At 34.0% G+C, this 72,089-nt stretch overlaps 1 protein-coding gene across 1 annotated transcript; it reads left to right on the top strand.

Annotated features, from left to right (window-relative positions):
• Positions 1 to 29,153: 29,153 nt before the first annotated feature.
• Positions 29,154 to 58,064, top strand: LOC129226642 (organic cation/carnitine transporter 2-like). Its single transcript, XM_054861273.1, has 9 exons — positions 29,154 to 29,480; positions 37,650 to 37,880; positions 38,946 to 39,142; positions 44,240 to 44,476; positions 49,390 to 49,524; positions 51,983 to 52,062; positions 52,719 to 52,881; positions 55,590 to 55,662; positions 57,504 to 58,064. The coding sequence occupies exons 1-9, from the start codon at positions 29,154 to 29,156 to the stop codon at positions 58,062 to 58,064; spliced, it is 2,004 nt and encodes a 667-aa protein (XP_054717248.1).
• The last annotated feature ends 14,025 nt before the right edge of the window (positions 58,065 to 72,089 follow it).

Genomic DNA, 72,089 nt, shown 5'->3' with positions numbered 1-72,089 from the left:
AAAAACATCGCCAAATTTGTCGCCAAGTTGGCGACAAAACTTGGCGACCAAAAGACTGGCGATCTATCGCCAAGTGTCCGACAAATTATAACACCACTTGAGTTTACATCGAAATTAATAATGATTTACCCCCAAAAAGGGGCAAAAGACCCCCTTGGGAACATCCGAATGCAACCAAAAGGGAAGGTGCACAACTAGACCCCACTGGGAGTCTACGTACCAAATTTCAACTTTCTAGGACATACCGTTTTTGAGTTATGCGAGATACGTACATACGGACGTCACGAGAAAATTCGTTGTAATTAACTCGGGGGGGGGGGGGGGGTCGTCAAAACGGCTATTTCGGGTTTCTGTACGTTCCTAGGCATATATCCATGTGTGGTCGACAACCACACTTCCAAATCAGGTATCAGTAGCGGATTTTGCGCCCCCCCTCCCCAAAAGGATAAATTAAATTCATTATTTCATTTATTATTTATATTTTTAATTGAATTCTCTGTAACATATATTTTTTTTTTACAGTTATTTTAAAAGAAGACAAAATACAAGTATGTTTTGAATAAAAGCATTTTTGTTCCTAAAAGAAGTAATACTGGAGTCAGAAGACAGAGCTGCAAAATACATTTAACTCACTGGTTTCGAATTCAAGGGAACGAAATATCGCGATTCGTCCATTAATTCTTCTTTGATGGAATCAATAATTAACAGTTTTAAAAAAGTGTGTAGACGTGCCTAAAAGAGTCATTTCGATCCAGGAAGCTATTTGCGAAGTAACAAATTTCTTTTTCAGCTTATAAAAAATGTAAAATCAAGGAAATCACATGGTTGCAAAACCATGATATTAATGGAAACGGCATGTAGTATCAAAATGTCACCTCAACTGTATCATGGCTTTAAGAATAAATCAGTAACTGCTTTGAAAATCGCTAAGAAGTAGTATCTGAATTCTTCAATAAAACGTATGTGTTATGAAGCTGGGTCATTCCATGCGAAATGAGCAAATCAGCTGTGGCTGACATGTCACAGATTTTAATGAAAATTTTTATTTAGGTAAACCATGCATATCTATGAGGGAATGCAAAGTATGGAAGTTTAAAAACGGTTTGTTGCTTTGTTATTGAAATTAGAAGTTGATGCTTACGCTTAGCCTTAATTTTCAGAGTTCATGGCAGCCAGTTTGTGACGCAATAACTCCATAAGTTACAAACGTACACTTAAAAAATAACTATCTCCACATTTTATAAACAAATCTCTATTGGGAAAGAGCAACGTAAAATTTATTAGGATCTTTTTTTGAATCTGAGATATTAACAAAGATTGAAATTTTGCCAATTTACTTCAGATTTCAATTTACTCTTCTAGCTCTTTTAATGAAAAAATAACAGTAAAAATGATTCAGATTGAAAAACTATCCATAAATAACTGTCTGCTCTAATTTCGTAATTGTTTATGAATTTCTTGATGAAGAAATCGTACTTAAAAAAATCAAAAATTTCCGAAAATTTCATTTTTTCCTCTATTTCAGATTTGTTTTTAAAGATGAGGGAATGCTCTTAATTTACTCAATTTTTTTTTACGTAACACATTCAAGTGTCTTTTAGATGCTACTAAATTTTAATCATTGGTTTCAGCGTATTTTTGTTTCTAGAGTAACTTGAACTAAGATAAAATTTCATTAGTTACTTCTTTTTATTGTAAGTTTAGCAAAACTAACCATTTCTTTCGTGTTTCATTTTATCAAAAGCATGTTTATGAAGTACTTGCTAAAATGTTTCCTTATTTTATTGCGTTGAATTTTCCTCTCCATTCGTGATATAGGAAAAAATAGCTCGTAAAGAACATACTGAGTGTAAAGATATAGGCGGAGGGCTATCTTCTCTAATTCACAGTAGCATTTGAGATTGGGCTATGAGTTTGAGGAAATTTGTTTCATCCATGAATATTTGACGAAGTACACTTCATCCACTTTTGGTTTACAGGGGTCAAAAATGTCATTTTTCTCATTTTTCCGATTTTTGAGGGGTTGTAATCTATAAAGGGTACACAAACACACAGCAACAATTACATATTCTTTTTAGCACGGTTCCAGTGATTAGTTTTTGCCGTATTTCATTTTGTGTTTCCGTCCCCTACGCGAGTTATCCACCTTTGAAATGAGTAAAATTTTTACATTTGACCTTGAACTTTAACCTGTTGCCATTATTTTAATTATTAACTTACAGCTACGTAACTCAGCATGTAAGGCTATTAACTTATGCACTTTAACATCAAAGCTTTAAATTAACTATCACAAATGTAATTTCGAATACATTTTGGCCAAAATGCAAAGGTCTAAAAGTCCCATTTTTGACTACGAAAATCCATTTTGATAATCTCTAAAAAATCAAAGCTCCAGTTGAGAGAAAAAATAAAAGTGGTTTTAAACATCTTTCATATGCAGCTTTAAGGGATATAAATTTCAAAAAAAAAATTAAAAATGGTCGAGCGCACCCATCCGTCGAACCTGTATGGATGACCCATAAAGCACAAAGAAAATGCTAGGTTTCTGAACATTATTTTAAGTTTGGAAATTGAAAACCAATTTCGAGTTTCTTCGAGCAAATAGTAGAAACACAGCTCTAAGTTGTCTGAATTTTCCCTTATTTAAATTTTTGTGTCTATGTGAAGGGGAAAATCATCATTTTACAAAATGTCACTTAGTTTAAAACTGATTTTGAAGATAAAGGAGTTAAAATACAATTTCAAAAGTAAGGTAGTTCCTTTATGATGCTAAGCACATTATTGGGTATTATTTTCAGCAAAGCCAATGCATTCCTTAAAGATTGAGATTGAAAAATAAAATGCTTAGTTATGAGAAAACTGAAATATTTTCAGTTTTCGAAACTCGGTTAAAAGTTAACTGTATGAACTTTGAAAATTTTACTGATATCAGATTAATTACCCTACTCCATAGATTGCAACAACATATAACTTTTATGTTTTAATTAAATAGTTAATAAGATACAAGCCTTCAAAAATGCAACATTTAGCATTAATGAGAATGCTGTTCAATTTGACCAATTTTCAATCGCATGTAACTATTCAAATAAAAATATTAAGCAAAAATATTTTAGATATTTTTATATAGGCATAAAAGGAACCTGTATACCAAATTTCATAAAAATCTGTTACCATGCGACCACCACTTTTTTGTAAATTTTGCTCATTTCGTATGGAATGACCCTGCTATGGTTTTCTTATTTACATTTATGTACCGAAAAGTAGATTAATGGGCCTGAAGTGATCCTTTAAAAAACATTTAATAATAAAGTCATGAAAACTTTGGTATGAAACATATTGTATGCAGGGGGGGGGGGGTGCTATTCATTTTCTGGGCCCCCTCCAAAAATTATTCCTGTATCCGCCCCTGGGGTAAGTTGTTCTTTTTCAGCAACTTTGGGAATTATAACATTAATTATTTTAAAATCTTACGAAATGCAACTCAAAAAAAAAATCTTTATATCAAACGGTTTTTTATTACTCTATTTTAATGTTGAAATAATACTCATTTTCAAACTAAGTATCCAAAATATTTTGAGCTTGATTGAAAAATTGAACTTTTAGCAACGCTTTCCACTACTATTTTGCGGTTTGATCTTTCTTGCTTTGTTCTCTTTTAATTTCTGACTATATTTAGTTCTCGAATGCTGTTGAGCAAACGACAGAAAAAATCTTAAGTATGAAAAAAAAAAGGAGAAATTTATTGGACAGAATGCTTTTACCCAATAAGGCCCAGTGTTCTTTACTTCTACAAAACTAATTGCATCACTGTCAAAATACTGACAATTTATCAATCTCTCACACCCTTCCCTCATTTCATCCAGCGAATTATCTATGCGTATCGAAGAATTCGGCCTCTTTCGTTCGATCTAGCAACTTCAGTCTCGAAAACCACACCGCCCCCATTGTCTCAAGCAGCAGTCTGCGTATAAAGATCTCATGCTCGCTCAAGAAATAAAGACGTCGCAGCGGACGACGCTATTCTCGTTATTCAGACCATATCCCGATATTTGGAGAGGAAAAGCCAACAAAAAGCACGTTCCACGGCTGTCGCAAGTGTGAAGAAAACAAAAGGCCTTCCATGGCGAACGCAGAGGTCACGTCCTGAAGCCATTGTTTGAGCAAAGAGCCGCACCCAGGAACAAAGTTCCGCTAGTGAGATTTTGTCCGTTTGGTGAAGTTCCGAACTCGCGTTTTTATCGCTGTACTTCTAAACAGGATTTGGCATTCATCTAATGCTTCTTGAGTCAGAATTTACCTTCGAGAAGGGGGGGGGGGGGGATTCAGGACTGCCTACCTACAACTAAGAGCAAAGGCGAAGCCCCCTAAATATCGCGAAGACCTCCCTCTCCCAAAGCAGGAGCCCCCCCCCCCCCAAAAAAAGTAAAAAATACCCCTCAAAACAACCCCCCAAAAATTTTAATGGCGCAGTCTGCCATGATCCCCCCCCTTCCTTGGTGGGGGGACCCTTGGGGTATGGATCCGTCATTGAGGGGGTCAATCGTCCTCCCCCTGACTTTGAAAACGTAATGGGTTTACATAACAGTGGGCTTGGTTTTTGTTGTTTTCTAATTAAATTTGCATTGAGCGTATACCCCTTGCTTCCCCTCCGGAAAAATTCGAATTGGCGGACATGGGTCTGTAAGTCCTTAATAAGTTTTTGAAATACCACGTTAAGAGATTGGCAATAATGTTAAAATCAAATTCTCTGGGAAGAGACCCCTACCCCCCTCTCCCTGCTGCACATTATTTTTAAGTCACATGAAAAATTCAGCCCAGCCGGATATAAAGTTACCGATTGTACTGCCGGGGTACCTGCGAGGGGGATAGGGAAGTCCGTGGCGCAAATTGCGCCAATGAAATTTTTAGGGAGGAGAGACAATTTGGAAGAGTTTTTAATCTCATTGGGGGAGGGGGGGCACCCCTGTGTTATGTTTCATATCAAGAGATAGATATCAATGCAGTTTTTTCTTTCAATTCGTGAAAACAATTCAGTGAGCAGTGAAATTTTTGCAGTAATGAAATGTACGAAAACAGTGGAAGGCCGTAATACTAGATCTCATCAAAAACAACCCTGTTGTAAAAATTTCCCCGCCAAGAAAACCTTTAACTTTTCCGTACAAAAAAAGAAAACCTGCATCCTAAACCCAAAAACCGGCAGCCATAAAAAGTTATGATATCTAGTTTGCCCGCCAAGTATCTGCCAAACTATCATCCTCCCTCTTCTCCTTTTTCATCACAGCTACTTCTATTAGAACCTCCTCCCACCTTCAACTCCTCAGAAATATGGATAGATCTTTTAAATTGTTTATCTTGTTTGGCGGGAAGCTTTTCAAAGTGAAGTGATTGCTTGGAAGTAGCTGTGATGAAAAAGGAGAAGAGGGAGGATGATAGTTTGGCAGATACTTGGCGGGCAAACTAGATATCATAACTTTTTATGGCTGCGGGTTTTTGGGTTTAGGATGCAGGTTTTCTTTTTTTGTGCGGAAAAGTTAAAGGTTTTCTTGGCGGGGAAATTTTTACAACAGGGTTGTTTTTGATGAGATATCACATCTTTTTGCATTGATATTATTACTATTTTACTTATTTTTAGAATTGAGAACATCGTCAAAAAATTTTCAATTGAAACAACGCTGTTTTGTGTTTTTAAGGAACAATAATGGCTAGCCTAATTTTACGTCAAGTTATTTTCTGACTATTAAGATTCTATGTTCATTTTGCGAGAATTGGGCGGTTTAAATTTTTTTACAATTCTCGTATCCTCTCTCTGATGCAAAGAAAACTTCTTGGATAATAAAATATTATATTTTAAATTATATTGCTTTCGAGTATTTTACAACTTCGCAATAAATTCGATTACAGTTTCTTTATTTGACAGATTATTTAACATTTTCATGAAGGTTTCTTTAAATGTTTTACAGCTTGAGGGCTATTTTAATCTAGCTTTTCACTTTTTGTTTAATTACATTTTTTCTTATATCGTGGATTATTTTACGTTTTATGGGATAATTTTAATTGTTTGGTGATTTATCTTCTTCTTGATAGAAGTCTTTGACTTGTTTAATACCTAGTTTTGTTTAAAAGTTCATTTAAAAAACGAAATAACGCATGTTATCACCAAGCAAAAAAAAAAAAAAAAACTAAGCCATTAAATATTTTAAATTTGATTGTGTCAGAAGATCTATACAACTTTACTCGATGTCAAATCGCGGATATCCCAAATTTGCCATAGCGAATGCGCATGTTGCGCGCGGACTAAGCTCATTAAAAGTCTTGCTTAAATTAATTGCAAAAAATTTTACAACTAACAAATTACTGCAAAGCACGGATATCCACACACGTATTTCATATATTTTCAATTCATTATGTGTTGTTTGTGAAAAATCCATTAATTTAGAAAATAAGCAAACCAATAAAAAGTGCTATTTTTCGCTTTCAATTAAAAAGTTATATGTGCCGTATTCATATGCGTACAGTTTCATATAATTTGTCACATAAAATATTGTAATGGTTTAACCCCAGTTTCGTGAAGACATTTAAAATTTCTTCCCTCCATAAATATATCAAAACTGAAAAACAGGAAGAAAAGAAATTTTGTATCGGCGAAACTGGGGGTGGGGGTAGGGGGGTAGGGGGGGTGGAGGACAGCATTCTAATCTTATTCATTAATTTGTTTCTCTGCTTAAGTATAAACAAACAACATAGAATCTGAAAACAGAAAGCTCAATGATCTAATCTTATTCATTAATTTGTTTCTCTGCTTAAGTATAAACAAACAACATAGAATCTGAAAACAGAAAGCTCAATGAGCGCTGTGGCAAATTTGTGATATCCGCGGTTTAACGTCTAGTTGCAACTGTTGGACATGTTTTAGTCTTGATTGAATTTCATTTCCTAAGACAACTTTGGAATAACTGTTACATCTGTTCTAACCTTGTAATTGCAGTCCGAGATAAACAAACCCTATGAGCTGAGAGTAAGTAGATAATAATTTAGGGAAAATTAGTGATTTTCAAACTTTAATTACTCCGGCCCATGATGTCAATGGGGGTTGAATTTTTGTATATGTACTCAATGGCCCCCCAAGAATATGTATACAAAAAATCATTACCGTAGCCCCCCGGGGGGCTGTGATAGAACCCCGGGGAGGTACAATTTGGGGGGTAAAAACGAGGGGGGAAGGGGAGGGGGGGGGGGGTCAAATGGCACAAAAGGCACATCAGTAGGGCACAAGGAATGTGTGTTCGAAATTTCAGATTGATTCCTTTTTTCGTCTGGGCTGTAACCCTGTCAAAGAAAGCGAAAACTTTTTTGAACAGCGATTTTATAACTTTAATACCTGCTCCCCCTGATGGTCCAGGGGATTGTATTTTGGTTTACGGCGTCAGGGGCCACCAGAGATTGAGTGTACCAAAAATCAACTCCGGGGGTCTTCATGGGGCTGAGATACAGAGGGGTGAAAAACCCAAAAAACCTGAATTCGTTCTGTCGTGTAATCTTGTTCTTGGTCGCTTTTATTTAATTTCGTCTTCGGCGGTGGATTTGCTTCTGTTCACTGCTGTCGTTTGGTTTCCTTGGCGGGGCGGGACGCTCCCGCGTCCCGTAATATCTCCTACAAAAGCATTCAGAATGAAATGGAAGATGATAGGAAATAAAGAGGTGTGTGTGTGTGCTTTCTTTTTATTTTAATATTATTATTTTTTACGGTTACGAGTAGAATGGTGGTGGTAGACATTTTCACTTTAAATTGAAATAAATAAATGTAATATTTTAGAAGTTTCTGTTGCATTTCTTTTTTTCTCCCTTTTCCACGGCGCTAAATTTTTATTTCAATACAAAACGTGGAAATAAGCTTGTGGGGGCGTTAAAAATATATCTTTTTATATGATTTTTCAATATCATTTTGGAAACCAGTATGTTGTGGCCATCACGAAACTTTCTTCTATATTTTTCTTTTTTTTTTCTGATCCCTCCCCATGCTTGACGAGGAAGCAATATTCCCAATGAAAACAAAATTACACATGCAAAAACTTGACGACCATCCCAATGTCTGAATTATTGCAAAAGCAAAGCAAAGAGAGAAAATTGAAAGTTATTTTAAAAGCCTTGCTTGAATTAATTACAAATATTTTATTTGTTAACAAACATAAGATGGCAACAGTTAAAAATTTTAAATCATTGAGATAATATTTCCGATCATTTCCATACAATTAAAATCACGGGAAATACGCAGACGACAATCTATTACGATTTATCTTTCTTATTGTTGCATTAATAAAGCTATTTTTATTCAAAAAAAAAAAAAAAAAATCAACACCTCTTGGAGCGATTGGCGTCAAAATTGAACCAAAGCCTGTTTACATATGGATTCACATATATTCCAAATTTCAACCAGAACGTAGCATTACTTCTTGAGATAGGGCACTCACAATGGAAAAAAAGAACGGGCGATTGCGCTACCCCCTTTTTAGCTGTTGACACCAAAATAAAATCAGCTCTTATACCCACTAAGGACTACTTGCCAATAAATTTTTCTTTCATTCCGTTCATTATTTCTTGAGATACAGCAGTCACAATTGACGACGAAAAACGTTCTATAGCTCAACCCCCGTTTGAGTTATTGACACCAAAATTGAATCAGCACCTGTTCCTATTACTGGCAACATATGGACCAAATTTTGTTTGATTCCGCCAGTTACTTCCTGAGGAATAGCAATCACGCGTAACTCAAAAAACGTCCCATTGCTCCACCCCCCTTGGAGAAATTCGCGCCAAAAACCAATGGGCACAAGTTCACATAGGGGCACATATGTGTACCAAATTTCGTTCGATTTCATGCGGTAGTTTTTGCTGTTGAGCGGCCACAAAAAACTGGTCACACACAGACGTGACACACACACATACACACACACAGACAGACAGACATTTTCCAAAAGTAGTCGAAATGGACTCAGCACACCTCAAAACGTTCGAATCCGTCAAAATTCGAAATTCGAAAATTTGCACGAATCCAATACTTTCTTCTATATATTAGATATAGAAGAAAGTAAAAACGTAACTATTTCATGAAAATGTGCTCCGTTGTAACTCATTGAGGATTCAGCCCTTTTTCACTGGCTGCACCTTTTGAGTATAGAACGAACTCTGTTGTACGGTATATGTACAACAGGGTGCATTCTAGAAGCTTTTTGTGCGTGTACCGGTTGTAATTAAAAGCTACAAATAATGCGATTCATCCATATTTTTAACAATTATTGTTAATATTTTTATTTTATTCATTCTTTTTTCAGCTGAAAATGCAGTTTGAATGAGAGAGTAATGCAATTTGTAAATAGGTCATATCCGTCTTTATTGCTTCAGAAGGCTTATTATTTGGGGAATTGTTGCTGTCACGAGCAAGCGAAGGATTATATTGGACTCATACGTGTTAAGAATTTTATTTCATTTTTACCCATTTTTGTTGTTTTCCGTTTCCAGTACGAAAAGTCAGCATGGTTAAGTTATTCATTGATTTCTTTCAAGTATCTTTCCAAAAGTTACATAAACATTTGTGAAATGAAGAAATATTATAGTTAAATTAATCGAAATTCCAAACATGACTGTCACTTAGTTTTTTCCCCCGTTTTTCTCAAAAAATGTTAAAATAGTTCTGAATTCTTAGCTAGAAAATTTACGAAATTAGCCTAACAATGATCTCAAAAGTAACCAAAAATAATTTACTTTCGTAAATTAAACTTAAATTCGGAAATTGGGACGGTCCTTAAGTTTTTTGTGTGCGTAATTTTATTTTTTCTGGGAATATTGCTTTCAAGTCAAGAATGGGAGGGGTCAGATTTTATAAGAAATATATATAGAAGAAAGTTTCGTGATGGCCACAACATACTAGTTTACTAAGTCAATGAATTGCTGAGACATAAAAGTACTGTTAATTTTCCACTTGCCCCTTTATTCGATGGAAATTTATTAATTAGCCTTGTTTTTAAAAGAAACCGTGCTTTCTGATTTTTATGCGAAAAGGTATTTCCTAGGAACTGAACAAAAAGAAAAAAGGAAAGGGGGAAAAAAAGACACCATTTTTTAAAGTTAATCCATTATTACAATTTGTCACCAAAATCGCTGTGTTGTTATCAGCAGGGGCGGCATTTCAGCATTCCATTTGGGGGGTCGAGTTTCTAAAATATGTATTACCTCAGTGTGGTCCCAAACACACATTAGCTAACAGGGAGTGGTCATAAAATCGGTTTAATATGAATAAAAATTAGTGTTTGGAAACAATTAAAATTTTGATTCACTTTCTAATAAGTTATCATACAAAAGATCTCGATACTTAAGTTTTTATACCTTTTGGAAAAGTTTTAATGCATGACTTTTGGAATTCGGAAGAGCAAGGAATCGTGTTACTATAATCGATCAGTGCCCAGTGTTGTGCTGTTTTGCCAGTACAGCTAATAAAAAAGTTTTTTTTCCCTCATTGTGCTTCGAAAATAATTCTCTAATATCCTGAGACATAAAAAAAATCTTTCTCTACTAGCTGAGTTGATTGGAATAGTTAAAAATTAATTGAAGTAACAAAGTTATGTATGAAAACACTTTTTATATCTTGCTCTTCAAAATCACCCAGGCGATTTCAAAAATTCTGAGGGGCTTAATTTTTACTCATTGAATAATTTAGTTTCGTCGGCGCTTTCAGCTTCAATGAGATGCCATATGCCTCCTGCTCTGTTATTCGCTATTCCAGAACGATGAGTCTACAACAAGGACGAAATTGCACTCTTTGGATATAATAACTGTCTTTCGGTAGATTGCTTGTAATTTTCCTGCCTCATACTAAGAATTTTACTCATAATTGAATAATTTTATTTTTCGTTTTCAAAATCCATTCCAGATAATACATAGAGCCAACCATACAGAAAAATAATTATCATCAAATCTTGCGTTAATTTCATTCGAAACTGAATCTATATTTTTATACAAAATATTAAAAAAACAATATTTGACTTCACATCATCATGTGGATTTTTGTCAATTATTTTCTTTTTTAAACAAATTGAATAAAAATTCAAACGAAGTCATACATGCTAAAGAGCATGAACTTTTTCCCCATTGAAAGAGTCGTTTTGCAATAATTCTTCCGGTCGTCAAATCACTGCTTTGAAGTTATAGAGAAATGTTTTTATGGTTTTAACTCTTGAAGACCATCTTGTGTCACTCCGAGATTGCATAATTATAGGGCGCCATAAAAGGTATTTGTTGATATGTTTTTTCTATTATTGTTATTCAATAATCACATGCGTTTTTAAGAGGTGCTATGAAAACATATAATGCATTGAGCAGCTCAAACGTGTTTCTAGCAGAAGAAAGCAATGAACGCTCATTAAATAAATATACAACTTAAAAATGAGCGTAAAAGTGAATGTAAAATATCAAGGATATTTCTTGTGAAAACCATGCAGCCACACCACTTTGCACAGGCCTCTCATATTGAACATGCCATCGTTACACTGAGCACACAAGTATGAATATTTAGTTTATATGAGGAAATGTCTTTAGTTAAAATTAACCATGGTTCTCTATCAGTTTTATATGTTTTGAAAAAGCCGAAAAATATTTCATTAATTTCAAAGTCATCATCCAAATACGAAAAACACTTTTTCTAGTCTGGGAAAGTGTCAAGTTTCATCAAATAGTTACTGAGAACCAGCGAGGTTTTTTTTTTATGAACACACACACACACACACACATTTCCGACATATATAAAATAAGTTCACCCATTTTCTCAAAAAATTTGGGGGTGCTATCGCCCCCTCTTGACCCCCCTATTTGCCGCCCCTGGTTATCAGGTACTGAAAACTGAAATACATATTATCATGAACTAAATCATATTATTGTGCTTAAATTTTCCCGCAGATTTTCGTTTTAGAACTACTACACATATTGCTATTGAGAGTGCATTTTGAAAATTATATCAGTTTTTTTCGTCTGAAAAAGCGATAGTAGCAGGCTGTACTAGGATTTATGTAAAGTGCATCGTTGAATGTGTATTTTTTTGAATTTTTGAAGCTCAGTAAGGGAAAAAATGAAAAGGGAGCGTGGGAGGAGGGGAGGGGGCAGTTATGAAATATGCATACATATTATTTATTTCTTTGCATGTGAGCAGTAGCGCACACAGGAATTTCTCAAAGGCGGAGGGGTACAGGGTCGAAGGTCCCTTAATCATATCGTACTCCAACACTCATCCAAACATTCTTTTGATTTTATCGATTGTCGGAACAAAAAATTAAAAAAAAATTGAATAATTACTTAGCATTATTTAACAAAATAAATTTATGAACAGCAAATCCACTTCCACTATAATATTAAAATCTGTTCGCGTCCGTCTGTCTGTCTGTCTGTCTGTCTGTCTGAAGATCGATCTCCTCGAGAACCGCTGCGAATCGAGAGTCGAACGAGATACTGATCAATTCGAAATTTTCCAAAGAAAACAATAGAACCAATCTCGTAATTGTACGACTTTAATTAGCGGAGATATTAATTAAAACGTTAATTAACATAACGTTATTCAGGAATTTTTATTTCTTTCCTGTTGCCATTTTGCGTATGAGCAAATAAAATTCTAATAATTGTTTTAAAAGAGAATTTTTTGGCTGCTGTCCAAATCTTAAAACAATGTTTCCATCCAGAATTTCATTTCAAATTAGTTTAAAATTGGTTGCTCTATTCGGATATAGCCTTTATTTTATCGTCTGTCCTTTTTTTATTTTTTACATTCAACATTCTTAACTCTTTTCCTCATATAAAAGTTGTTTCTTTAGCTATGTTTATTGATTGTAGTCTAAGTTTATCATTCACCGGCCTCATATTTTGATACATTTAGGATGTGCGACTAATTATGTTTATTTTGTTGAACTTTTTCCCGTTACATGGGTGAGTTTTCGAATTGCAATAACTTTCTTTTTCTTTCCTGTTTCTATTTTTGAAATACAGTTTGTATCGTTAAAAGAACATGTTAAATTAAGATTGTTTGGATTTCTTTAAGTGAAACAGAGTTGAACAAAAAAATTGTTTTTTAGGATTTTAACTAAAGCTATCTTGGAATCTGATGACTTGGTATTTAATTAATGCTTATTGGTATTTATTTAGTCTTGGTGCTTTAGTTTCACATAATCAATCAAAATGTGTGTGTCATTTTATGTAAAAAGATGATCGTAATTGTACATAAATATATCAGATATAGTCTATCAGATTTAATTCAGTTTAAAGTGACCAGAAATTATAGTTGATAATGCATATATTTTCATCTTTTGTGCTAATTGAAAATACTCATAACTTGTATCATTGATAACTATGATTAACGTTAAAGAGAATTTTGACAAAAATATGCTCTACTGGTGTTTTACAAACCTTGCATTACGCGTATTTATTTACTTCTTAGCGCTTTAGAAACTGATGTCAGAGTAATACAAAAACATCAATTGGACATCTCTTTCATTTTTTAAGTAGCCCGTGCAACGCCGGGCACGCAGGCTAGTACTTAATTAAAATGCTAGAAAACGCAAGAATGAATGTCTTTACTTTTCTCATAGTTAAAAATAAAAATAGAGAAGCAAAATCAACATTCTAGAACAATTCATGTTCATATACAGTTCAATTTTGCAGGGGCAGAAAGAGAAAATATGTATATATATACTATTTTCATTTATTAAATCTGAAATTATTGTTTCATTTTCTTGGAATTATTTTACGTACTACATACATAGGATTATAGTCAATTTAAAAAACTCAAGGACCATGGGGGGTTCCGGACCCCCTAGACCCTCCCCTTGTGTGCGCCACTGTCGGCCCTATTCTCAATACCGTCATGTATGAGAAATAACCCAAATTATTATTTTAAGTTTCTCGGTTAAATTATGATGTTTCTTTCACTTAAATCAGTTTTTTTTTCATCTAATGATAATTGTCTAGTGTGGCAATGAAAAAACATTCATACACCTATAAACATGGTACTACTTAGTCGAGAAAAAACGACCAGCAAAACTATAATTCGCTTTTACAAGGTGTCATAGCAATGAGGTCGTTCCCAAAATTTTAAAAGTATTTTTTTCTGAATGAGCATGCTTGAAAACATAGGATCTGACCATTTTTTTAAAATAATTTGTTTAAGTAAAATATTTTTAAAAAATTGCTTAAATCGGTGCGCTTTTATTGTTTATGCTTCTGCCGATGACATCACAAATGATGAAATGCCATTCAGTGTTGCTATTCACAGAGCAAAATATTTAATTCGCATCTTTACTCACGTGGATTGGCAACGATATGGTGGATAGCAAGCGTAGAGCGCAATTTTAATTCGCTTCTTGATTATCATAACGTGGAAACGCTGTAGAAAGATGCGCTAAAGAGCATCATTTGTGACGTCATCAAGACCACGCCTTGTTTGAAAAATCGGACATTTAAAAAAATTAATTAAAAAATAACTGTTGGAAAAATGAAAATATTTTCTGGATCCATGTTTTTTTTTTTTTTTGCTTATTCTATCAATATTAGTGACGAAAACTACTACTTTTGACTAAAGGAAACAACCCCATTAGGAAAAAAAGAAATTTTTAGCTTAAAGAGAAAAAAAAAGTGAGCACCCATCGAAAAGTAACAGGTTTGAAACACATAGAAACACATAGAAATAAGTTATAAAGTCATTATTCATTGATACAATTGAGTAATAAGTTGTACTCAATGATGCCACTTTGGCAGCTGCTTCACTGTGTTGAAACACACGCTAAAATACTTTGTAGTATTAATTAATAATTACCCTAAAACTAGAACCCCGTATATGACCCCGCACAATGTCATGAATAATCTACACTGAGAACTATGAAGTTTTTTAAAAATGAGTACAATTGTGCATTCAAATGTTCTTGAAATCTTGTTTCAAATATGAGAACCCATGTTTTCCATTAGTGTGCTGAATTATTTCGTTCTCAAAATTGAGCACATAACTCGGTTAACACTCAATTTAAAAAATTATTACAAATTCAAAAATGAGCACCAAATACCTCAAAAATGAGCACATATTGATTTGAGTATTTGATGGGTATTTAAATGTTTCAAATTTGAATGCCACATAGTCGGAGCCATTTTGACTCTGCTATACGTTCAAATTTGGAGTAATTTTTCGTAATTTTTGAAACTGTTGTTTTTAGAGTGTAGTAGTGGCGCAGCGAAGGAGGAGGGGGTTGAAAACACCCCCAGAGCAGTGGTTTTTAACATAAATGCAAATTCTAATACAGAAGTTTATGCGTATGAAAGGGCTATTTTGATCAAAAAACCTCATTCAGAAGGTATTATTGATCAAAAAAAAAAAAAAAAAAACCCTCCAGAAGTACATGAAATACACCGCCAGCTCAGTCATTTCCAGAGATAGGGTTGTAGTTCTAGGGTAATTATCCTCCAGAAGGTATTATTGAAAAAAAAAAAAAAAACTCCCCAGAAGTTATTTCTGGCTTGCGCTAATGAAGTGAAGTGTGAGATGAGAAAGATACAACAATTTTACAGTTTTTATTCTATCTCTGCATAATCTGGAGAGTAAAATATCTCAAAATAAAGATCTCAGCATTGGTAGTTCGTAAAAAATAGAAAGAAAACCTACAGTCAATTAATATAGTTGTTTCTAATAACATAAAGGCGAAACTTGAATGGAAGGTCTCAAACTTAACTACCCAGCTTTTACTGTAGCAAAACACTGAAATACATAGTTTAAGATGATTTGTTAATGCAACCATCATAAGGAGGAGCGAAAATGCCGCCAAAATTAAATCGGGTTGGCATTCTGAACGCATGAGTGCGTTTTTTGGGACCGTCCTCTTTCTCTCTTCGAAGAAGTGGACACACACCGAGAACTTGTCAAACACGGGGCTGAGTTGTTTATGTTCTTTCATCAATAATAATATGCTACTACTAACATCATTATTAATTGAATATGGAAAAATGTGGATTTGCTATATTTTACCAATTCCAAGTAAGAATTTCGCTACGTTTATTATTATTTTTTAAATTTTTGATTAAATTGTATAAGATTATCAACATTTCTCTTTTCTTTTAATGTTAAGAGAAAGACATTTTTGAAATTTTTAAATACTGTGTAATTAAACCGTTATCATTAGGATCTCAGTTGCACTGACAAATGATACATTAAATACGAAATGATCAAAAATGAATTGTGATAAAATATGAATAAAGCACTCATTATGAAAAAACTGCAGAATATTTAATGTGGTAGAAACGTCAGTCAATTTTGAACTGCTTAAAAAATGTCTCAGCATTCAAATTACACGTTAATTAGATTCACAGATGTTTAGTGCAGATTTTTGATGGTAATTGACCCTAATTAAAGATCATTTTTCTTTTGTATTTGATTTGTGTTCTATTTACGTTGTTGTAGTTTTTTTTTTCTCATTTTATTCACACGTCGTTTGGATGATATATTAGTCAGCAGCTAAACTTTTAAGTGATTTTCTTGGCACTTTGCATCTCCTTCCCTTAGAAAATTGATATGTTCGTATGTGATAGGCTCACAACGCTTTGTGTAATTCCATAATTTGTACGCTGTTTAAGACGCATGTTTGGAATTCATAGATACAGTACAACCAGGTTTATCCGGAGAAAAAAAAAAATTATATTAAAATTGTGTGCAAACTGATGAGCCCGACAGTACCTTTTGTCAAAATAAACAAATTGAAAAAATTTCTGAAAGTTTCAGTACATCCCGAAAGAACAATGTTTTTTTAAAAAAATAAAACCTGCCTTAAAATAAAAATTTTCATTTTCGACAGTAAATTTGTATTCATTAAAAAAAAGTGAAAAAATAAAATATTTTTCTAATGAAATATTTTTTATTTGTATGTTTAAAATATTTTTCATTGAATGAATGAATAAACGAATGATCGAATAAATGAATAAATAATGAAACGATAAAAAAATTAATAAATTATTGAATGAATAAATATGGAGAGTTATTGAATGAAAATGAATGAATTTATTAATTAAAGAGTGCAAATGAATGAATTTATTAATTAAATAGTGTAAATGAACGAATTTATTAATTAAAGAGTGTAAATGAATGAATAAATAAGTGAATTAATAACTGAAGGAATGTAGATAAGCGGGTAATTCCGGACTTGGTAACAAAGGCAATTCGGATAAACGAAAATCTGGACAATATGGGTAATAAGCAAAATACTTTCGTAAATAAGCAGACTTATCTTTGATTTCAGCAAAAACGATGCTTTGTAACAAAATAGCATAGGATTGTTACTCGCAAACACTTTTATCTATAGTTCAGCTGCAGTGGTGTCAGACTGACTGGACCAAATACGCCATTTTATTTGATAGATTGCTATAATTTATTGCACGACCTATGCAGGAGTTATCTTTACTAATAATAAAGCTCAAAGTTTGTTTGGAAATCTGGATCTCTGTCGGGAAATCTGTCTGTGACGCGCATAGAGCCTAAACCGTTCGGCCGATTTTCATGAAATTTGGCACAAAATTAGTTTGTAGTATGAGGGTGTGCACCTCGAAGCGATTTTTCGAAAATTCGATTTTTTTCTTTTTCTATTCCAATTTTAAGAACATTTTACCGAGCAAATTATCATAACATGGACGAGTAAATTACCAAGTTGTCATAACGTGAAACCGTAACATGGGCGAACAAATGAACATAGGAAATTGGCGAGAAATTCTTCATCCATTATTTGAAAATATACATGCGAACCAAATGACCTTTTAATTTTCTACTACGGACAAAGCCGTGCGGGTACCGCTAATACTTTAATAAAAATAAAGAGTCAATATTTGGCACATTTGTAGTTCCGTTCTTTCTATCATAACTTAGAAATATTATTTAAGTGAATAGAATTTTTTTTTTTAAACTCCACTCTACAAATTTTATCCGGATAAACGGCAGCCGGATAAACAAGGTTCTACTGTACATCTATAGAGATGTGCGCAAAAATTATCTACAAATACCTTCAGGGGAACATTGACTTTTGAAAATTAATTTTGTTGCTGGAAGGATGAAGCAATAAAGCAATTTTTAAATTTTGAAGAGGTGAGAGATTACATGTGGGGGAAAGAGGGGTAAAGGGAAATAGCGGGGCAAAGCTAAATTGTAAAATATTTTCACTCTTTGCAGCGCTAACTATCTAGGAACATTTTAACTATGTTCTTTTAAACATGTAGTTTATACCAATCAAAAATTAAATAGCCCTAAAGATCAAGGTATATAATAATACAAGTCATTTTAAAAATTTGATACACATGTTCTAATATTTTGCGGATTATCAAAAATAATTTTTGTTCTTAACATTTAAAATATATATTGAAATCTACTAATATCCAGCACAGTAGTGATTTAATTAATAATGGGCCTGCTTTGATTTTAAACATCATACAATTCGCCAAGTGCACGCGAGGCAAAAGAGAAATATAGTTCATTTCGTTTGCGCATTCATTCATTGAATCACTTACCTATTCATTCATTAACTCACTCATCTACATTCTGTCAGTTATTAATTCACTTATTTATTCATTCATTTAACTCTTTAATTTATTAATCCATTTTCATTCAATAATTCACCATATTTATTCATTTAATAATTTTTTTTTTATTGTTTCATTGTATATTCATTTATTCGATCATTCGTTTGTTCATTCATGCAATGAAAAATATTTTAAAACTAGTGGCACCCGCACGACTTTGCCCGTAGTAGAAAATTAAAAGGTCTTTTGGTTCGACTGTATATTTATTGCAAATAAGGTACGATGAATTTCTTGCCAATTGGCTTGCCCATGTTACAGTTCCACGTTATGATAATTTGGTAATTTACTCGTACATCTTATGATAATTTTGCTCCATAAAATGTTCGTAAAATTGAAATATAAAAAGAACAAAATCGAATTTTCGAAAAATCGCTTCGAGGTGCACACCCCCATGCTACAAACTAATTCTGTGGCAAATTTCATGAAAATCGGCCGAACAATCTAGGCGCTATGCGCGTCACAGAGATCCTGACAGAGAGAGATCCGGACAGAGAGAGATCCGGACAGAGAGAGATCCGGACGGAGAGATATCCAGACAGAGAGACTTTCAGCTTTAGTAAAGATTGGAAATATTTCATTCGAAAAATATTTAATTTTTTCACTTTTTTTAAATGTGCAAATTTTCTGTCGAAAATTAAAATTTTTATTTCAATGCAAGTTTTATAAAAAAACGCATCGTTCTTTCGGAATGTACTGAAATTTTCAGAACAAATTTCCAATTTGTTTATTTTGACAAAAGTTACTTTATGGTCACTATTTCACTTTGCCCCATAGTCCCCTATGGCTGGTGTACTACACTTTAAAGATTGTCGGGCGAATCAATTTGCACACAATTTTAATGTAAGAAAATTTATTGATATTCGATCAATATTTTCGTCTTCTCAACTCGAACATTCTATATTTTTGAGACTTTCTATTCAGTATATATCGTCATCTCAGAGCAACAGTAGGTTTTATACTGTTGTTCTTTTGCTTTGATGTTTTACTGTTGCTCTGAGGTGACGATATGTTTAGAAATAGCTCAGTATTAATACAAATAGCAAAATAATTACTAATGTAATAAACTACTGCGGTGTGACCTTCGTAGAAAAAAATGAGCCCGCTCCTCACATTTTTAATATTTCCAGTCATTATTTTTATTTCTTAGTCACTTCATTAGTTAAAATATTTGAGTTTTTTTCCCTCTTTCTTACGGGGGGGGGGGATGCACATTTAATTTTTGGAAGGGCACAACTTAGAACAAATGACTCTCCGTCGTAAAAATTTTCATGACAAAACTCTCAAAACATATATATATATATATTTTTTAATGTTTCTTCGAATTCCTTAAAAGTAAATAATATTTTGTAAAGTGCAGAAACATTGTTTGCATCGCGGCTCATTCGATGCAAAATAATGCATCATTGTTTGCATTATTTTGCATCGAATGAGACGCACAATATATTTTTTAAAATTTTAAGTCAATGAAATACTAAGCCCTACACATAACTTCACCAAATGTCATTGTTTTTAACCTCCGATGCAAAAAGTTTATAAGCTTATATTGTGTACTTGTAGTATCGTAGCTCCTAAATGGATGAACCGATTTTGAGTCTTTTTTTTAATACGCTTTTATTAGCTTCACCTGTATGTATGTATGTATCTTGTAACGGAATCTTGCAGCTCAAATTTCGCCCACTTCCTGCGATCGGATTCTTTTGAAATTTGGCACGCGACCTCAGACCCGATGACAATGCAATATTCTATAATCAAATTAATTAATGAACTCTTTTAATTGTTAGTTTCCTCCAATTTTAATCAATATTTTGGCATAAACCCAACAATGTGAAAAAGTAAAAATTTAAAAAAATACATTAAAAAATGCTCGCAAGAATTATTTAAAAATATATACCAAAACCTTTAATTTTTCTGCATCAGACAAAATTTGTTCCAATGTTCCAAGGTAATTAGAACATGAAATATAATTGTTTTTAACTAATTTCATGCCAAAATTTAGGTGAGCCTTCAATTGGAAATTCATTGCTGATCAGACCATTGTTGAACAAAACTTTTATTCAAATGCATCTCAAATTTTCAAAGTAATATAAATATGATTTCCGCAAACATACATCGATGACTCACAGTAGCTTCCCATCGGGGTGTCCTAGTCTTAACTTTAAGATATTACCTCGCACTCGTTTTATAAATAATTTCGTCGCCTGATAATTCTCCAACATAAGACTAAAAAACAGAAAAATAAAATAATAGTTTAAAAAACTGAAAAAACACGCTTTTGTAGCAAAATGAACTAAAAAGTGAAAAATAATCTTTGGATGATAGTAGTTGACCGAACGCTTAATTTTAATGTAATACAAAAAAGCGTGGGGGGCTTCTTATCAGTTGTCTTGAATTTCTTCCATTTGTTGTCCAAGCAAAAATGTAAATAGACAGCACCCCATGAATTTTTGTATTACATTAAAATTAAGTGATTGGTCAACTACTATCATCCAAAGATTATTTTTCACTTTTTAGTTCATTTTGCTACGAAAGCGTGTTTTTCTAGTTTTTTAAACTACTATTTTATTTTATTTTTAGGTGACTTGATTAAGAGCAGGGCCCGACCAACTAAAAGTGAGGCCTAGGCCTACAATAATTTGAAGGCCCGCTAAACATTCTATAGCGGAATGGAGTGGTTGATTAATAGGTTTGGGCCCCGTCGGAATTTTTGCCCCCACCCCTCACCAAATTTTTGGGGCCTCTTTGTCTGTCATAGAACTATGTAAATCATTTACCTATGTGAAGCATTGCATTTATGAATCCCTTTCAGGGCCCCTCATAGTTGTGACATGGTCAGTTCGCTACTGGTAGAATGAATAACAATTTCCCTTTAAGGAAGTTGTTTGTAATTAATAAGTCAAAATTTTTTTAAATTATCTTTTCAAAAATACATGTATTTTTCGTAAAGTTTTAATGTTATGCATAATTCTTTCAGAGATTTGGGGCCCCTTAGGAAGTTGGGGCCCCAGGCCCTGATTGAGAGTGTTCTTAGTTATGATTCAGTTGAATCGGATTATTTTTGCTAAAATGTTTAATTTAATAGTAGTTTTGTCAACTATTATTTATTTATTTTTGACGACGGAAATCTGTTTTATTGATTTTAAACATAACATCAGTGCAACTTACAATATTACAGATCGTAGATCCATTCTTAGTTTTCATAATTTTAAATTATTGCATTTAACTTGCATATAAGACATATTTTGACGATCAACAGCATTTTCAAACACATTTTTCTACTTTGTAAAAATATTCATCTGATGTAGAAACTTTATTTTTGAACATTTTCATTCTCTAATATGAAACTTACGTGATAAGTTCTTTCCGTAATGTTTTCCACTAATGGGCACTCAGTTTCTTTTAAAGTGATAAGCAAATTTTCGGGCTATCAATGTTTAACATTTATGACTCTGGCATCCTTTATTTTGGAAATAATTCCAGTGGGGTTGTGACAGCCGACAACAAAAAACAGCTAAACTCTTTACAGGTATCCTAAAGAACATCCGGGAAGTGAGACCTTTCCCTTTCAAACATTCACTGTCTGCATAAAAAGATCCAATTAACAATTCATTGCTCTGCGGGTTTTTCCTTTCGTTTTCTTTTTTTAACGTCAGATATGGTTAATAGTTCTACCGAAAATATTTTGTGTCTTATATGTAAACTAGCGGAACCCGCATGTCTTTGCCCATTGTTGAAAATTAAAAGGTCATTTGGTTCTCCTGTATATTTACAAATAATGGATGATGAATTTCTCGCCAATTTGCTATGTTAATTTGCTCGCCTGTATTGTGGTAATTTGCTCGTCCATGTTATGGTAACTTGCTTGTCCACGTTATGATAATTTACTCGTCCATGTTGTGATAATTTGCTCGATAAAATGTTCTTAAAATTGGAATAGAAAAAAAAACAAAATTGTATTTTCGAAAAATCTCTTCGAGGTGCTCACCCCGATGCTACGAAGCAATGTTGTGTTAAATTTCATGAAAATCGGCCATACGGTCTAGGCGCTATGCGCGTAACAGAGATCCAGACATGTACAGACTTTCAACTTTATTATTGGTAAAGAAAGATAAAGCAGCGAAAAGCTCTCCGCAATGTCAAACAGAACTAGGCAGTTTAAAATGAAAAAACAACGTAAATAAAGCACAAAACCTCAAGAAACGAGCTGATGTGTGCATCACATGACTTCCTTCTACTTCAATTTTAATGTCATTTCCCCATTATTGGCAATTTTAATGTGATTCAATAGTTTACTCTCTAAATATCACCACCAGTGGCCAAATTGAAACAAGATAAAAAAAAAAATTATTGCCAACTTGGCGACAAAACTTGGCGACCAAAAGAAGTAACACCACTTGAGTATAACATCAAAATTAACAATGATTTCCTCCCAAAAAGGGACAAAAGACCCCTTTAGAAACACCCGAATGCAACCAAAAGAGGAGGTGCACAACTAGACCCCACTAGGAGTCTACGTCCCAAATTTCAACTTTCTAGGACATACCGTTCTTGTGAATTATGCGACATACATACGCATATCCGCACATACATACATACGTACATGCTGACGTCACGAGAAAAGTCGTTGAAATCGGGGAATGTCAAAAGGGATATTTCGGGTGTTTATACGTTCTTACTTAGGCACTTATCCGCGCGTGGTCGGGTTGAAAAAAAAAAAAAAAACAACTCAACATTAATTCAGGGGTGAGAAAAATGGAAATTAAGGCCGAATTTTGAGTGAAATTTTTTTCGTGAATACAATATTTCCTTTTTTTTTGTAAAAGGAAGTAAAAAACAGGATATAGCAATTTCAAGGCTACAAAGGAACCTTTTCATCAGTGCAGTGTCTCTTTTATTAATTTTTTCCACAATTCAAACTTAGTTTGAAGGGCTATGTCTGATTCAAGAGGTTCAAAAGTTTACACTCTGCTTCCGAACGTAAATGGAAAGCAAGGGCACCCAAATTCCATTCAGGAAAAACAAACATTGTGCAAAAAACATCATAATACCTCCGCACCCCAAACACCTCATCGTCCTCCCCAACATACTCCTTAAAGTTGTTTTGGTCCATTCGGTCTCCTTACCTAGTCACCTGCCACGAAGAGAGGAAAATCCGCGTCCCGACCTCATGAGGGCCCAGAAAATAGGGACGCCGAGAGAGTATGTGAGTCTAGTCGGAAACTATTAGCAAAGCTTTTTCGACGGTTTCTATATTCTGTTTCAAAAGCTCTTTTCTTGCTAGCAAAATCAACGGTTACTAAGTCACAGAGCAGCGTTTATCAAGCTTTTTTAAACCGCAGACAAATTGTGAGATTTTTTTTCTTTAAATCCTCACATAAATATCAGCCGATGATCGAGTAACCCGTGTGTTGCATCAATGAAACTCGCGCCACGCCATGGTAATTTGATATGTTTCGGTAATGTTTAACATGCAGGGAAAGGATTTATTGTGACAAGGCTGAACTCGATCCGGCAACTTAACTGTTTTACTGGTAATACTGTCATTTCAGGGGAATGAAGAAACGAAAAAATGGTCAACAATGTACGCTACCCAATGGAGTTAAGGGTTCATCCACTGGAGTTAGGGTTACAATTTCAACTATCAAAATATCACCAAACAGGCAACGGCTTCGTTCAAATGTGGAAACAATTTTCACCCGTCATACCTTGTCGGGCGATTTTCTAGTAAGTAATAATAATCTTTACTAATAATAAAGTTTAAAGTCTCTCTGTCTGGATGTCCGGAGGATATCTGGATGTCTGGATCTCTGTGACGCGCATAGTGCCTAGATCGTTCGGCCAATTTTCATGAAATTTGGCACAAAGTTAGTTTGTAGCATGGGGATGTGCACCTCGAAGCGATTTTTCGAAAATTCGATGAGGTTCTTTCTCTATTCCAATTTTAAGAACAAAACTATCATAAGATGGACGAGTAAATTATGAAATTATCATAACGTGGAACCGTAACATAGGCACTAGCCAATTGGCGAGATACGAAATTATCATAACGTGGAACCATAACATGGGTACAAGCCAATTGGGGAGAAAATTCACCATATATTTTTTGTAAATACACAGGCGAATCAAAAGACCTTTTAATTTTTCTATTACGGGCAAAGCCGTGTGGGTACCACTAGTAGTAAAATAAACTCGCTGGCTGTTTATAACTTTGCCCCTTTTTACAATAAATAAATAAAACTGTGCTTGGTATTAAATAACTGTCACAAAAAATATTTAGACGGAAAGAATAGTAATTATCGTAACAAATATACTGAAGTAAATAAAAATTTGAAGACAATCGTAGAAAACGATGAAAATTCCTCACAAAATTCACGCAAAGAAATGTCGGTTAGGGTTTTCTTTTTCTTTTATTTCCTTTTACAAAAAAGGAAGTATTGTATTCGCGAAAAAAATTTCACTCAAAAATCGGCCTTAATTTCCATTTTGCTCACCCCCGATTAAAAGTTGAGTTTTTTTTCGACCCTACACACGTGGATATATGCCTAGGAACGTACAGATACCCGAAATATCCATTTTGACCATCTCCGAGTTAATTACAACGAGTTTTCTCGTGACGTCCGTATGTACGTATGTAAGTGCGTATGTGTGTATGTACATATGTATCTCGCATAACTCAAAAACGGTATGTCCTAGAAAGTTGATATTTGGTACGTATACTCCCAGTGGGGTCTAGTTGTGCACCTTCCCTTTTGATTGCTTTCGGATGTTCCTAAGGCGGTCTTTTACGCAATTTTTGGGGGAAAACATTGTTAATTTCAATGCTAACTTAAGTGGTGTAGTAATTTTTCAAACACTTGGCGATATATCGGCAAGCTTTTGGCCGCCAAGTTTTTTCGCCAACTTGGCGAAAAATTTGGCGATTAAAATTTTTTTTTTTAAAATCTGGTTTCAATTCGGATATTTAAAGAGTTAACCACTGAATCACATTAAAATTGCAATAATAGGGAAATAAATCTGTGTAAAACTTTTTTTTTTGCTTCGGTTCGCAAGAAACTAGGGGTGAAAATATTTAGTGTTTCCTTGCTTACTCCAAGGCACTATTATCATTAAATTGGCGTAAAAGGAAGTCATGTGATGCACACATCCGCAAGTTTTTTTTTTTTTTTGAATAAGTAAATTTTTATAACGAAAACGAGCAAAAATCGCTAAAAGTCGGTAAACTTTTCCCCCGGACCAGCGGTTGAGAATCGCTGTACATAGAGCATAAAATTGCTTTCGCAAATGCATTTTTATTTTTGCTGCAGCTTCAACAGTTACGCATGTGTTTACGTTCAAAGTTGATGAGCCTCTGAATAAAAAGCAATTTCAATTCGCCTCCTTTTATTTTTCAGGATTCCTTGAAAAGCGTGCGACGCTTCTTTTTGATAAAGAATAAAATAAGGTCATTGGAATGATTTGATTTCTTGAAACTAGAGAGTAGGATAACGCGGGTGGAGAAGTTCTTCTGTCAATGTTCCGAAACATTCCAAGACTAAACAATCATCCACCAGATTGCTTTTTTCCCCCTTTTTTTTGATCCGTCGAGCAGTAAGCATTTGTAAACACATTTCGCCGACCAGAGACCGGTCAGTAGAACCCTGTAATTATGAAACGAAAACCGGCGGGTTTTATTTGTATCGTATCTACAAGCGTATATCACGCTCCCTCCCTCCCCTGCCAATGAAAATCAGAAAAAGAAAATGACTCAAAAATTTAGTCAATCGTACTTTCTCCTTTGTATTTTCAACAAACATTCAGCATTGTGGGTAATGGGGTAATGGGATGCAAAAGAAACTCGACCAAGCATTTTCTCGCCTTGAAAAAGAAAGAAAATACAAAAAAAAAAACCTCTGTCGTTACCTGCAATTTTTGATCAAGCCTTTGCAAGGGCGGATCCAGAAGGTATTCAAAGAGGGTGAGATTTATTTCAGAGGCTTACAAACGCCTTTTGTAAATCCCTAAACCTGAGCCCCCTAACATCATGGAGGATCTTCTATTTTTTTTTTAGAAGTGGAGCGGGGGGGGGGGGGCTTCTATTTCTATCTAAAAAAATTCCGGACGAGTGCACTAAACCCCATCTCTTACCTTAACTTCCTCACGCAAGGTGATAATTTTATTTTATTTTTATTTTTTTGACTTCAAAAATTTTTCCTGGGAAGATACCCCGAACTCAATCTAATGCCACCTAAGATCGGCTAAAATGAAGTTTTGGAACTTCAAAAAACTTCCTATATCAAGTTCCGATCACTATCATTAAAGTGATAAGTGATTTGCTACAATTACGTTTTCAAGGCTACAATTCTGAAAGAACTTCAAAGGAGCGCCCTCTTTCTCATAACATTCTAGAAGATCGTCTAAAATTACGTTTTAGGAACTTCAGTGTAGAAAATATTCCGAGGGAGAGTTCGGCTCAGGGATCGCCCCTCCCTTTTATCTGCCCTTGAGCCTTTGCACACCACACACTCAAGGAAAATGTTTTTTTTTTTTTTTTTTGGTACACACGATTCTGTGCTTTTTTAAAGTTTAGCAACTAATTTTTAAACATTGTTAGGTGCTCATTTAGATTTTACGATTAATCTAATATTGGTTTATCTTGCAGATTATTTTTTGGGATTTACAATCTACGCTGCAGACTGTTGAAATAAATTCTGCTGACGGGTTGTCATGTATAAGAGGGCGTGTTTTTTGTTGTTTTCCGATGAAAAATATATACACCTCTTGCACTCCCACCTCCTTCCAAATTTTAAATGACGACCCTCCTCAAAATCAGATTTTGTTGAGGGCCGAAAATTTGAAGTTACGCTACTGTAAGCAATAAAATAGTTTTTCAACTCAGATTTTCAAAAGGTGATTATTCTTACTTGAAAATTAGTTGGATGTACACTGTTTTGAAGTTTAAAAACTAGATAAAAATGTATTCCAAAAAACAAATAAACTTTTCCCGAAATTTATTGATAAGGGAAAGCACATTTAACAGAGTGTGTGTGTGTAGCTTTATTATATTATCCTGAAAAATTCGAAAGATTTTGCAACCTGGGGAACGATAATCCCAAAGGGGTGATTTGGCTCTCAAAAAGGGGCGATAAATTCAGGAGGGGTGACAGGGAGGTGATGCGGGATGAGTATTTAAAGAGAAAGTATTAATAATGGGGTCGTTTTCAAAATTTCAAAAGTATTTTGTTCTGAAAGAGTATGCTTAAAAACATAAGATCTTATTTTGTTCTGAAGGAGTATGCTTAAAAACATAAGATCTGACTAGTTTTTAAATAATTTGTTTAAGTTTAATATTAAAAAAAAAAACTTTAATCGGTACACTTTCATTGTTTACGCTTCTGCCGATGACATCACAAATGATGAAATGCCATTCACTGCTGCCATTCACAGAGCAAAATATTAAATTTGCATCTTTACTCACGTGTATTGGCAACGATATGGTTGATAGCAAGCGTAGAGCGCAATATTTAACTCGTTTCTTGATTATCATAACGTGGAAACGTGGTAGAAAGATGCGCCAAAGTGCATCATTTGCGACGCCATAAAGACTACGCCTTGTTTGAAAAATCGGACATTTTAAAAAATTAATTAAAAAATAACTGCTGGGAAAATAAAAGTATTTTCTGGGTTCATTTTTTTTTTGCTTATTCTATCAATTTCAATGAATAAAAGTAGTATATTTTTTACTAAAGGAAACAACCTCATTATACAAGACCATCGAATATCGAAATTGGGAACGCATACGAAACCGACTGCAAAAAGTTCAAACTAGGAATTACAAACAAAATTTTTGGAGCTTCCTCCTCACACCTCGGTTGAACCTTAAGGAATTATTTTACCATTCATTACCAAGTTTATGAATTTTCAAAAGTTCTTTTTTAATTTCAAATTTTTAGAATCAGTGATTATAATTCCCCCAGATTTCAACTTATAAAAGAAAATAATTTCGTGAAATGCTTATTTCTGTTTTTCAAAAGTATGTCAATGTTACGTATGTATTTCGTTTCAAATACTTACCAGTTCGTTTTGTAAAAAAAAAAAAACATAAGAATGGTGGTACCTTTATTTATTTATTTATTTTTAGTTTCAGAGTGGTTGATAAAATTGCTCTATTATGCACATTTACTTGAAATTAAAATTAGCCATTTATATTTAATATTTTCAATAATATCGATATTCACTCGCGCCAACTTATTGTTTTTTTTTCAGAAAAAAAGAAGAGTTAGTTATAGGAGGGGTCAGTGAAACTCAAGAGGGGGAGGAGGGATGGGCTGGATAAGGTTAGGAGCCGCTGTTTTACACTAATAAACAGTGAAATTAAAATTTAGGGAAATTTTTTACCTTATTTCTTATAGTGTCTGTTCTCAAACTTGTGTTAAAGAAATGTCCTCCAATTGTCAATCTTACTAATACGCATTATTCTACGGCTAATATAGGTATGATGCTCATACATCCCCTATGCACCAGCTTTTGCATTCTATCCTGAAGAAATGCCAGATTGGGGAGAGGCATCAGCAGGAAAGTATCAAATTCTTACAACATTTCTGCTCTGCTGCGTACAATTGCCAATCACTTTCAGTGACCACTTGTTGACTCTGTACGCATGGGCTCCACCACACAGATGTCGTCTGCCACCACAGAACGAGACCCTGACGGTCCCAACCCTTTCACGTCCCATCGTCGAAAGAAATGGGCGGAAAATGTTCTCTTCCTGCCTGATGTACCTGGACCCCAATGACCATTCTGTTGGGACGCAGTCCTGCAGCCATGGATGGGAATTCCTGCACAGCGAGGAAGAGTGGACTCTTGTAACTGAGGTGAGTTTAGTTGTTCTTTGAAGCTTACACAGTTTATAACTTCCAAAGGAAAAAAAAAAATCCATACACTTTCTTAATTATCGATCAACACGACAAAATTCATTCACTCTGCAGAAGTTATTTTGGTGATTCATTTTCTTTTTCATCCCCGGTGTAGATAAACAAATCCATGAGCACAAAACAGTGAAACAACAACGCAAAGACAATATCTAAAGTTACACAGACAATGTCTAAAAGTTTCTAAAAGATAACACCAAATAATCTCAATCAGAATAAGAACAATTAAAAAGTTTAGTATCTAAAATGCTTGTAGAAACGAGTTCTCTTTTTTTCAGCCCCCATACATCCAAAAATGTGTTCGGGCGATGCTTGATATTTATTGCATATTGCACATGTTGCGAAAACTTTTTCTCCCCCATGAATATAGTGTCCTAGTGTGTTCTGTACATAGTTTTGATAAGTATGACGAATTGCAGCAATTAGTAGTTTCTACTATAGCTTGTACACCAAGCGTCATGGACTCGAGTTCTCATATTAGCTAAACTTTCATTCAGTTCGTCTTCGGGAAGTAGACTGGGTTCTGCGTTATCTTTTGTATGGGATAGAAGTTCCCAAACTGTGTCTTTTCTTCCCCTTGCAAATGGATATATCAAATGCCTCACGTTTAGCGAAGAAAAGAATTACGCCTCCTATTTACACAAAGTGCCTTAGTAATTAGGCTTCTGCTGTTTATATTCCTGATTATATGAGATTGTCTAAGTCTAGGTAGGATCTTGATTCTGGTCAACTTCTTGTGCTAGACTTTCTTAGAGTCAACAACCTTTTGGATCTCATCTGACTTCGTGAAACATTGGAGGTTGAAGGATTAGTAACAACAACTACAAACTTTCATTAAATTATCTTAAGAAGAAAGGGTTCAAAGTAAGGCTCAGCATTGCAAGTGCACTCACAGGGGTGCCCACAGGGGGGGATTATGGCGCAAGTTGCGCCATCAAAATTTTTGGGGGGGATTTTTTTTCAGAAGGTTTTTTTTTTCTTTAGAAAATGAACTTTTGAACTTTGGAATGAAAAAATATTTTAACTCATTCAGCAAGAAATAGATGCATTAATAATACTTTTTTCATGTACTCTTCAGGGCCATCGCCGTAGCACCCCCCCCCCCCCCCATTTTTTCAGAAGTGGGGCCGCAAATTTCATTTTAGCGATGCAACTAACGAAGAAAAAGGAAAACTCTTCGTTGTTTTTTAAAATTAAAATAGTTATTATAAATGAACAATCGAAATAATAGTGACTAAAGTATTTTTGTAAAGTTTGAATAGAAAATGTAATCTTAAAATACAATTTAGGAACATCCATGATTCTCTTTTATTAAGAGTATCTAAGTAAGGACCGCGGAAATGTAAGCTTCAAAAACTTTTACTCACGCAAAAAAAAAAAAAAAATTCTGTGCAGTACACTTGACTACGCCGCAGAGTGGGTATGTCTGTCTAGTCGGAAAGTATGGGCTCGACTCAAATTAAAGTATTGTACATAGAGTAAAATTAGCAAAATGAGAGGGAGGACCGGCGACAAAACTAACATGGTGCACGCCTTGTCTCTCTGCGGCCCTGGTTATACAAAGCCATGTTTCATATAGTTCTTCAGTTTAAAGAGAGAGACAGAAGAAAAAAAAATTATAAATAGGACAGCTTCATTAGGGCAGCCCATAGGATAGGGGTCGCCGAAACATTCCCATATGTTTTTTTTTTGAAGAAAAATGTTGTCCTGAAAATAATTGCTAAGTGGAGAAAAATGTATAGGTCGCCGAAATAAATTTGAAATAAAGAGAGAGAGAAAAACAGTTAAATGCAAAGAGAGATTCAAGGTATTGTAATGAATACTCACACCAAAAATTCTAAATGTTTGAATGTAAAAATCGTAAGTAAATCAAAGCTTGATCAAGAGATGCAGGAGGCACATTTAAAATAAGATGAAGTGGAATAGACCTAAGGTATCGCTGAAAATTACCACCTCCGTTCAAAATGTTAAAAGTCCTCTTTCTAAGGCCACAAACGTTTGTATTGCAGGAAAACAAAAATATTAGGCGGGAAATTGAAAACTTTATTATGGAAAATCCAAGCAAATAACCATGTTTGGCAAAGAAAAATTGGAAGAAAATATTACCACAATATGTTTACCAATAATTAAAATTTACAATGAAGATAGGAGGGACGTAGCCAAACTGAAAGGAAAAGTGGGGAACTCCAAACCCTTCTTTTTACGTCCCCAAAGCTGGCTGGAAGTGAGTTTTTAAAACTTAGGCTTCGAAAAAATCCCGGGAAAACGTTCTCAAACCCCATCCCTTACCATAACGTCATTAAAGATGGCCTACACCTGAGTATTTAGGACTGCATTTTCGAAAAACCGTGAGAGTGCTTACTCCCGACTTAACCTCCGAGAAACACCCTCTCCATTAATCATTAATCATCATTCAAGGCCGAATAAATTTCGTCTTTTGGGCAGTAATGTTAAAAAAAAACTCCCTTAGGTTTCCCAAAACTGTCGTCCTCCAAATATTACCGAAGATCCTCAAAAATTTCATTGTTAAGGTTTCAATTCAGAAAATTTTTCGGAGGAGATCTCCAAAACCTTCTACAGTATTTAAAATCGTCTACGATTGCGTTAATTGAATTTCAATTTTGAACATTTGACAGGGGAGGACTCCGAATCTCTCCACCCATTAACATTACCTAAAATTTTTAAAACTGCGGTTTCAACAGATCGAAAATTTTTCGAGAGAAGGCCCCCACCCCCCTCTCTTTCTTCAACATCATCGAAAAATATCTTAAATCTCGCTTTTAGTGCTTCAATCACGAAACATTTCCGATCGTGAGCCCTTTCAAAACTCCCCCCTCCCCTTTCATCGATGGTTAGCTTAAATTACGTTTTCGGAGCTTTACTTATAAAAAAAAAAAAAACTGGCAGTGCACTAAATTTTAACAAAAGAAGTCTACAATCTCGTTTCTAATGCTTCAAAATTTCAAAAAATTGGGGGGGGGGGGGGGCATCTCTCTTTTCCTTAATATCACCATAGATGGTCTAAAATTGCATTTTTCGAACTACAATTTTCAAATTTTTCCCGGGAATGAGCCCCCGAACCCCTCTTTACTTGTCACAATCAGAAATAATTCACAATTGGGAATGCGTCATTGAAGTTTACATTTTGAAAAATTATTGAACGATGACCCCGATCTTCCTTCCTTAACATCACCATAGATTGTCTAAAACTGTTTTTCAAATAAGAATCTTGAAAATTCGAGGGGGGCAGCCCCCCGGACTCCCTCTTCTGAACATAAATATAACGTACGATTGTGTTGGGAACTTAAATATGATAAAAAATATCGGGAGAGGCTATCCTGGACCTCCTTTCCCCTTCCTCCCAAACTTAAAATATAGTCTAAAACTGCATTTTTATGTCTTCAATTTCAAAATAATGCAAGAAGGTAGCGCTCCGGCACCCCCTAATTCTGATTGAATATTATTCTTACGATTAAATTTTTATTGCTAGCACTAAAAGGTCTAGTAATATGACTATATCTGCTAAACCAGAAGCCAAATCATCTCTCTCTGCAAATTGTAAAACGCGTTAGAAACAAGGGGCCGCCAAAATCGTATCCCCCCTCCAGTTTTTTTTGACTTAGCGACGGCTCTGGTATTCTTTCCAAACTTTAATGACCGTGTCTCTTTTTCAATGAGGGGAACATCACAGACGATATGGAGTTGGTGTCCGTTTCAAAACTGAATCAGACAATTTGATTTCTTTTCAGTTTTTCATAAATTTTCTGGAAGAAGCACAATTTTGCATGATGAATACGTGTGACAGTGATGAGAGGGAGAATGGTCTAAAACAGGGGCGGCATTTCAACGTTTCATTTGGGAGGTCGAGTTTTTTAGATGTGAGTTATCTCAGTTTGGATTAAAATACATATTGGTTAACAAGATAGGATCATAAAATGGATTAAGTATTCATAAAAATAAGGCTATTAAGAGAGTTTAAATATTAACTAATATAGTTTTATTTGATCATAAATTATTCCTGAAAATATTTTGATATTAGTTTTTGCCTTTCAGAAAGTTTTAATGTACGATTTTTAGAATCTGGAAATCGTGTTACTTTATTCCATCAATATGCAATGTCGTACTTTTTTGCCAATATAACTAAAGATGAAAGTCTTTTTTGTCCCATTGTGCTCCGAAGATAATTTTCTAACCTCCTAATGCACAAAAATGATCTTTCACAACTAGCTGAGCCAATTGGAATGGTTGAAAAACAGTTGAAGCTACAAAGTTAGAAAACACATCTCTTAGATTTTTCTCTTGAAAATAACCCAGGTAACTTTGAATATTGTGCTATTCTTCGTTTTTCATCATTGAATAGTGTAGTGGCTATTTGCAAAATAATTCTTCTTGCTCAGAGCTATAAATTTTACTTATAATTGAAACATTTTATTTCTCCTTTTCAATAACCTATCAATATAACATTGAGCTTAAGGTCAACAATACAGATAAATCTTTACCATCAAATCTTATTTTAATTTTATTAGAAACAATCTATTATCTGATACAAAATACTAATTCAATTTTGTGACTTTATATCATCATGTTGATTTTTGTCACCTTCTAAACTCATTTGGATTTTTTTCCGCCTTTTTAAAATTGGCGCGAATTAAGATTTTTTTAAAGTTTTGCTCTTGGTTGAAATATACATCCAAGCAAAATTTATTAACTGTTTCGACTGTAGATTTAGCTGAAGCATGGACAGTCCGAAAATTAAGGTTAGCGGATTGAAGATGTTTTGATAAAGTACAAAATTTTTTTTAAACTCTCCACAATACAAACAAAGCGAATAAACATTCAAACTAAGTCATACGCATGTAAAAAGACGTCGGCTTTTCCATGAAAGAGTCGCTTTCAAACAGTCCAAAATTAACAAGGAGGGTTTTTATAAATTTAACTTTTGAAGAATATCTTGTGTCACTCATAAATGACAAAGTTAAAGAGTAACCAGAAAAAGCATTTGTTGATGAATGACTTTTTTCAAAAATAGTGTGTCTTTTGTAAGAATTTTCTATGAATGTATACAAAGCATCGGGTTGCTGAAATGTTTTTCTACCAAAAGGAATCGGTGTTCTCTCACTAACTAAATATACCTTTAAAATATGAGCGTAACAACATACGCAAAATACTAAGGAATTTCTTGTAAAATCGTGCAGCCACACCACTGGTCCTCTCATAACACTAAACACACAAGTATGAAATATTTAGTCCACACGAGGAGATTACTTTTTTAGTTGAAACAAACTGTGATTCTCCATCACTTTTTTCTGCTCTGAAAAGGGCTGCAAATGATTTACAATTTTCTAAGTTACATCCAAATAGCAAAATCCGCTTGTGTAGTAGAAATGTCTCAAGATTCATTGACTATTATAGAATCAGTGGGCGTGTTTTGTAAAAAAAAAAAAAAAAAAAAAAAAAAAAAAAAAAAACTTTGGCATATCGTCGCTTCAGAGCAACAGTATTATATCTTAGTGTTTTTTCTGGGATTAAATGTCTTAGTGTTGCTCTGAAGCGACGATATGGTCGCTGATTTGCAATTTACGTAAACTAAATTTGCCCATTTCTCATCATTCTGTGCAAAAACTTAGGGGGTGCAACTGCCCCCTCTAGCTCCCCCTATTTGCCGCCCCTGGTCTAAAATGTTTTATTGTTTGTAATAATTCTAACCAGTATGCTCTAGTCTTTCATTGATTTATTTAACAATTGTTATGAACTAGTTTTGAAGTTTGCGGAAAACACATTTTTTCTCCTTCCAATCGACAATTAATATATTTTCTTCATTAACTAGCTTAAGCTTATGAAGAATTTTTCACACACACACACACACACATTTCACTTTTACTCCCATCTTCTCTACCATTTTTAAACTGACTGTTTCAATTTATCATTAGATGATTTTTATTAAAACTTTCAGTGATGTTGGTTTTTGTTGATAGAAGTAGAACAGTCTGTTCCTAAGGTGTTTAAATTATTTTTCGTAAATCATATTTACTTTCTTCCATATCTAATACGTGTAGAAGGATATTGGATTCGTTAAAACTCTCGAGCACTGGTTTTCGATGTGTGCTCAATAGCTGAATCCATTTTTCAGGATTTCCGAAAAATATCTGTCACGGTGTGTGTGATCCATCTTTTTTGGCTATGCGACTTCAATTTTGGAAAACTGTAACAGACCGTACTATAATGCCAGAAAAACACCCTCTTTATCATCAGTCATCTAAAACTGAGTTTTTAGTACTGCAATTTTGAAAAATTTATAGGAGAGAGCCCCTGATTCCCCCCTCTTTCTTTAACACGATCAAACACTAGCCTAGAAATGCGTTTTTGGGGTATCAATTTCAAAAAATTGGCGGGGGAATGGCACCGAAATGCACTTTCCACTAACATTATCAAGATCTATCAAAACTGCGTTTTTAAAGCTACAAGTTCGAAAATTTAAGTGGAGCACCCCTCTCCCGACCCCCCTCCCCCACTCTCATCAACATTATTGAAAAATCGTCTTAAAATTGGTTTTTAGGGCTTCAATTTCGAGAAAATTTCGGCAGAGCTTCCGAAAACTTTTTTTTTCTTAACATCACAAAGGTCGGCTATAATTGCGATTTTAGAGCTTCAATTTCAGAAAACCGCTTTTCCCCCAACCATAGATAGCGTTTTTAAGACTTTTAATTTTAAAAATTTCCCCGGGGCAAGCCCTAGGATATCTTCTTTCCTTAACATTACCACAGATAGTCTAAAACTGCGTTCTTAGAACTAAAACTTGAAAACAAAGGAGAGCCCTCCTTAACACAACGTTGATTATCTACAGTTGCGCTTTTAAAACACCAAACCATGTATCCCCCTAACATCACCAGAGATCGTCTAAAACTGTAGTTTTAAAACTACAATTTCGAAAATTTTCCGGGGGAGAACCCCCGGACCCCCTATCAAAGTGGCAATAAATTTCCGTTTCAAGATTCATATTGTATACATCTAGTAATGACTCCATCCCAAGATAGAAAGTTGAATCCACTCTCCCTGTAACTATTCATACGTTAAAAAAAAAAAAAAAAAAGGTGTAGCAAAATTCAGGGGTACCTAAAATTTATTTACCAAGGACTACGTTGTAAAATTTGGGAAGGCAAGGTGGGTCACACAATTCAACAATATTTCAGTTTGTTAGCGCTCCTCCCCCCCTTGAATTTGACTAGAAATTACACACTCTAAAAACTGTTATGTGTCACCCCATTCGAAAGCGGGAAAATTTTTGGGGGGGAATTTGCGCCATTGAGCTTGGGGGGGATGGGCACCCCTGTGCACTCAGTCATTTCAGCATGGATGTAATTACGAAATTAAAAATAATAAAAAAGTGATATTTTCTTACAGACACAAATTTTGAGAAATTTTTCATGCTTTAAAAATTTGTTCTAAGGTAAGAAAACAGTTCTGTCTCTTTCCCACCACTTAAACCAGCAGAACTTTTTTCTGATTCGTTCTGTTTCAGCAAACAGGAATATTTAATTTTCATAATCTTGTTTGATTATAAAACTCAATAAGTATTTTTTCAGAAATTCCTGACATTTTTGTATATTTTTGGTACAAGAGAGGAAGGGGAGAGGGACATATTTTATGAAACAAAACATATCATAAAATATTTAAATGCTCTTTGCTTAAGAATAAATTCTGTTGTTGTATTTTTACAGTACCTTTTCTGAAAATGCATTAATCAATTAGAAAGCTGAAATTTTACACAAGGGAAATATAGAAGGGCTCGGGTCAGAAATGTGACAAGCCACAAGGAGTGACTTTTCGATCAAAATTTCTGTTTCTCATAACTAAGATTGAAATAAACATGACAATGGATTATGTCATTTGGAGAAAAACTTATCTGGTTTTAGTATTGTAGAATATAGAATGTATAATACTTTTAAAAAATTCTACAAATATTTTTAATAAGTTGGAAATTGGCCTACTGAAAAATTCACATCAGTGGCACATCACATTCTAGCCACGAGCCCTTCATGTATATTTTTCGAAATCCAAAATAATTGCATTGGAAGACTATTTTAAAGTATTTAATTTTATTTATTTTAATAGTGGAATCTAGTCTGTGAACGAGAATATCTGATTAATCTCTTACCGTATGTATATACTGCGGGTACCATGCTGGGAGGTTTGCTGTTTGGAGTTTTAGCTGATCACTATGGGAGGAGATTCAATCTGCTGGCAGCCCTCTTCCTTCATACCTTTTTGGGACTTGCTTTACATTTCTTTTCTCTGTACATATTTTATGCTGTTGGGTACGCACTGCAAGGAATTTTAGTCACGGTAAGTGTTTTGATTTTTTTTTTCATTTACAAAAACATAAGTGTACTTAATTGTTAAATTGTGTATTTAAATAGTTGCTTCACATCACATGAATGCAGAGCACCTAAGTGCCCAGGCTTAAATTAAGAGGCTCAAAGACTTGGTGAGACACCCGGTACAGAGCTGGATTAAGACATCGGGGGACCCTAGGTCAAACTCTTTTGCTGGGGCCCTTTTTTAGTCAAAAGTTACAATTTTAGCATTGACTAAAATAACTTTAACCGTTTTGTAGCCCCTAAAAAGTGGGGCCCTAGGCCAATTCAGTAATCAGAGGCACAAAGACTTTATGAAACATCCGGTACAGAGCCGGATTAAGATATTGGGGGACCCTAGGCCAAACTCTTTTTTATGGGGCCCTCCTGTATTTAAACCTTACAATTTAGCCATTGGCTAAAATAATTTTAGCCATTTTGTAGCCCCTAAAAAATGGGGCCCTAGGCAGCGGTCTTGTTGGACTATTCAGTAATCAGACTCTGTGCCGAACTGTAATGGAGACTTATTGGTTGAACTCATCCCCTCTTCCTTTGTTGTTTGTTCGTTTGAGTGCGTTGTGTATCTTGTTTCTTTGTTTAGAGGATATCTGTTCCTAGTTTATTTTGTTAGCTCAAAATTGATTTTAGGGAAAAAATCTGGCAATATTTCTAAGACACTGTTCAACAATATGATACAGGCATTAGAAGTCAAATGCGCGAGGTAAAAAAGGATCTCATTTCACTGTTTTTTTTTTTTTTTTTTTGCATCTAATGATCTTGATTTCCTATATTTAGATATCTGCAATATTTTCATTATTCTTAGTGCACAGCATTTTCATTTTTCATTTTTATAATCTAATTTTTCAAAATCCTTAATAGAACTTATTTTATTAGCAACAAATTAACTGCTGAAAAAAAAGAAGGAGAGGCAAGGAAAGAAAGAGAAATTAAGTTTCTGTTATAATAAAGGAAGTTAAAATCATGATGGCGATTCGCACAAAATATTTATATTTATGTTTTTGGTTCAGTACACAAAGTATTTTATTTTTTCTAGGCAATACAGTGTATATCATTTACCTTACTTCTTGAGACAGTATCGTATCCATATCATCTCAAATCAACATTCTTCCTGAGCTTTGTCACACCATTTGGAGTTATAGTTTTGTCCATAGTAGCATGGCTCATAAAAAATTGGAGATACATTCAGCTGGCCATATCCGCACCTGGCATCGTATGCTTAGGTTACTTTTGGTAAGTATTTGTTTCAAACATAGTTTATGCCAAAACTTCAATTCAAAATGCAGATATTAGCGTTTTTATTTTAAAAAAGGAATTTTGATCTCTGCTATTTTTTTTATCTCTCCATCGTTCAGTCTTAAACAGACAGTAAAAATTTTTAAAAATCAAAAAATTATCAAAACGATTTTTAAAAGTAAAACATCGGAGATGGAGATTGAAATGCATGGATTGCATCATCTTTGAAGCAATGAAAAACGCGATTTATATTTATTGTTGTTTATGATAACGTTATATTGGTGGCTTAGACTGTACACCAGCTAACTACATGATAGGTAATTTTTCAGGAGGTAATAACAACATGTCAGGTTTATAGCACGTTGTGTAGTTAGTGAGTTTTAATGAAACACGAGTTTCTCTATTCGTAGACAACATTTGAAGTAACACGTTTTTACTTTCTTCTATATCTAATATATAGAAGAAAGTATTGGATTCGTGCAAATTTTCGAATTTCGAATTTTGACGGATTCGAACAATTTGAGGTGTGCTGAGTCCATTTCGACTATTTTTGGAAAATGTCTGTCTGTCTGTGTGTATGTGTGTGTGTGTGTATGTGTGTGTATGTGTGTATGTGTGTCACGTCTGTGTGTGACCAGTTTTTTGTGGCCGCTCTACAGCAAAAACTACCGCATGAAATCGAACGAAATTTGATACACATATGTGCCCCTATGTGAACTTGTGCCCATTGGTTTTTGGCGCGAATTCCTCCAAGGGGGGTGGAGCAATGGGACGTTTTTTGAGTTTTACGTGACTGCTATTCCCCAGGAAGTAATTGGCGGAATCAGACAAAATTTGGTCCATATGTTGTCCCTAACAGGTACAGATCCTGATTCAATTTTGGTGTCAATAGCTCAAACGGGGGTTGAGCTATAGAACGTTTTTTGCCGTCAATTGTGACTGCTGTATCTCAATAAATAATGAACGTATAATCAAACAAAAATTTATCGACAAGTAGCCCTTAGAGGGTATAAGAAATGATTCTATTTTGGTGTCAACAGCTAAAAAGGGGGCGGCGCAATCGAACGTTCTTTTTTTTCCATTGTGAGTGCCATATCTCAAGAAGTAATGCTACGTTCTGGATGAAATTTGGAATAAATATGAATCCATTTGTAAACAGGCGTTGGTTTAATTTTGGCGCCAATCGCTCCATGGGGGCTGATTTTTTTTTTTTATTTGTGTGAATAAAAATAGCTTTTTAATTGCAACAATAAGAAAGATAAATCGTAACAGACTGTCGTCTGCGTTCAGCTCGTGCTTTTAATTGCATGGAAATGATCCGAAATATTATCTCAATGATTTAAAATTTTTAACTGTTGCCATCTTGTGTCTGTTAACAGATAAATGTTTGTAATTATTTTAAGCAAGGCTTTTAAAATAATTTTAAATTTTCATTCTTTGCTTTGCTTTTGAGATAAATCAGGAATTGGGATGCTCATCAAGTTTTGGCATGTGTAATTTTGTTTTCGTTGGGAATATTGCTTCCTCGTTAAGCATAGGGAGGGATCAGAATTATAAGAAAGATATAGAAGAAAGTTTCGTGATGGCCACAACATACTAGTTTCTTATGGATGCAGATTGAAATAATAACCAAGTTAAGGAAAACGTTTATTTTTGAAAATGTGTGAACTTAGCTGGGCTGCAGTTTGCAGTTGGTATTTTATTCTTTCAACTAGCTTTTGCCCGCGGCTTCGCTTACGTTGATGTAGTTTTTTTTCAATTGATTCAAGTTAATGGTCATTACAGGCAGAGGTCAAATAGTTACCAAAACATTGTTTGTCTCTAGTTTCGCCGACATTTCAAATTGCCTGCCCCCTTAAATGTATCAAAAGGTATGATTAAAACTGAAAATTAGGGGTAAAGGGAATAAATGAAATGTTGGCAAAAGTGAGAAGAAAGCCAAAAATCACAAAAAATAAATCACGAAAACGTTCAGGAGTTGTAAAGAAGTCAGTTTGGGTAATTCCCAAAAAATCCAATTCGAGTGAGGTCAACTATTCTTAAATAAAGTGAAACAGTTCCCTTATAATCCCGATCTCCATCAAATAGATAATATCCAGCGCTACACCGGCAATCAAAATTATTGTATAATGTGTAACTTTTTACCGTAGAAATCGTCCCAAAATAGGGTCAACAATGATGCTACCCGAAATGTTTCCAATAAACAGCAAAAATTTGGCAATTGTTTGAAATTGTGTGCAAAGACAAAGTAATGGAAGTTTTTGCGCTGTTTATGAATTTGCGAATTAGTTGGCGAATTATTTTACGTGTTAACAAATTTAAAGAAAGAAATATTACAGAAATGGCGATATTTGGTTACATGGTGAAGACCGAGAAACAGTATTGCGTAGTCTTTAGCTCCAAAAACAGCGACAGTTGAAAAAAATGCCAAATGCCTTAGCTATTGAAATGATTCCACAAAAAAAGTTTGGCTAGATTCCAGCTGATCGATTAAACACCCAGTCAATACAAATAAATTTAAAAAAAAACATTAATTGCCTCAAAGTTGCATTAAAATGGAAAAAAATCAGCCAAATCCATGTATTATTTGCCAATCTTGTGCAAAAATCTTACTTCAAGATTTGACTTGAGAAAAGCCTTGAACAGTCACGAAAAGCAAAGATAGTCAACAATACAACAATAGTCGTTATCGACAGGGAGTTGAGATGATACACTAAATATTGTATTGAGTTAAGGAAAGCCTTCGAACATGGAACTTAAAAGCTCATAACTCGTTTTTTATTCTACTTAGAAATTTCGAACAGGTGCCATCTTCAGCAGAAAAATCAGAGCTTTCGATGGACATATAATGTTAATATGTGCAAGTATTTTTTCATCCCCATATTAGAGAATTTATACGAAAATTGTGTTTTATTGCCCCCCTAAGGGGGTTTTGCCACCCATAATGGGACGAAAACTACCCTATGTGTTATTCTGATGCATAAACTATATTATTGTAAAGTTTCATCAAAATCCATTCAGTAGTTTTTGCGTGAAAGAGTAACAAACATCCATACATCCATACATCCATACAGACAAACTTTCGCATATATAATAGTAGTAAGATAGTAAAAGGCCCATTACATCGCTGTATTTCTCAAGTTCAAATTTACGGCAGTAACTAATGCTCTGATAGCATATAAACATAAATGATAAATTTAAGTCGGTACATCCTCATATATATAATAGTCAATGATCGAGTAACGGGCCTGACTTCATCAACAATGAAGCTCGCGCCACGGCATGATAATTTGATAATATTTTTTTAGTAATGTTAGACATCCAGGGAAAGTCTTTATTCTGACAAGGCTAAACTGGATCCAGTAACTAACTGTTTTACTGGTAAGACTCATTTTAGGAGAACGCAGAAACGAAAAAGTGGTCAACAATGAACGCCAGCTACTGGAGTTAAGGGTTCATCCACTGCAGTTAAGGATAAATTTTAAACCATCAAAATATCACCAAACAAGCAATTGCTTCGTTCAAATGTAGAAGCAATTTTCAGCCGTCATACCTTGACGGGCGATTTTCCAGTATATTGAATAAGAACGTTTTTTTTTCAAATTTTTGAAACAATACTCTTTTTGAAAAATCTATGTTTTGCATGACAATCTTATAGGAATTTTAGGAAATATTTCCCCTCCCAGTTCTCTGCCTTTTTTTGCGCATTGATAGATAATCATTTTAGAAACATATGACGTGTATTTGCATAGTAAATGTAAATTGAATCTTTTCTGAAGCTGTAAGAGCTGTTTTCTTTTGCAGAACATTACTTTAAAAAAATAAATGATAATAAATAAACAGGAAATCTTCAAGCGACGAAAGATGAAAGAAAAGAAAATCACCTTTCGCGGTATTTTTAGTAATTCTGCAATGTTTACAACAAGACCGTTCAATAACTATAATTCATGAATGTATTCACTGCTAGTTACTATTTCTACAATCACATAGTTTGTTAAAAATCAATGGATCTTAACCCGCTGCACTTTAACCAAACAATATTTTTTATGTCATGAAAACACTATGCGCATCGGTTCCTCCCCCTCCTTCACTATTACAAAGGAACATGGTACCAACCTCACACTCAGTGAGGGGTTCAGACAAACCCAGTTTTTAAATCTTTTGTCAATCCTAGCATCTTAATATGTATACATTTAAAGGCAGTTATGCCACACCAGGAGAAAATTATATTTTTCACATTCACCAAAATATTCCCCCGTGGAAAAACTCTACCTAGGCTAGGGATGAAAGGAGGTCAAACAATCAACTACTCTCGCTGATGAAGTGCGGCAAAACATCCCCAAATCCCCGAAACATCTGCGAGAACGTGGCGCAGAATTCAGCTGTGTTAAGACATGGATGGTGTTCCGCCATGTTTATAACTCTTAACACTTCAACATAACATCAATGTAACATCAATACAATAAACGTTCAACCATTTCTACCGTGATGCTGAAAATGAAGGGGGAAGTTCGGGGGTGGGGGGCACTTCCGAAGTACTCTGTACATGACAGGAAATATTCAACGTTGTTTAGCACAAGTAAACAGATTGCTGAATACACGTATTTCGGGGTTTTCAGGAACCCCTTTTTCAATTCGAAGCTGTGAGCTTTAGAATGTAAAGGCAACCGGATGTCTTTACATCCAACAGCTCACAACTTTTGCATAGGAAAAAGGGTTCCTTGAAACTCCGAAACATATATGTATGCAGTGTTCTATATTTTAGTGTAATAAATACGTTGGATATTTCTTGCTATTGCTCAGCATAAAGGTATTTATTTTTTTTAAACTATGTACATAAATCCAGTTGCTCTTTCTAATCGTAGTTAATTTTCTAAAGCAGAATCTTTAAGCTTCTCTATGATCCTTACCAAAGGCCCTGGTACCACATCAGTAGCAATAGTCTTTTTGTACAACCTCGATGCTAATAATTAAAAAAAAAAAAGTGTCTAATCAAATGCATTGTGTAAAAAATCTTCGAACAAGATTCTTGAAAGTTAAAAGTTGAATATTTATTCAAATTCAGCAAGTACTTTTTGAATTCCTTTCACGCAGGCTGATTCCTCGGTCCCTCCCGTGGTTGCTGGCTGAAGGTTATGTTGCTGAAGCTGAAAAGCAGCTACTGCGATTCGCAAGGTTCAACAAAACTCTTCTCCCTCACAACTTCCGTATTCGGTTGATGAACTTTTGCAAAGCTATCAAGTCATTCTCACAAGGCTCTCACCACAGCCTGGAAACTGTTGTATGCTCAGCAAAGATCCGAAGATATACATTTATTCTTTATTATATGTGGTAAGGAGTTTTTAGTTTCACGAGGAAACGTTTCATGTTCAAATATGCAAATTTATCAGAGTAATGAAAGAACATGGAAAGTGGCAATTTTGAATTGATGAATGTAATCTTATCTATATTCAGTAAATTACCGCCCATTAGCCAGGGCTAAAGCAGAAATACATGAAATACACCGCCAGCTCAGCCAGCCGAGTGACCGGGTCACTCGGCAGGTCAGTGCTAATTCTGCATTAGCTACCAGTTGGTTTGGCCCTCTTGGCTTCTATAAGAGGTTTTCCATCTCCAGCTCAGTCACTTTCCTATGCCGGGCTGATGAGTGCTAATAAGCACGAAACTGCAGTCCTCGGCTGGAAATGACTGAGCTGGCGGTGTATTTCATGTGTAATCTTATCTGTTTTTAACATACAGTAAGTAGAATGTCAAAAATCCGAACGCAGTCCTACTCTCCGCCATTCTTGAGTTAGAATGCGCCACGTTACGGTGATTTAAGAAACTACCGAAAACGGTAAAACATTCCGTTCCACGTTTTTTTTTTTTTTTTTTTTTTTGTGGTAAAATATATACTTCTGACAGTTTATGGTGTAATGTAATTTTAAAAGAATAGAAAACAAAAAAACCCAATAAGCACGATGAAAAAATACTGTCATTTACTAAGCTTAAAAGTAGGTTATAAGTTACGTCGTTTTTTTGTTTTACCTCTTTCAGTCGCCATTAGCTAGAGGCTGCAGCGCCTCTTATAGTTTACTGGAATTGCGAATGAAGTTTTAATAAACTGCTCGGCAATTGTAAAGGAACAGATGCATTTTAACTTGTATTTCTAAAGCGACAGGTGGGAAAAGAAATTCAAAGTTGTCTCAGCCGAAAATGAGTGATTTTTCAAAATAAGTTTAAGTCAGTTTTTCCTTACAGAAATTAATTCATCCTTCTTTGTGTGCAGTCAGCATATTTTTCAGAAGATTGTTCAATTTTCTTTGCTTTATTACTGTATAATAATTCCTAACAGATTACATGCAGTGTTGTAAACATTTTTCCTTTTTCTTTTACGTTCAGTAAACAGTGAGAGTTAATTTTTGTTGAAAAATATAATTACATATTGTAGCGTTATGTACTGCATTGTATGCTGTGTATATACTATACATATTGTATAACCACTTTACAATTGAACGTCGAAATCCCGAAAGTCTAAATTCCGAACGCACTCCCCATGAAATTTTAATAAATCTTCATTTCTGTTTAGTAAGCAATAAGAGTTAATTTTTGTTAAAAAATATAAAACGCACTTCTATGAAGTTTTAATAAACTTTCATTTCTCTTCAGTAAAAAATGAAAATTAATTTTTGCTAAATTTTGTTTCAAAAGTAATCACAACTTGTAGCGTTATTCACTCTATTGTATAAAAATGTATATGCATATTGCAAAACCACTTTTATTAAATGACATACTATTTTCCTAAATGGTATTTTCTTGGTTATTTTCGAAAATCCGAACAAATTAAAAATATGCATTGCCTAATGACTGTAATTAGTTTGGATTTATGACGTTCTGCTGTATTTGATTAAATGTCATACTATTTTCCTAAACGGTATTTTCATGGTTATTTTCTTAAATCCGAGCAGTTTGAAAATATGAACTACCCATGGCTCCAATTAGTTCAGATTTGTTACGTACTACTGTATTTGATTAAATGACCTACTATTTTCCTAAACGGGCTTTTTTGTTATTTTCGAAAATTTGAACTACCTATGATCCCCATTAGTTCAGATTTTTGACATTCTACTGTAAAATGTTTCACGTTTTAAAAGCATTTGCTTTTATTGCACTTGCTCTGCTGTGGTATTAGCTTGCCTAAGTTTTTCAAGTGTCAAAAACATAAATGGATAATTGCAATTATAAAACTAATTGTTAATAAATATTTTCCTCGTGAATAATCACTTATGAGAAATTTTTTCCCGTTATATCGTTCTAGAAATAAGCGAATCTCGTTATGTTGAACTCATAATGTGTTTTAAAAGTGAGGAACAATATAAGTTTCTATGTAGTTTTTAATTAAGTAGCATTTTGATTCAGCTACATTAAAGAACAATCTTTCATGATTTAGCGTAGCGTAAAACATCAGTTGTACCCTAGATAGAACTGAAAGACATGAAATGAGCTTCCGTGATTCCCTCTCGGTTTCTAAATAAATCCAAAAATTCACGTGACAGAGACCAATTTACTTCGTTCGATCGGCTGAGGCGGAAAAATGCTACCAGATCACTTGTTGCTTATTCCAGGAGCTAGTACAGATATTGGTTCTTCAAGTCTTATTTACATGAGTTAAAAATTATATGGGCCATCGACTTCACTCACTTAGTTCTTAACGGTCCATGGTTGGGAACTGCAACCTTCCAAAAAGGAGACTATTCAAGACAGTGTGCATGTCTTGATTAGGAAATATCCATGAAATATCTTGTCCGAAGACAGTGTCCACATACAAGGTGTTTCAAAAGGCAATGAACTAGATTTATATAAAAACTTGTGTTCGAAAATGAAACTACGATCGTTAAAGGAATCGCTATTGGATTGGCAGAGGTGGATCAGTAGTATGATCACCGTATTCCCCCGACCTGACTCCCCTGGAAATCTACCTGTGGAGACACCGATGTCCATGGTTTAGGAGGAGTCCGTAATGTCGGATGTAAATCTCATCGCCAGGATGACAGAAAAGGTGGTATGTGTCCGTGACACTACAGGCCAGTTCGAACTAAAGCCCCTATAGTGGAGGAGCCGACGCATCCGCCATTTTGGAGCAAACTTGATCTAGTGCTTCGCAGCGATAGCATTGCTGCTGATGGCCACATTTCTCTAGCATACGTTAAATTGAGTCTAATGGGTGGTTGTTCGGCTGTTAATTGTGCAAACAGCTCCAAAAAAAGGATTTCAGCTCTTCAGATTTCCAGCAGATGCAGAAAGAAAAAAGAAATGGATAATTAATAGCCGACGAAGTGACTGGCAGCCTGGAAATGGAGCTCTCTTGTGTGAGGTTAATATCGATTTATTTCTCAAGATTTTACTATCATTACGTTATGAAGGCTCTGTGTTCTTTGCTAACATGTTGCAGTATTCTACGGAATGTCTTTTATTCTGTATTTCCCTGTTGTGAGATGACTACGATTGCTCCCGCTTACTCCAACATAGCGGTTGTGAAACGCGCATTGTGGCAAATGGAAAACAGTTTGAACATCTGCTGTAATGTAATCACAACTTTCTATTATAAAACCACATTAATACCGTTGTCGACATCCTTTTTTAGCCTACTTTCCCAGTAAAAATCAGAGAAAGAAGAAAAAAGCATGAAAGAAGGCTTAATACATCTTAAAAATATCCCAAAAACAAAAAAAAGTCAAAAATAAATAAAATAGTTAGATAAATATTGAAAAATTAAAAATTGGAAAGTAGGGTATTGAGATGGGGGAAAATGTCTGTCGGTCTGTCTGTCTGTCGGTCTGTCTGTCTGTCTGTCGGTCTGTCTGTCTGTCTGTCTGTCGGTCTGTCTGTCTGTCCCCCCCTAATAACTTTTGAATGAATAGTCCGATTCGAACAATTTTTTTTTTGTTAGAAAGATCTCGGCGAGGACATCTCATTCCCATAATTCATTTTTTGATTTGAACAATTTTTCGTTCAATTTTGAACAGTTCAAATCTCTTAACATTAGCGCCTAAGGGAAAACTGAAAGTCAATATAGATTCCGAACTTAAAAACGGATTTACTTCAAACAAACTTTGTTGGAAATAGCTCTTGACGACCTACTCCCGACTCTGACTCCGAGAATTTAGGGGCACCTGACACCGACTCTGACTCCTGTTCCCGACAATTAATCAGACTCCGACTCCCCGACTTCGACTCTGACTTCGTAGCTTTGGCAAACATTTATACACGGAGGACAAATGACTGACTCCGATTCTTGGATATTCGACTCCGACTCTTTTATCCCAAAATGAGATTGACTCCGACTCCACTGCTGTGGTTTTAACTGTGAAATAATTATTGTTGATATGATTTGTTTTTATTTTCACGCTAAAGTTTTAATTTAGGTATTTAGTTTTCGGTGAATAAACTCGAAAAATATGCGCAGACGATTTTTTTTTTTTTTTTTTTGACAATGAAAATTATTTCTTTAAGTTGACATTTTATTGTTTTTTTTTTATTTTGGTAAGTGCATTAATTCGTTTAAAAAATTATTTTTGGCAACAGGGGAAAAAGAATCGATTTTTTTTATATGATGTATTTATTTTAATGAACTTATTATTATTATTTTTTCGTTTTGAAAGCTGTTAAAAAAATTTTTTAATGGAAAGAAGTGTATTAGCTGCTTTGTTTAAAAGGTGCTGCTATTTTATTTGTTCGTTTTTTTGAAGAAAAGTAAGGAATATTTTATTCCTAGAAATCAGCTTAAAATATTTAAAAAAATATGTTTGAAAAAATTTGCGATTTTAGCTATTTTTGAGAATATTGATCAGGTACTAGAAAGTAGTATGGGTATACGGGAAAGTAGGCTCGTCTAGTTCTAGACGGAACTTCTTGTTTTCTCCTACTCTACACCTTCCACCATCGTTCTCTAGTGATCGCAGTTTGCACTTTCAAACACAAGTTCTTGTGTAAATCTTCATCAAGATATAGCAGGCCAGCTTGTTAAGTTTGTAAATGACCTTTTGGAACGCCCTATATAATCTGGTTGATTCACAGAGAAAATTTTAAAGAATTGATATTATTGCTCTGTTACTGTGTAGTTTGCTGCAGCTACCGATATTGCCACTTAGTTCTTTCTCTATATCTTTACTGATGATTATAGCAAAAGCTATGATCATGAGTTAACTTTCCAGCGAACCTTTAAAAGCTTTTTCTCATCAAAATGATGCAATTATCATCATCAGGTTCGTCTCATCCCTGGAATCCGAAACTTCTTCAACAGAGTTACCAGCCCTAAAGAACAACAAGTATGCCTCACTCTTCGTCAAAGGGCTGATGGACGCTGGAATGCTCATTTTGTTATATTTCTTTGCTCAGAGGTGAGATACTCTTTTAAAAATTAAAAATAAATAAGTAATGGAAACATTAAGCAACCTCAATAAGGTTACTATCAGTCACATCTTCTGCGCACATCACATGTCGTCGTAAGATTTTCAGTCAGTTGTGCTTCTTCAGCAAGATCTGAATGAGGTCTGTCATTTAAATTTAGACAATAATCCATTTTGTGGTTGATTTCTACTTGAACGCAGAGTCATTAAGCAAACAAGTTACTTTTGACAGCAAGCTGATAATGCACTAACTACAGGTGAAGCAAATCTTCAGGGCCGACGAGAGGCAATTTCAGCCTTGTCAAAAACTATAGGGGCTCGGTCTTTTGGGGGGAGGGGGCGGAACCAGAGTAGTAGAGTAGTAAAAATCTTAAAAGTTTTATGGAGGGTGGGGCCTAGCGAACAAACTGATTACGGGCCCACCTTGGTCTTTGACGGCATTGCAAATCTTTTTTATACAGAAATGACAAACCAAATACTGGAAAAAAAAAAAAAAAAAAAAAAAAAACTTGTAACTCGATAAACAGCTTAAAACTCGATAGTGATATTTTTTAAGCACCGATATTTCATATAAAAATCGACGTTTTATCAGCGACTTTTCTGTTAATCAGATGTTTTCTATTTGATGCTTCCACGTTTTCGGTGGGGTATTTCTGAATTAAAAAGGTATAATCAAAAAATAATTACGATGATAGTACATATTTATGAGAACCCAGCAATAACGCAGTTTATACTAATGGTGCGACCCGACAGGTTGCAAAACATATAGATGTTCATAATTAAAACATTCTACCCAAAAGCATCGATGTTTTGAATTATCGATGTTCTAAAACATAGAACTTTTTGATGTATATTCATGCTTAATGAGCTCTACAAAATGTCAATGAACTGAATTCACAGTAATCAATTTATTAATTAAAAAAATTTTGAATTGGCAAAAAAAAAGCTAATTTTTAGAATGATAACTAATTATCAACATTCCAAATTAAATAAGTAAAAGGGATAAATAACTAAAACATTAAAAAATGCAAAAAATTGAGCCATCAATTAATCGCAATAATTACGTCTTTTAAATGTCCACCTAAATAATGCAAAAACTGAGGGTAAGTTATTTAATAATTAATGCGAATCAATTAGAGAAATTGATACATTTTTTTTCAAAGGTGATAACATGCACAAAAAAAAAAGAAGATAAAGAAAGTAAAGACGAAAAATGGAAATAAAACACATAATCATTGTTCTATTATGATCACTTCCAACGATTTTACATGGAAAAATATTACAAATTATATTCAAAACTCAAATTACATTCAAAGATCATAAACATTTACAGCGACTTGAAATGCATAGTAAGTACACATTAAAGTAAAATTATAGTCTTTTAAATCAACGACTTATTGAGAGCGAGAGAGAGTAATATGGGTTCTTAAATATATCGTACAGGAAAACTATGGCAAAAAAACTCATGTATATATTTGGGGAAAACTTTAGAGACACTTAATATTCTTTTTAACAGTCGCTGGAAAAAAAGGCTGTTAAATTTTTTGGAATGTAAGTTTGCTTCTATAGACAACGAACAATAGAAAACTCTTTTCGACGGGATAGATCTCGCAATAACTAATTATATCGCAATAACATAAAGCTTTCATCACAACTGTAAACACATTAACTTTCTAAAGGTTATTTTTGGTTCAAATATGAAACATTGACACCGGAAAAAATATCGAACGTACACAACGATGTTAGAAAAAACATCAATTCTCAAACATCGATGGTTTTACAAAATTATAGAAGTTTCGAAAACATCGGCATCTCTGTCGCACCACTAGTTTATGCTGGTCTACTTTTCAGTGACAGCAAAAAAAAAAAAAAAAAAAATCAATTGGGGATACCTGCAAGTGCGTCTACTTCGTGCTACAATATATCTGTTAACTTTTGGGCTGAGTAACGAATATCGAACTGAAAAGTAAGCTACAAAAAAATTTGACAGCGCAAACTTGTAGAACATGTTATCTGTTGTTGTTTTTTTTTAATTTTAATTATTATTATTTTATTTTATTATTTTTTTGCCTTCTTTTTATAATCATGTATTTTATTTCTCAAAAAGGTGTTTTGTGTGTGTGTGTGTGTGTGTGTGTGTGTGTGACAACGTCAAAACTACCTGAATAGTTTATCAAGTTTCATATTTAAGGCATCATTTCAAAGATTTTTTTCACCGTTTTCGGCAAAAAATAAACAGACAGCTCACATTGGGATGATTTTTGAGAAAAATCGGTTTATTCTGGTTTTTATAAAGTATTGCTTTAATGGTATATCGCCAACGAAAATGAGTTAAAGTGTAGTGCTGAAAGTACAAAAATCGTGGGTTCGATCCCACCATGGGTTTTGTCGTTTCTAAATGACTTTTTTTCTCTAATCTTTAAATTTAATCTTTAATTCTCATTTACAGGTTTGGGCCTCGTATTGCTCATGCCACATTTCTCATCTTTGGAGGTACTCTATGCATCGGATCTGCAGTAGTCGGCTACAGTGCTCATTTACGTAAGCATACCCGCCCATTATTTAAGGTCTAACCACGAGAAATTGACACTGCAGTAGTTGACACTTAAAAATAAAAACTGAAATAACAACCGAAATTATAAAATTATACAAAAATAGAAAAGTTATAATATATGTTTAATTTTGCAGTGCTTACCTTTTCAGCTTACTTTTAGATGATCTTTTGGTGCTTGTGTTTTTATACTAAACTTATTTTTTTCTTTATAAATGGCAGCTACTAGTTCAGTATCAACTACTAGTGCGGGTATCAAATTGGTGATTTTACCTTGCACTAATTTATTAACCTTCACGCAAGTTTATACTAGTTAATGTATCCTTTAGAAACTCTGCAAAGCAAAGATTATGACGATATATTTTTCAGTTTAGTAAATTGTCAGTATTTGCATTTAGAAACTGAATTTAATTATTTTATACTTTTAATATTCCAGTTGTAGCTTGTTATGAAATGAATTTTGATAACCCTTTTAGAACAAAAATTTTGTCATCACAAACTCTTAATAAAAACTGCTACTAAGTGTAGTGTATAATTACCACCTTCAATAATATATCTTTTCACCAAAATTTCCAACGCGAAACTTTATTTCCTATACATCTCTATTCTATAAATAACAACCGATGTTGGTCAGCGTATTACATACTGTTTAATTTTTTTATTTCTTTTTCAGAGATCATCTATTTTTCATTATCATTAATGTCACCTGTACTTTCTGTGCTCGGAAAAACATGTGTTCGCTCTGTGATCGCCACAAATATATTTTTCACCATCAAAATCTTCCCTACTGGAGTCAGGTAATTTTGAACCTATTATGCTATCCTGGTATGAAATTTGACTCATAAGTAATTGATAAACGTTTTGATGCATGGGTGATATAACTTTTATTGGAAAATGACAGATGGAGAATACCTTTTATGCTCCAAAAGTTACACAATAATTGAGTGGTTAGGTAGTGAGAAGCAAAGGGATGCAAGTGGCAAAATTAAATATTTGGAGATAACCAGTTTAAATGATAGGTGAATCTCTTCTCTGTCTTGGGGCAAGAGATTGTACTAGTAGCCCTGGTAGGTGCTGTTGTATAGCATGATTTAGAAAAAAAATTCAATGAAAGTCTACCTAGGATCTGATCTTTAAACGCGTTTTACTAAAAACTTGGAAATGTGAACTTACATTCCTTTGCTTCTCACTGCCTCAATTGATCTCTTATTTCTCGCGAAATTAATAAAAATGTGAATTTTTGAAAGTGACGCAATACTTTTGGTGATATAGTGTATAATGCATCAGCTACAGTTTATTAGTACAATGCTACTACTTTGTGCTTTTCATTCTAACAACAATGATTTTTTGAGACTTTTTTTATTTCCTAATTTTTGTTTTTTTGCGGCCTTAATTTAAAGTGAATTTATAACTTAAGAAACTTTTACAAGCTAGTGTTCTGGGTCAGTTCGATTCCAGAAGTAAACGTAAATAATTAAAAGTAGCATAATACATTTTTTCTAAATGAAGTCAATTTAAATTAACATACACCAACTAGTATTTGTCGTGGAAATTTCAATAACTAATTAACGTCGAAATTTCAGGCTACGCTCTTTCAAGAAAAAAAAAAAAAAAAAAAAACTTGGTTACTATGCATTTTAGTTTCTTAAAAAAAAGGGGGGGGGAGAAAAAAAAGAAAAATGTCTGAAAGTCCCTTTAAAAAGTTTTATGTTGAATATTTCAGTATATTAACATGTCCAATTTCAGCAACCTTTGCATTCAGTACTAGAGTTTATTTTCCGTTTTTAGCTCTTTAAACACCTTTGCAGCAACCTGTACACTGAACACATCAAATTTATCATTTATGTTCGCCGATATTCATAATGACGTCAGTTAATTTATGAATTTGTATTTTTTTAAGTAAATGATAGAATGGATAACCATTTTTGTTTTCATTACTATATGATTTAAATATTTAATCGTTAAAATCACAGAAAAGAATACTACTGGACATTAAAAGTTTGTATAACATTTGGATATCGTTGAAATGAATCCGTAATAATAGGATAATACACTACATTTCCGCTTACCATAAATATCGAGTCTCTTTAGCCTTTAGACGTCTGGACTATCATCTAGAAACATTAAATAAAAAACAACAACCTTTAAGTTGCACGTATATTGATAAGAACTGCATGTGTAATTTTTATTGCCTGTAATTGCTAGAAAAAAACTGAAAATAGAAAATATTATTTTGTCCGTGAATATTATTTTGTAGTTTTTTAGTATTTTGTGTAGAACATTAATTTGTCCCATATTATACTCAATTTTTCCTGTAAATTGGAAACTTTAAATTAAAAATACAGAATTCAGCAACTAATAAATAAATATACCGTATCTTTAAACTTTTGGAACATTTTTGTATCAAAATATCCGCATACATTTGTATATGTATGTGTATGCAGAAGAGTATGAAATATTTAAACTAAAAATTGAAACATATTACTTTATTTAGAAGCATTTTTATGTAAACACGTTTATAAAACCAACTAATATCAATATCATTTGAAGCAACCATTAATGCGTTTGCAAAATTGAAAACAGCTATAAAATGCTTTAAAATGCTTGAATCTCAAACAGTAAAAGTAATGCGATGAACTAACAATACAGTGTTAGGTTAATTCGTCAAATATAAAGAAAATCTAGATTTTTATTTCGCCCTTTTCGTTCATTTTGTCCGTTTTCTTCCGTCGTTTTAGCTTTTTTACCAAAAAAGTTTTTAAAAAAAAAAGGATCCTACTTATGAGATCATTCATGTCTGTTACACTCGTGAGATTTCAAGACTAATCATCAATTATTTTTCTAGACATCTTTACTAATAATAAAGCTGGAAGTCTGGATCTCTGTGTGGATGTCTGTTACGCGCATAGCGCTTAGACCTTTCGTCCATTTTTTCATGAACTTAGGCACAAAGTTAGTTTGTAGCATGGAGGTGTGCACCTCGAAGCGATTTTTCGAAAATTCGATTTTGTTCTTTTTTCTATTCCAATTTTAATTGGAAATTTGCCCATTTTACCGAGCGAATTACCAAAACATGGACGAGCAAATCAATATAGCATATTGGCGAGAAATTCATCATCCATTTTTTGTAAATATACAGGCGAACCAAATGACCTTTTAATTTTCTACTATGGGCAAAGCCGTGCGAGTACCGCTGGTTCGGAATAAGATCAAAAATGCAGTTGCCGGTCATTTGGGGCAAAAAAAGGCTATAAAATAATATTAATATGACACTAGTAGGTTTAGGACTAACGTTGGATAACAAACCGAACACTTACTCAATGATCCATAAAACCGAAAAATGGTCGGTGGTTCCATTTTTGAAAATTAAAAATGTCCACTTAATTAAAAAAAAAAAAATAGGAAAGCCTTATTTTTACATTTGTCAAGTAAAACTTTAAAAACATGCATGTTATTAAATATCTTAAATATCTACGAGAGTAATAAATACCTTCCAATTTTTCAGAGCCGTTGGGTTAGGTACCTGTCTGTTTTGGACCAGAGCAGCTAACCTTTTGGGAGTTCATATTTCTTCTTTGGTAATGTATAAGACATATTTTTCTCTTTTTCTCTCTAGTGTCTCTTATTAAAGTGAAGTAGCCATATTTCGTCTCCCTAAGTTTCTCTGGTCTGATACTAGGTGTCGCCACCGGTGATGTATTTTCTGGCTGCATTGAAGAACATTATTTATTTGCGGAAGTTTTATGAGTCTAGTCTGCTGTATTGCTGTTTGGGGGCACTTATTCTGGTTTTTGCAAACTTCAATTTTCGTAATACCATTTTAAATGCTCTTTTTGATTTATTAAAACGTGTTTGTGTAGTTGTATTTGACACATTTGTTTGTTAAGCTCTAATCTGAATAATCTGAGGGTTTTGATGTGTTAGTTTCACTTCACGTAGAGCAGAAACCGCCATATTGGCAAATATGATGTTCCTATTTTTGTCCCCTACCAATATTGGAGTAAGAAACATCGATGCAGAATATCCTATATGCCAAAATAGTTTTTATGTAGATAAACATGGGGAAATATAGGTACGTTGCCTTTACAGTGCCTCGTGATAAACACAAAATGTGTACAGGGGCGAAGAATAAAAAAAATCGTTTGTGACGCTTGTTTGAAGGCTTGAGAAATTTATTTTATATCTGTTAATTAAACATTTTTTTAAATGCATAATTTGTGATTCTTTTCTTAATACAATTCTTTATCCTTATTTATTGTTACGATCTGCTTTCTTAGAAAGGGTATTGGAAGGGGGACGAAAATAGGATAACAATTTTCAATTATGGTAAAAAAAGTACAGATTTTACATATTTTTTAAATTGTGTTTCATGTAGTATTCAAGCTTAAATACCATGTGCGGACTTAGTTGGTGGTGTTGTCTAATTTTTTTTATTAATTGATCGTGACATATGCTACTCACGAGGCCAAAAAGCTTTAGGAGGACGAAACATGGCTACTTCTTCTTATCTCTTCTACTTAGATTACGCTAAAGTTTCTGAGTTTAGACACGTGTTTTTAAAAGGACGAAATGAAACAATATTAAATATTTTTACTAAATCAATGAATTTATAGTCATAAAATAAAAGTATATTTTATATAAAGTGTTGTATCTCGAGTTTGTACTTTTTCAAAAAAAAAAAAGTAAAATTTTCATTTTATTATTATTATGCATATTCTGTTATTGAGCACAAGACGAACAATGTTTATATTTAACGTTTTATAAGAGTATCAACCGAAATTGATTTCGTGCCAAGGAAACAAATACGAAATTAATGTAAACTTTGTTATTTCTCAATGTATTTGATGTTCCAAAAATACATATGTGTATTTTTTAAACGAATTTCTAAATAGAAAATTTTTATTTCAATGCATACACGCACACAAACGAAAAATAAAATACGAAAAAGCACAACGAACTGGACACAAATCAAAACATCAAAACAATTAGTAAAATTTTATCTCAAAATTAAAAAAAAATTAAAATAATATGTAAATAAAAAATTATTTACACAAAATTGTTTATTAATAACAATAAGTAACCATAAAAACCTCATCATGTTAATAACAGTGACATTTTTTGCCTAACATTGTTAAGTCTACGGACAACGTCGTGTTTTTTTTTTTTTGCTTTTCTACTTAATGGAACAAAAGAAGAATATTCATCAGATGTATATGGGCTTTTGTGAACTATGACAAGCTTGTTATTTTCCTTGTTGGACAGAATTTTCCAAGACACCGACTTGAGTGCGATATGTTTGAAAAGGGTGACATAGTTCAATTTGTGGTTCTCTGATTTAAAATTTTTTAAATATTTTCAAAATCCAGATTGTGTTTTTTTTTTACTATTCTAATTAGTTTTTTTTTTCTTCCAGGAAGAGAACTCGAACTATTTCTTTCCTTTGGCAATATGTGGTACGCTTTCATTGATTGGAGGATGTTTGACATCTTTTTTGCCATCTAACTTCAATCGGCCTTTACCAAATGTAGCTCTTGAAGTGGAAAAACCAATGATTCTGGAAGCTTCGCATTCCAGGAGAAAAAGACCTCGTCACCTGTGCATACCTCAACAAGGCATACTGGCTTCCATCGACACAGACGATTTCCATTTCGAAGAAGAACAAGAAAACGAGAAAAATAACACTTTACTGGAACTTAATGTTCAAGAATTCCAGAGACTACCCCAAGATCCTTCACTGGGGTTGCCTCATCCGTGCGACGTTGCAGGTCCCAGTCGATTGTATTGCCATAGCCCAGAAAAGAGTTCTATCATAGACAAGGAAGACGCCGAATCGAGACTGACAGATTTGGAAGATGAACTGAGTAAAATTTGGGACATGAACGCTGTTCGTGAAGAAGAAACTCTTTCGGAATCTTTGCATGAGTTTCGACATGGCGATGTTAAAGAACATTACCTCAGAATGAATGAGACTCGTTTTTAATGACGCCCTCAATAACGCGTAATTGCTACAATCGGCACATACGATTTCAATTTCGAAGAGCAGGAGAGCGAGAAAACTACTTTGCTGGAACTTAATGTTCTAAAATTTCAGAGACAATATCGAAGATTCCTGAATTGGTGTTAATTCACCCTTGCGACGTTGCAGGTCCCAGCTGACTGAACTGACATAGTCAAAAAAAGAATTCTGTCATCGACAAGGAAGGAAGGAGATGCCGAATCCCGATCGACAGATCTGGAAGAACTAAGGAAAATGTGGAACATAAAAGTAGTACGTAAAGAAGAGCACATTTGGATTCTTCGCAAGATTTTCGTCATGGCCTTGTCAAAGAACATTACCTCAGAATGAATGAAACTTGTTAAAGACGCTCCCAAAATTCCTGCATTAATGTTGCTTCCTCCATGCGCCGTTACAAGTCCAAGCCGACTGCACTGCCATAGTCCAGAAAAGAATTCTGACATCGACAAGGAAGATGCCGAATCCAGATTGACAGATCTGGAAGAACTAAGCAAAATTTGGAACATAAAAGCCGTATATAAAGAAGAAACTCTTTTGGAATCTTTGAACAAGTTTCCTCATGGCGTTGTTACAGAACATTACTTCGGGATGAATGAGGCTCATTTTTATAGACGCCCTCAATAACGTATATTTGTTACCACTAAGCAGACGATTACAATTTGAACGCGAGAAAAACAACCCTTTGCTGAAACTTAACTTTCAAGAACTTCAGAGACTATACCCCAAGATCCTTCATTGGTGATGCCTCATCTCTCGTCCGTGCGATGCAGCAGATCCAGATTGACTGCACCGCTGTAGCGGGACCGCCGCGAATCTTAGAGAGCCTACTCTCTAAGATTCGCGGCGGTCCCGACCAGGCCCACATCATTTTCTCCCCCTACTCTCTAAGATTCGCGGCGGTCCCGGCTGTAGTCCTTAAAAGAATTCTGTCATCGACAAGGAAAACACCGAATCGTTTCACTCATCTAGAGAAAGAACTGAGCAAAATTTAGAACGCAAACGCTCTACGTAAAGAAATTGTTTTGGATTCTTTGCGCGAGTTTCGTCGTGGTAATGTCAGAGAATATTACGTCAGAAAGAACTAGACTCATTTTTGAAGACAGTAACAGTTTCGGAGGCATAGAGTATAATTTTATCTTGTATTAGGATCAATATTTCATGAAATTTTATTAAAAATGTACTCAGAATATGTTATGTGTAAAATAAAATGTATAGACTGATTAGTGGAGTATGTTTTGTAACAAAAGAATGGGTAAACTTTAAATCTATTAAAGCAAATGAAATATAATTACATTATAGTTTCACCTCTTGCATTCTCTATATTTGCACATCATCGTCAGCTAAGTACAAATTCACTAACTATTGTTTGAATAGTACGATTGATCAATACTAAAAATAACGCTTTGGAAAATATCGAGTATAAAACTTAAGAGCTAAGATTTTACTGGCCATCGTTGAGAACATAATTGCTTGTACGTCATTCAGGTTTTTCTAGGCTAATGTTTCCCTTTACATGTCTCAAGTTTGCCAAAACTGAGATCGTAGGAGAAGTTCGGTTCAAAATTCTTTGTGGATTTGGACCTTAATCTCCACTCCTTCAGTGTAAATGAACTTAAACTCAGATTTCACCACAATGCTTTCTAGTGGTTTATCTTAGTTTTAGCTTCTAGTACAGTAGAACTCGATTATCCGAGCTAATTGGGATCGCTAGTGCCTGGGATGTCGGAAACCTCGATTAATAGAAACTTTGTATAGAAACTTGTCAGGATCGCAAATTTTTTAAATGTATATATTTCATTAAAAGTACAATAAAATATTTTTAACGGATGAAAATGAACGCATAGAAAGTAATGTTTTACAGTTAAAAAACTAAAACAGGAAAATAACTTTTAGTAAGTTTTAAAAAGTCAATTGAATTTTTTAACAATGCTAAGTTAAATACTGAAAGACTCATTTAAGAAAACGCAAATTTACAGAAAATATTTTTATTCTAAAATCGAAAGTTCACCATTTTATTAAATTTAAATTATTTTTTGTTAAAAGGGGACTATTACTTTTCTTTGAAAAATTATCGGCTCAGTTAGAAATCTCGGTTAATTGAAGCTCGGTAAACCGAGGTTCTATTATACTTCAGAATACAACAATCAAATGCCGGCTCAGGAAAGAAAATATGTGAGCCAACTAGAGAGAGAGAGAAGCAATCCTATCACATCTGAGATTAGTATCCTGTACCATGAGACGTATTATATATAGATTAAGATCAACAGATAACTTTCATACTAAACTTCTTTGAGCTGATTTGTGTTCTGAAAAAGCATGAAACAAGTCAGACAAAACGATAACCCGGCATATCCTAGATGGACCACTAATGTTCTGTAGCCCAATTTGAATAAACTGGGCCTAATTACCAGATAGGATAATTAAGTTATAACCTAGGGCCCCTGACTTTTCGAGTCTCCTAAATGACTAAAATTGTATAAGTTCTAATATATATTATTTAAGAAAAAGAAAGAAAATTAAGATTTCCTCTATTTTTTGTTTTCTTCTGCTAACTTAAGGTGTGAGTGCACCCTCACTAATTTTTTGCGCGGGTGGTTCAGCACCACCGCACCCTTGAAGTTGTCGCTGCTGATTAAACATGAGGTGTTTTACTTATATGCTTTGAGATAAAATGATTTCACTAGGGGAGTGAATTACAACTGTACAGACATTTTTTAAAATTAACCTTTAAAAAAATTCCAAGTTTATACAACTAATCGTATTTCCACATGCAAAAATTTTCAAAAGTTGTTTTCATGAGAAAGCCAGCACGATTTTCAATTTAAATCTCAAGCCTGTTGCAATGGCAAAACTACAAATGTTAAGACAATCCAAACTCTTCAGTTTGTTTTCTGAAAACGAGAGATCAGTAGCCAGAACTGACTATAATAACTGACTATTATAACCCTGTTTTGATGCAGGTGGTTATTCGCACTGAAGCGAAACAGTTATTTAAAACAGATAATGGTTGATTGTTTTCGTTTGTCAAACGGTGAGAGTTGAGATAGTAAAAACCGGACATTAAAGCGGGGGGAGGGGGGAGGGATTCATGTTAGAGCAGTGTGGGCGGGGATTCCTTGGAAATGAAGCAAGAGATTGCAATTTTCTTGACTACGAATTCTTTCGATCACGAATTCGGAGAAACTAATTTATTTTGGAAAATGCGTTTTTATTATTTTTGCAGTAAACCTCAGTTTAAGCAACTGTTTTTTTTTTTTTTTTTTTGGAGGTCAAGATTTTGTCGGAGCAGTGTGGTTTATAGAAGGAAAAAACTAAAAAATGGAGACTAGATATTACGGTGAGAATTGTCTTGAAATGGAATACTTGGCAAGTTTTCTAAAATGTTCGTCCAAACTACACAAAAGAAACCATTTATTTGCTTAAAATATTCAGTTATGCAACGTTTTGAAGCACAAAAAAGTGCAAAATACTGCAGACACGTGTTTCGGTGTTACAAGGAACACATTTTTCAATGCAAAGAAGTGTGAGCTTCTAGATGAAAAGTCATCCGAGAAAAGCAACACGATGGAACAGGAGATAGTATAAATACCAAAAAAAAAATAGAAATTAAACAAAACAAAAAAGGTAAAATGACACCTGGAGGCAAAATTTATTATATAATTCCATCAGGAAAAAAAACGTTTAAGTGATAAATTTTTCAAGAAAACCCATAAACAATGCAAATAATCCAAAAATGAAACCACTCTGAATAAATTAGCAAGAAGTTTACCAGCGGGAAAAAATATGTATGGAAGCAATGCATCAAATGGAGAAATACAGGAAAAAATAGAGTGAATGATAAACAAATTGGAATTAGTCGACCAAAAAACGAAATAAGAAAGCAAAAAATGGAAAAATCTTTTTTTCTTTCTTCTTGATTTGAATTTTGGTTGTATTTGTGGTATCTGTTAGTTTTGAATTTTTCTTCACTTTTCCTATTTTGCCTTGTTATTGTTTTAATTTGATTTGTATTTTTGATAACAATTTGTTCTTATGTGCTTTGGTTTTTGTAATGTCTCAAATCAATAGGTTTTACAATCTTTGTATTAAGAAGTTTCGCTTTTTGAACCACTTAAAATTTCTTCAAGAATGTAGGCGCAGGAGAATTATACCGAATTTAATTTCTTTAAAATGTAACTTACCACGTTCTGTAAAAATTGATTAAGTTATTTTTCGGTCGATATTGGCGCTACTTAGAGCTTCGATCAAAGAAACTAAAAAACGCTTCTCGTTTATTGAACGTGAGTTCTAAGATTTGCATCTCTCTATTTCAAATTCTATTGCTGATTTTGATTATATTAATAAAACTTCTTCGTCTAGAACCCTTCGTTCTTCGGAGAATCATCAAGTTGTTTTGAAAAAGAAATGAGCTCAACTTTGTAAAAATTCAAAAGTTATTCCTTTGGAAAATTTACTAGTGGTAAATAAAAATGTTGTCGTTAATATTTCAAGTGTACCTTTAAACAGCTCTCAAATTAATGCTCTAAAATGCAATGATAATTTTGCTCTGGCCAGCAAACCTTCATTTTCTAAGCTTATCGCTCCTATTGAGAAAGCCTTTAAATTTAATGCCTTATCATCCACTCAAAAAGATTGCGTTAGGCATCTTATTGCTTCTAATGTGGACTTTAATTCTAGAATTTCCAATCCCGTCTTTTTTTATACTGTTATTCGCACTTTAAAGAATTTAACTTCTAATTCAGATATAAGTTGTTACAAAAGCTGACAAAGGTGGTCAAATTGTTGTTCTTGACAAATCATCTTATGTTGACAAAATTAATGATTTGATTTTTTCTGATCCATATTTAGAGATTTCTAAAGATCCTTGTGAAAATGAGTTAAAGACTATTTCTTCTGCTGTCAAGTCCGTTCAGTCTATTCCATTAAATGTTAAACGCTCTGTTATTCCTTCCATTGCTAATTGCGCTAGATATTATGCTGTACCCAAGGTACATAAAGCTGGCATCCCTTTCAGGCCGATTGTTTCCAATAATGGTACGGCTTCTTATAAACTTGCAAAATATTTAGTCTCTGTGTTTTCTCCTCTTATGAGCCATAATGTATTCACTAAAAAATTCTATCGATTTTGTCAAAAAAAAAAAAAAATCAGAATTACGTTCCAAATAATTCTTTTGTGGCTTCTTTTGATGTGAAATCAATATTTATAAACGTTCCGATCGAGGGTTCATTGTTACGCCTTCAGAGCAGACTTTCTAAATTTCATTTTACCTCTAAGGAAATTGAGGATTTAGATTTCCTTACTCATACTTGTCTAAAGCAATGTTCCTTTGTTTTTAATGGTAAATTTTATATTATGTCAGATGGTCTAGCTACGGGAAACCCACGTAGCCCCATCTTTAGTGATATTTACATGCATTACTTTGAGGTCAAGTTGTTTCAGAAACTACAGTTTCAATTCTATGTTCGATATGTTCATGACTGTTTTGTTCTTATGAATCACGGTCAACTTAGCATTGATGATGCTTTATCTATTTTAAATTCCATTGATCCTCATATTATAACAAAAATAACCAAATCCGCCAGGAGCAATGCCCCTATACGACAAAAACGTTGCTAATTAATTTCATATAAGCAAAGAAAAGAAGTAATATGCTTCAAATGTTTACTTTTAAAACTAAAAATGAATTAAAAAGATTACTGCAGTTGTTTACATTATATTCATAACTTGTTTGAACATAATGTGGATGCATAATAGGTTCGACGGTTTAGGGGGAGGGGCAGTCATGACCCCCATGTATCCGCCGCTGGTCATAACTAAGATGATCATGCGCATGGGCGCCCAAACGCAAAATTTTAAGGGGGGTTCATATTTTCCCCATGGAAACCGATTTCAGTACAAATTAGAGTTATTAAAATTTGACATTTTAATAACTTACTCATTAATGGCTGGAGAAAAAAAATGTTTTTACATCTTTGCAAAGAAAGAAGTACTAAAAGCAAGGAGGTTCTAATTTCTAACGAGGGGGGTGCTTGAACCCCCTTGCTCCCTTCCCCCATATGGGCGCCTATGACTATGCGTCCCGTTTTCCGATATCCCGTCCCGTTGTTCCCGCAGATTCCGAAATGTCACGTTCTCTGTAGGGACTGAGCGGAACAATAACTGTCAACGACAAGTCACTGTGGGTTTAGCTTTTTAAGTGTTTTCATACAATTAAATTAAATCTCACACAAGTATTTTATACATTTTATGTTTGCCCGTTACTGATGCACCAGTAGAAAAGGTGTTTTTGCTAATCTCTGGATTAGCGAAAAAGCGCTGCTGCAAACAACAGTTCTTAAAGCAATGTTGATTTTAAAAGTAGGTTGTGTGAAATTCTGCCAAGAATTTCATTCTTATTTAAAATCAGCACCAAATTAATTCAAGCAAATTTTATTCAATTTACAATTAAAAATTCTTCTCTTAAGCGCTGAAGATATTGATTTTGATTTTCTCGCCAACCTTTTGAATGACTCAAAATTGAAAGATATAATAAAAGGCACGTTATATCGTTACCGTCCCAGCTAAAAATAATCTTCAGAAAATCTGCAGAAAAAAAATTTTTTTTGAAGTATTTTTCAAGATTTCTGCAGATTTTTAGAAGAGAAGCAAAATCTGCATTTTGTCTTCAAAATAATCTGCAGAAAATCCGCACAAAAAAGTTTTCTTTTTAGTTTGCTCTTAATATTCTGCTGATTTTTTGAAGATAAAAAAATCTGCAAATTGTCTTCAAATAGATCTACAGAAAATCTACACAAAAAATTCTTAGTTTTCTCTAAATAGTTCCCACGTTTGTAGATATTTTTTGGTCATCAAAAAGAAATCTGTATTTCAATTTAAATTATTTTTCAAAGTTTTATTACAGCATAAAAGTTTTTCACCCTTTAAATATTTTTATATTTTTTTCAGTTTTTAGAAAATTAAACACATTTCTTTGTTTTTCTAATTAAAATCAGTAATAAATAACTTAAACTTTTCCCCCAAGAACTTTGATTTATATTTTGATATCTTAAATTGAAATTTAAAAGCATTTCAACACGTCTGAAACATTTACCAAATAAATAATGTCTATTTATTGTATTATACAAATAATATGACATGAAAATCAATTTTAATATAAGTGCATGATTCAAATCAAATAAAAGTGAAATTACAATACATCATTTTTTTTTTTTTGAAAACAAAACGATATTGAATAACGCAAGTTATTACATGGTTTGAAAGGGCTTTCAAAAATGTCAATTTCAAGAAGGATACGGATTAGAACAGAGTCAAATTTGTCTAACTTGGAGAAAAATCAGGAAATTGAAATTAAATAAGAACAAATATGACTTGAAATAAGGTTCTCGAACGGGATTCCGCTGTTCGAGTACAAACGCACAGAACGCCAATACTCTTACCGTCGTCCGCGGAGGCCCCGGTCCGCCCCGCACTATGCGGGTGCCACAGGGCTACGAGAGTAGATGACCACTCTACCAGGTGTCGCGTATTGTTTTTTTGCTGCGTCACGGAAACAAATAATTAGGGCAATTTCAAGTTTCATCATTGGAAACCCATGGAAAAATATTGGATTCATGCCCCGGTTCACAAAAAGGTAAGACACTTTAAAATTCAACAGTTATTATTTGATAAAATTAACTTTTATTTAATAAGTGTATAATAGATTAGGGTTAGTTTGAAATTGTTATGCCTAATCGGAGGTTTTTAATTTTTGAAATTTTTACTTTTTCACCGATTGACTTAAAATTTTGAGCGAACATTTACGTTGTTAATATCTATTAATAAAAAAAAATGTGTTACGATGTCTCAATAATATCCAGCCTAATTAACCTAATTATTTTTCACCACGTGGTCAATTTGGGGGAATTTTGCGAAATTTTTAATTCCTACAAATAGTTCTATTTATTATTTCGTCGTGAAACTTTACACTAATTTTACAATTATAACGATGTATTTTTGTGACAAATTTGGTTTGATTATTTCAACTTGCATAAGCTCCAAATTAATAAAATTTAAATTTTCATTTCGGAGGAGTAGTTCAAGTTTTAATTATATGTTTTGTCAATCGAACATGAAACACCACTCTGTAGTGAATTTACTCATTTTTATTAAAGAAATGTCGAAACTTAAAACTAAAAATGTTTTAGGATTTTTATTGCATTAATTTCTTTTGTTATTAGTTGTTATCTACTATTTTTAATTTGCTGGGTACATTTTTTGCAGTTTATCTACAGATTTTCTGCAGAATATTTAAGTATATTTGAAACATGCTTTCTTCACAAAATCTGCAGAAAAAATCTGCAAAAAATTTGAGCATATTTGGAACACGCTTTCTACAAAAAATCTACAGATAAAAACTGCAGATTTTCTTGAGAAAGCATGTTCCAAATATGCTTAAATTTTCTGTAGATTTTTTAAAAAGATTTTCTGCAGATTTTTTTTTAGCTGGGGTTGCAATACGACGCGATGTTTGCGACCGTAAGCAATGATTCGTGTATCAATGCAATATAGAATGAGAAAGATATAAAATACAATACAGTATTTAATTTTGACTTATTGAAGCAATGATGCTGTTAATTAAAGTGATTCATACAGATTTAGCTGTTCAGAAAACCACAAGATTTCAAATAATAAATCAAATACATCTGCGTAATTCGTAAAAGGCAGGGCTGCGGAGAATGACCGACTCCGAAAAGAGAGAGAAAAAGATTTTTTGTGTTGAATGGCAAAAGAGAAATAAATCTTCAAAGCTGAAAGTAAAATTCAGCTTTCTCCCTCTGCAAAACAGTAGATCCAGTTTCTCTCGAGAAGTTATGTTTACAAAAAAAAAAAAAAAAAGAAAACGCAGGAAGTAATCAGAATTTTTAGACTATTCGATTCGTATGAGAGGCTTGCTTCACGTTGGTAAGAATCAAATTTTATTTTTTGGAGATTAGGTTAGACGAAAAAATAATAAAAGCTTCAGCGTCATTGTTTAGTAATTTGTTTTTCATGTTGAATTTTCGAATGAATGTTGCTATTATGAAAAGAAAAGAAGTTTTCAAATGGGTTTATACTTTTTAACTCTACCTGTTTGAGGGCACGATGTAAATTTTTTTCAAAATTGAGGTTGAAAGACCATCCTTTTTAATTTCTTACATTCGAATCAGATTCATAAAGCATTAAGATTTTTAACAAATTTTCATTTAACAAGCTTATTAATGAGTCGAGTAATATAAGTTATCACAAAAGAAAAACTTAAAACCCATCTTCCTGTTTTCAGATTAATTGAGGGCAATTCCGGAGAAGATAAAATTAGTGAAGTATGAATTTATGAGACTTGATCAGATCCGCCCCCTGCTCCTTTCGCTCGCAAATCCCCCGTTCGTTACAGCCAGGGTTGCCAGATTTAAGAACAGTAAATACGGTACAGGCAGTAGCATAGCCAAAAGGGGGGGGGGTACAGGCCCCCTGCGAAATGACTAAGTGTAAATATATGATTGAAGAAAAATGCATTGTGCTGAAACCAAACATTTTACTCAAGTGAAAAAAATGGAACAAGAAAAAATATGCATATATATTGCTTTTGTACTATATAGTATAACATACAAAAAATATTTTGAAGGGAAAATTGATAAAGTAAAATGGGCGGGGAAGGGAGGACGAAATGAGGTGTAAAGTGAAAGAAAAAGGTGAGGGAGAGGGCGCTGTTAGGCGCAGTGCTTTATTGCAATGATTCTCAATGTTTCCCTAGAGTGAGGAAATATTTCTCGCTGCATTCAAAACATTGGTTTCCCTTGTATCAATGAACTAGATGCATATTCTGAAAAAATACCCGTTTAGAATCTATCAAAAGGTACTTCTCCTTTTTCTAGTTCCCTTCAAATTTCTTGGAATTTTGTCCTCGCGTGGGCTTTCTGAGGAGATGGGGAATCTATTTTGCATTACATTTTGCTGCTTGTTTTAAATTCAAATGCATCCAAAATTCAGCAAATTACCGCCCAATAGCCAGGGCTAAAGCAGCCCTGGCTATTGGGGCTAAGCTGCCTTTGCCTTCAATCCTCGAACTGAACTGAGCCATTGCTTCTGTCACTCGTCTGGTTTGCGCTAATTCTATATTAGCTACCAGTTTGTTGTGCACTCTTGGCTTCCTTACGAGGTTTTCCATCTCCAGCTCAGTCACTTTCCTATGCCGGGCTGATGAGTGCTAATCAGCACGAAACTGCAGTCCTCGGCTGGAAATGACTGAGCTGGCGGTGTATTTCATGTAATTGTGGCATTCAAAATTGTTACTTGCCATTATAACAGTTAAATAAAATTTTCATCTCTAAAACCTATTTTGCTTATTTTTAAGAAGATCTACATATCAATTTGTAAAACTTACTGAGGCCCCACAGCTTTCTAGGAGTAAGAAGAAGCGGGAGGGTGGGGGGGGGGGGAGATTTTTGAGGTTAAGGGCGGTTACTGGGTGTATTTTTAAGGTGTGATACAAAACCATGTTTAAAAAGCTTTCGGAAGATTCCTTTCAGTATGGTTATGAATGAGCACATTTTTAGAGGAACTCTAATTCAAAGAATAAAACAAGCAACAGAGCGGAATTCAGTATTTAGATCGACGTTGATAGCAACAAGTGCTAATTAATTTTTTACTTGCGTTCGCTATAAGAACAACGTTGCAATCGAAAAATTTTCTTGTTCAATGTGACAACTTTATCTGAAATAATAATGCAAGGAATCGGGGAGCAAAACTTGTTTTTTAATGCCACACCAGCCAATGGGGAAATCTGAATGAGTAAAATAATTTTAACGTACTATTAATAAACATGTGGATTTTACAATTGATCAGACATAGAATTAAATCTTACAATTTAAACGAGCTAAAAGAAGGTAACAAATACAAACTAAAATTCAAACTTTTATCAGGTTATTAAAAAATCCCCATTTTTGAGTTTTAAAATTGGGATGATTTGAACAAGAAATTTAGCCAGCAGAAAAAGCCATTTTGGTACAACTGCCATCCATGATCATTAAAGACCATAATTTTTGTGGTTTTCAAGAGGAGTATTTTTTTTTAAATGTTTTTAATTGGTGTCTTTTTTTTTTCTTTTTTGTGGCCATTATGCCGGAAATGATCAATAAATAAAATTAAGAATTAAAGAAATGAATTAGTCAAGAAATGGCCCTTCCTATGCCTTCAAAAACCATATTTCCTATTTGATTTTAGTCCTGTAACAATTCTTTTCAAATTTTTATGTGTCTTCAAGTTGTTATTAAATTCATTGCAATCTACGTTTAATGAATTGATAGCCACAATAAGTTCTGCTTTAATGAACTGAACAGAAAACCTGTTAGTACGTCAGTCCACTTCAAATTCAGATTCGAAAATGCTCATTCAACAAATGAATAAGATGGTGGAATGCTAAGTTAAAAGGAAACAACTTTAAACAAATTTACTTCGTTGATGAAAATTCATTGTACAGATATAGATCATCTACTGATACAAAATGTTACTGTTCTACAATAGCTAGTCAGAAAACTGTACTTTAATCATTAACGAAATTGGTCTTAAAGCCAAAAGGGGATTTTTATCTGTGAAATCAAACCACTTTCTCGCGCGGGTAATCACAGCTGTTTCAAGAAATTTCTGGTATCCCTCAGTCATTGTACGTTTTTACCATTCAGACAGACTTTTTCTACCGTCTTAATGTTTTAAGGTTTTAGTGACGAACGATCCATAAAACTTATCTTTAAATCTGCTCTCTAGCTACTTTTAAAAAATAGTCACATGATTTTCTCATCGATCTTTATTTCACATTCCTTGCTTTGCTTTATTTTATTCCGTTAAAATAATGTCTCGTTGTATGAAATATTGTTATTAGCTAGAATACGGGACTTTAGCCGTCCCGTATGGAAGTTCCCCGGGACGCGGGACAATTTTTCAAAATACGGGACTGTCCCTTGAAATCCGGGACGCCTGGCAACCCTGGTTACAGCGGTAGCTCAATTTAACCTATAGCGGGTGACAGTTAATAATTTTAATGCTTTAAGCCCTGGATGCCCTCCAGATATCCTGGATGTGCTGCCCCTTAAGGTTTTAAGGGGTGGCTTTCCCTGGATGTCCTGTATTTAAGGTACTAGTATTGCTTTGGTAGACATTGAGACTCCGAAAGAGCTAGGGTCACAAACACACAGACATACAGACTAGTGATGTGCGGATTGTTAATATGGATAATTCATGTCTATAGTGCAGCTCTGGTTTGTTGAGCTGTGACTTTCACTATGTTTACCTGTTTTAGGGGAGTTGAGTAAAAAATTGGCTCAGATTTTCATTGGAATATTTTTGAAACACTACTAAGAAAGTTTCTCAGCTCAACTTAGCGCCGATTACCCCTCCGTATTTTCCGAAACCGAGGTAAACATTGTCAGAGTCGGAACTCAAGTTCTCAGAGTCGCACAATAGATCTGCAGATACATATCTCAACGTTTTTACCCAATTTCGTCCCGAACCAAGTTTAAAATTTGTGACGGAAGGTATTTGCGTAAAGGTACAGGCAAATCCATGTCTGGCGAAAACATTATCAAGAAAATGATTCATTATCAAAAAAAGTTCTAAGAAGAGTAGTGGAAAGTCGGTAAACAGGAATGTGTTCCAAACCTAATCGCCATACCAATACCAATAAATCGCCATATTTATGATTGAAAGGGGATGGACAGGTGGTGAGGTCTTGTCACACTTCAGTGATCTTCCAACAGAGTAGGAAGGGAAAAGTGTCACAGATTATCTATCTCCGCCACTGAAACTAAAGAGAGAAAATATTCCCTTTAGCTTCGGGACCTCGTGGCCCCTTCCCCCTTTTCAGCACGTGGTGGTTAGCACAGGGATAATGCATGGATTTCAAAAATGGTTGTTGAGTTCGTGAAATCGCAAAGCGGAGGCAAGCTTACATTAACCTCAGATAAATAATAGCCGATGATAGAGTAACCCGCGTGTTACTCGATCAACAATGTAACTCGCGCGACGGCATGATAATTTGATAATATGTTTTTGATACAAAACCTCAATTTCTCCAAAATTCCACCAAAATTTTTACGAGAAACTAAAATTAAAACAACACTTCCAAGTTAAAACATGAATAATCTTTACATAAAATATTCAGATTTCTCTTTATAATTCGATGTTTATTAAGAACTACATTTTACGCTCTTATACATATCAAGCAGGGGCGGACTGCATCCCTCAAGAGGGCATCAACCTTGACTCTTTTAGGGTGCACGTCATGAGTAAACGAGTTCGAAAACGGGGGGGGGGGAACCCCGAAGGCGCACAGGTTTGCGGACACAAAAAATAATAAAATAATTTGAATTTTTGGCATCTTAAATTCAAATTATGTTTTTCGTAATCACGAGCATGTGTGTTTTTGTGGAGGCGTGTGCGTGTGTCTTTGTGTTGGCGTGCGTGTGTATGTATGTATACGGGAGTTTGTGCGTGTGTATGTACGCGTGTGCGTTAAGGTCTGGCGAAAACAGTCTCTAGGACGAAGCCTGGAGACTTTGCTCGCTAGAAGAGCTGCATCGGGAGGGGACGGAGGTGCTGCAGGGGGAGGCGGAGGGAGGGGGAAATAAAGTCATAGGAACATCAAAACAGTCAAATGAGAACAATAAGCAATGTGATTACTCAATTAAAAATAATTTAAAATAATAATAATAATAAACATTGAAGGTGCACAAGTTCGATGGCGCAAGGGAGGGCGTGCCGGCCCGCCGATCAATGGGCCGACGAGCCAGTTCGCCCCTGTCTACAAGGCACACTTTTGATGTTTATTTGAATACAATTTTTATTTGAAAATAAACTTTTTTTTTTACATTGGTAAGATTAACCACTGAATGTATTTGCCCATATCTGTCTCAGGCAGCAGTTAATGGCAAATGTGTACATGGCCGTGTCCTGTATCTCGAGTTATTTCATTTCTAATG

The sequence above is a fragment of the Uloborus diversus genome, chromosome 7 (assembly GCF_026930045.1).
Source record: "Uloborus diversus isolate 005 chromosome 7, Udiv.v.3.1, whole genome shotgun sequence".
NCBI lineage: Eukaryota > Metazoa > Arthropoda > Arachnida > Araneae > Uloboridae > Uloborus > Uloborus diversus.
The sequence above is the reverse complement of the archived record's forward strand: the minus strand, read 5'-3'. Positions and strand labels throughout refer to the sequence as shown.

Excerpts from the sequence above, each read along its gene's own strand:
- LOC129226642 (XM_054861273.1), top strand. The coding sequence starts at position 29,154 with ATGCCAGATTGGGGAGAGGCATCAGCAGGAAAGTATCAAATTCTTACA. Across the intron at positions 29,481-37,649 it reads AGTGGACTCTTGTAACTGAG|TGGAATCTAGTCTGTGAACG; the intron begins GTGAGTTTAGTT and ends TTATTTTAATAG. Across the intron at positions 39,143-44,239 it reads GTATGCTTAGGTTACTTTTG|GCTGATTCCTCGGTCCCTCC; the intron begins GTAAGTATTTGT and ends CCTTTCACGCAG.